Source organism: Trachypithecus francoisi, unplaced genomic scaffold, assembly GCF_009764315.1.
Source record: "Trachypithecus francoisi isolate TF-2019V2 unplaced genomic scaffold, Tfra_2.0 Lachesis_group12, whole genome shotgun sequence".
NCBI lineage: Eukaryota > Metazoa > Chordata > Mammalia > Primates > Cercopithecidae > Trachypithecus > Trachypithecus francoisi.
This window is the reverse complement of record NW_022681457.1, coordinates 64,091,947-64,152,894: the sequence shown is the minus strand read 5'-3', so window position 1 is coordinate 64,152,894 and position 60,948 is coordinate 64,091,947. Positions and strand designations below refer to the sequence as shown.

Genomic DNA, 60,948 nt, shown 5'->3' with positions numbered 1-60,948 from the left:
TTGATTGAAGCCATTCAAGAAGTCTCTATGAGGTTCCAAACTTTCCCAAATTTTCCTTTCTTCTGAGCCCTCCAAACTGTTCCAACCTCTGCCTGTGACCCAGTTGTAAAGCTGCTTCCAGATTTTTGAGTATCATTATAGCAGTACCCCATTCTACTGGAACCAATTTGCTGTATTAGTCTGTTCTCACACTGCTATGAAGACATACCTAAGACTGGGTAATGTGTAAAGGAAAGAGGTTTCATTGACTCACAGTTCCACATAGCTGGGGAGGCCTCAGGACACGTACAGTCATGGTGGAACGCAAAGGGGAAGCAGGCACCTTCTTCTCAGGGTGGCAGGACAGAGTGAGTACCAGCTGGGGAAATGCCAGACACTTATAAAACTATCAGATCTCATGAGAACTCACTCACTATCATGAGAACAGCATGGGGGAAACCACCCCCATGATTTAATTACCTCCCACAGGGTCCCTCCCACAACATGTGGGGACTATGGAATTACAATTCAAGATGAAGTATGGGTGGGGACATGAAGCCAAATCATATCATCTACAGATCAATTGAAAAGAACTGACATCTTGACAATACTGAGTCTTCCTATCCATGAACATGAAATCTCTCTCCATTTATTTATTTTTTTCATTTTAGCTTCATAGTTTTCCTCATAAAAGACCTTTTGTATATTTTGTTAGATTTACACCTAACAATGTCATTTTGGAGGAAGTTAATGTAAATGATATTTTGTTTTTAATTTCAAATCCCAATTGCTCATTGCTGCTATACAGGAAAGTGATTAACTTGTATATATTAACATATATCCTGCAGTCTTAATAGTTTATTAATTCCAGAAGCTTTTTCTTGATTTTTAAAGATTTTGTACAAAGACAATCATATCTACTAACAAAGACAGTTCTATTTCTTCCTTTCCAATCTGTATACCCAACTTCCATTAAAACATTGAAAAGTGGTGAGAGGCGATATCTTTACCTTGTTCCTGATCTTATCAGAAAAACTTCCAGCTTCTCTCATTCAGTGTTATGTTAGCTGTAGATTTTTTGTAGATGTTCTTTATCAAGTTGAGAGAGCTCTCTTCTATTCCTAGTTTGCTAAGTGTTTTTCTTTTTCTCTTTTTTTTTTTTTTTGAGACGGAGTCTCACTCTGTTGCCCAGGCTGGAGTGCAGTGGTGCGATCTCGGCTCACTGCAAGCTCCACCTCCTGGGTTCATGCCATTCTCCTGCCTCAGCCTCCCGAGTAGCTGGGACCACAGGCGCCCGCCACCGCGGCTGGCTAATTTTTTGTGTTTTTAGTAGAGACAGGGTTTCACCATGTTAGCCAGGATGGTCTCGATCTCCTGACCTTGTGATCCGCCCACCTTGGCCTCCCAAAGTGCTGGGATTACAGGCGTGAGCCACCATGCCCGGCTGCTAAGTGTTTTTTTAATCATGAATGGGTGCTGTATTTTGACAAATGCTTTTTGCAACTATTGATATGACTATGTGATTTCTTCTTCTTTATCCTGTTAATATGATGGATATTAATTGATTTTTCAATGCTGAACCAGCCTTGCATATCTGGAAGAAACCCAACTTGGCCATGGTGTATAATGCTTTTTATATATTATTGGGTTTGACTTGCTAATATTTTGTTGAAGACTTTTCCATTTATATTCATAGAACATGTTGACCTGCATTTTTCTTTTCTTACAATGTAATGTTTTAGTATTAGTGTAATGCTGGGCTCATTATATGAGTTAGGAAGTATTCTCTTTACTTCTATCTCCTGGAAGACATTGTAAAGAACTAGTGCTTTCTATTTCATGTGGTTATTACTTATTCCATTTTAAATAGGACAATTCAGATTATCTATTAATTCTTGTGTGAGGTTAGCAAACTGTGTTTTTCATGGAATTGATCCATTTCACTTAGGTTATCAAACTTGTAAGCAGAGTGTTGTTCATGGTATTCCTATGTTATCCTTTTAATGTCCATGGGATCTATAGTGATACTCCCTTTCATTTCTGATTTTAGTAATTTGTGTTCTCTCTCTTTGCCCCACCTCTTCACATTAGCTTGGCTAGAGGCTTATTAATTTCATCTTTTAAAGAAACAGCTTTTTATTTCATTAACTTTCTCTATTGATTTCCTGTTTTCAATTTCATTGATTTCTCCTCTAATTTGTTTTATTTCTTTTATTTTGCTTACTTTGGATTTAAATTGTTCTTCTTTCTCTAATTTTCTAATTTGGATTACTGATTTGGGGTATTTATTCTTTTCTAATGTGGGCATTTAATGTTATACGTTTCTTTATAAACACTGCTTTCACTGTATCCCACAGATATTTAAATTTTTTTTTGTTGTTTGGATCCATGTGTTTTTTAGACGTGTGTTGCTTAATGTCCATATATTTTGGAATTTTCTATATTTCAGAACTATCTGTTACTGATTTCTAGTTTAATTCCACTGTGGCCTTCTCCCTTGCCTCTGCTCCCTGTTCTCCATTTTACAGCCAGAGGATGTTGGTTAAGACCTGATTCTGTCCTCCATCCTCTCCACCAAATGTTCCCTGACTCCTCAGAAAAGAGAAATATCTGCTCTGCCTGCCCTTCCAGGCCTGAATCCTGCATCCTCACTCTCTGGTCCCACCAAACATAATGGAGACCTTCAGTTCCCTGAATACCGCCAGCTCAGTTTTGCATAGAAGTATGTCCACATGCTGATCCTTGTGCTCATAACACTATCTACGTAGCATTCTGGCAGTTACCAGAAATGGGAACCTCTCCATGTATCTCCTGACCTAGGATTAAGATCCTGAGTCTGAGGGAACTCAGGGGCCCTAAACCCAACGGCCAGGAAAGTGGCAGGTGTACAGTCCCAGGACACCATAATCCCCGAGACTATATGGTTAGGAGATGAGGAGGGTACAGGTCTGAGACACCCTCTACTCACCTGTGCATGACCTACAAGCACTTCTGCAGCCATTAGTATCTGTGAGAAGAACAACACTACAGGCAACTGGCAACCATGGTGGGGTTCTAAGGGTTTGTCCAACCCCTTCTCCTGGTGCTGGAGCAAGATGGCCTCCAGCTGACCGTCTACTGTGGGCCTCACACATTAGGGCAGCCTTTTATCAGCTGTGTGATCTTGGGCTACTCAACCTCCCTGTTCCTCAGCATCTTCATCTGTAAAATGGGAACAGTAATGGAATCAACTCATAGGGGTAGTGTTGGTATCAAACACATTAGTACATATAAAGTGCTAAGTATACGCTATCCTTATCCACAGAATCAAGACTTTTGTTGTTAAACTACAGCCACATGCATGTCATGAATGCATCTCAGAAAAACAAATACAGTATCACAACATTTATGTAAAGTTTTAAATATGCACAGGTAAGTATTATATGGTTATGGGATATAGCCATATATGGCTGAAGAAACAGTATTAGGAAAATAAAATTATTAACTGACTACACAAAATTTAGAATGGATGATTACCTCAAAGCAGGGGAGAGAATACAGACGAAACTTCTAAGATACTGGTAAAATTCTGTTGCTTAAAGCAGATGATAGCTTCATGGCTGTCTGTCTTAGTGTTATTCTTTTTGCCTTACTTATACATCATAAATATTATTTTGTGTAATTTTAATGTAAATCAAAACAACCATAAACAAAGCTGTCTCAGATGTTGACTAAAGCAGTTCATTGTATGTTTGCATGCACAAAAGTGTTTAATTTACAGGTGTTGGGAGCGAGCCCCCCAAAATCTGGCCATAAACTGGCCCCAAAACTGGCCATAAACAGAATCTCTGCAGTACTGTGACATGTTCATAATGGCCCTAACATCCACGCTGGAAGGCTGTGGGTTTACGGGGATGAGGACAAGGAATACCCAGGGCAGAAAACCGCTTAAAGGCATTCTTAAGCCACAAACAATAGCATGAGTGATCTGTGCCCTAAGGACATGCTTCTGCATGGAAGGCCCATCCCTTCGTTTCCCATAAGGAATACTTTTAGTTCATTTAATATCTATAGAAACAATGCTAATGACGGGTTTGCTGTTAATAAATACGTGGGTAAATCTCTGTTCAGGGCTCTCAGCTCTGAAGGCTGTGAGACCCTTGATTTCTCACTTCACACCTCTATATTTCTGTGTGTGTGTCTTTAATTCCTCTAGTACCGCTGGGTTAGGGTCTCCCCGACCGAGCTGGTCTCGGCATACAGGTATCTTTTAGAACTCAAAATTTCAGGCCGGGCGCGGTGGCTCAAGCCTGTAATCCCAGCACTTTGGGAGGACGAGATGGGCGGATCACGAGGTCAGGAGATTGAGACCATCCTGGCTAACACGGTGAAACCCCGTCTCTACTAAAAAATACAAAAAACTAGCCGGGCGTGGTGGCGGGCGCCTGTAGTCCCAGCTACTCGGGAGGCTGAGGCAGGAGAATGGCGTAAACCCGGGAGGCGGAGCTTGCAGTGAGCTGAGATCTGGCCACTGCACTTGTTATGCCCACACCGTTTATTCCCCGAAGAAGACCACCAGAGTCCAGAGTCAAAGCCAAGCGTCAAGGATCTTTACTGCAAGTTCGAACTTGGTCCCTCCGTTCCACAACATACAAGAGGGCCCCGAACAATGCGTGCGCTCACTTTTTATAGCCCGATGTAAATAGGACTTGTAAGGTTACAGAGGAACAAGGGAATTCTTTAGGTTACAGCATTACAATTGGTTAACATATTAAGTTATACATTTAGCGGTGATCTATTGGTTCCCGTGCTTTCAGTAAAACTACAAACAGCTGTGTCGTTATCAGGGATTTTTCCAGGTGATGTTTTTCTAAAGTTGAGATATATGGTGGGACGTATTTGTACTGGGCTCAGGAAGTTGAGAGATATGAGAGATATATGGTGTTTGTACTGGGCCCAGGAAATTGAGAGATATATGTTGTTTGTACTGGGCCCAGGAAATTGAGAGATATATGTTGGTGCCTGATTTCTTTCACACTCCAGCCTGGGCGACAGAGTGAGACTCCATATCAAAAAAAAAAAAAAAAAAAAAATTTCACTACCAGAATTTTTATACTGAAAAAATTATTATTATGACATAACGATTTATGTCATCATAAATTGTTTCACCTAATTCACTATCTAAATTAAAACCATGTTATAATACATAAAAAGGAAAAATGAATTAAGGCTTTTGTCAGTGTTCTCAATGCAAAGTGACTGAAATTTTGAATGCGTTTTAGCCACCTTCAAGCATTTAAGAGAAGGTGTGCTAGGTCTGAATACTTGTACCCTCTAAAACTCATATTGAAATTTCATTGCCAACTGGGCATGGTGGCTCATAACTGTAATCCCAGCACTTTGGGAGGCCAAGGCAGGTGGATCATTTGAGGCCAGGACTTTGGGACCAGCCAGGCCAACACCGCAAAACCCCATCTCTACTAAAAATACAAAAATCAGCTGGGCATTGTATTAGTCCATTTGGTACTGCTGATAAAGACATACCCAAGATGGGGCAATTTACAAAAGAAAGAGGTTTAATGGAGAACTCACAGTTCCACATGGCTGGGGAAGCCTCATAATCATGGTGGAAGGGAAGGAGGAGAAAGTCACATCTTACATGGATGGCAGCAGGCAAAGAGAGTTCATGCAGAAACTAACATTTTTAAAACCATCAGATCTTGTGAGCCTCATTCACTATCACTAGAACAGTGCAGGAAAGACCTGCCTCCATAATTCAATCATCATTCACTAGGTTCCTCCTATGACACATGGGAATTGTGGGAGTTACAATTCAAGATGACATTTGGGTGGTGATGCATACCTGTAGTCCCAGTTACTCGGGAAGCTGAGGTGGGAGGATCGCTTGAACCTGGGAGGCGGAGGTTGCAGTGAGCTGAGATTGCACCACTGCACTCCAGCCTGGGCAACAGAGCAAGACCCTGTCTCAAAAAAGAAAAAAAAGAAAGAAAGAAATTTCATTACCACTGAAACAGTATTATAGGTGGGAACTTTAAGAGGTGATTAGGCCATGACGGCTCTGCCCTCATGAGTGGGTTTAATGCTTTTTAGAAAATACTTCTGAGACCCGTATGCTTTCTTTGCTCTTCTGCCATTTGGGAAAATAGTGTGTCTGCCACTCCACCCAGCCTGACACTTCTCCCATGCCCCCAAAAATGCACCATTCAAAGTACCATCTTGGAAGCAGAGAACAGGCCTTTACTAGACACTAAATCTGTTGGCCCATTGATCGTGGACTTCTCAGCCTCCAGAACTGCTAGAAAATAAATTTCTGTTCTTTATAAATTGGTCTGTGGTATTCTGTTATAGCAGCACAAAACAAAGACAATGTGATATTTAAGGCTTTTGATTTTAGTATGTTTATAACGCTTAGTGGCATATTAAAAGGTGAACCAAATATGAAGTACTTGCATAAGTTTAACTTCTTAAATCCATATATTTTCAATGTTTAATTCACTACCTACATGCACATATTAAGCACAATATTAATTGTTTAATGTTGAAATAAATGGTGTTTCATAAATTCATAAGTTAAAAATAGTGAGTGGAGAAGGTAACTCCAGGCCTCCGGTGTGAACACTAATTCTCTATCCTTAAAATAGTCCTCCATTCTTAAGACCTGCCCTGAATGGTATCCCTTCTACCCCTAGCCAAAACAGCCTGAACATTCCTTCAGCTTGACTAAACTTCTCCTCTTATAGGCCCCTGGCCTCCCTTTCCTTAGAGCATTCACTTCAGGAAACTTTTAATTGTAATCTTTCTACGCCCCTTGAAATGTACTTAAATCTTCTCCCAGCCTCTTGCCACTTTCACAAACCAGGAAAGGTATTTCTAAAGGACTTGGAAAGTTTTGTTTTAAAACGTAGATATCGTAGATATGGAAGGAGACAGCACACCTATCTGTGGAAGGGTAGGAGCCTGACATCAATGGGTACCTATTATCAAACATTCAGGGCTCAGAGTAAAACATTAGCAAATTCATGAATAATTCACGGTGGTTCACAGATCCCACTGGTCAGCCTTCCCACCTAACGTGTTCCAGTACTTTTCCACTAGCTCACTCCAGTGCTTAAAAAACCTGCCACCTTTTGGTCCAATGGCGCTGACTTCGGTACCTCTCTCATATTGCAAAAGTCTTGAATAACGTCTTCTCTGCCTGTTTCAACTTTTTCCAGTTCATTTTTTATTCTGACACTCTTCTATGGCATCTCCTCTGGCTCCCCCATCGTAACTCTCCTGTTGTCTGTCCCAGCAGCCTCCCCAAGGTCTTCCACTTTCACTCTTACCACCCCCCTTCCTCAGTCCTGAGCAGCCTTTGGGAACCTTTTCAAATCCTATCTCAGTTGGAATATCTCAGTTTAACACCCCCGGAGCTAATCTTCTATGGCGACCTCAGAAGCAAGGGGTAATAATGCTCAGGCAACCAAGTCACATGTGACTCATGTCCTGGCAATATCTTTCCTGTGGATAGGTGACAGGCCCCGGTTTCCCTACTGCTCCACACACTGGGACCTCCAAGCCCCGGCATGTGCTGGCTCTACTCGTAACACTCTTCCACCCTTATCACGCTGGGTGTCAAGACGAGAACACAACCAGGAACGCGCCACCGTCATGAACAAACTTCACGGAAGGTAAACTGAGTGGGTGCCCCTCATTCGGGTCTTAGGATTGAGAGGTGGGAGTTCTGCCCGGTGAGGGTTTAGGGGACACAGCACTAACCCGCGAAGGATTGATTAGCTCAAGCTTCGCCATTAAAGGCCGTTGGCGGCGAGGACCCCCGGAGAGGTGGACTCGGCCGCATCCGGCCTGGCGCGAGGTCGCCCCGGCAGAGCCCTCGCCAAGCTTCAGAACCGCCTCTGTCCGTGGGGCAACACCGGCTCTAGGGCTTTTCCCACTCACTTTATCTTGTGCCCCACTGACTACTGTTCTATCAGGTGACCCGCCTCAAAACTACCAAAATGACCGCCTCCAGGAGGACGCCTGAAGTCCCGCCTTGTCGCTTTTATGTGCTCGGAAACGCCTCTTTCCTCGGCCTCCATTGGCCCAACTCCGCAGGCGCATGGCGCAGAGGCATCTGGGTAATGTAGTTCCCACAGAGACAAGGGTCCTGGCTAGGCACACTTGCTTCAGACCACCGAGCATAGGCTAAGGGGCCGTCGGAAGGGCTTAAGGAAATGCTGTTTCCAAGCTCCAAGAACTGAACCGGGCGGGACATGGTGGCGCGCGCCTGTGTTCCAGCTATTCGAGAGACTGAGGCCAGGACATGCTTGAGCCCAAGAATTTGAGGCTGCAGTGAGCTAGGACTGTGCCGCCGCGCTCCAGGCTGGGACCCAGAGCAAGACCCCGTCTCTATAAAAAGGAAAAGGGGGAAAAGAAAAAAAAGCTTGGGGGCAGTATTTCACATGCCCTCCAAAGCTGCAACATCAATATCAATTAGGTACACAACACCGTAATGTCAGTCCAATACCGTGTGCCTATCAGCTGGGAGCTAATGAATGCAGGCAACCTCAGAGACGCTGCAAACTGGGTTCCAGACCATTGCAATAAAGCGAATATCGCAATAAAGCATGGCACAGAAATTCTTTAGTTTCTCAGTGCCTATAAAAGTTATGTTTACACTATACTGTAGTCTATTAAGTGTGCAATAGCATTGTCTTTTTAAAAATGTAGGTACCATCATTAAAAATACTTGATTACCAAAAATGTTTATGATCATCTGAACCTTCTGCCAGTTATAATCTTTTGCCTTGATATTGATGGCTGTTGACTGATCACGGTGGTAGTTGCTGAAGGTCGGGGTGGCTGTGGCAACTTCTTAAAATAAGACAGCAATGAAATTTGATGCATCAATTGATTTTTTTCCTTTAAGGAAATATTTATCTGTAGCAAGCAATGCTGTTTGATAGCATTTTGTCAGTAGAACTTCTTTCAAAACTGGAGTAAATCCTCTCATATACCCTGCCACTGCTTTATAAATTATTAATAAGTTTATGGAATATTCTAAATCCTTTGTTGTCTCTTCAACAGTGTTCACAACATCTTCACCAGGGATAGAGTCACTTTCCAAAAACCACTTTCTTTGCTCATCCATAAGAAGCAACTTCTCATCTGTTCAAGGTTGATCATAAGATTGCAACAATTCAGTGTCATCTGAAGGCTCCACTTCCCATTCTCTTTTCTTGCTATTTCTACCACATCTGCACTTACCTCCTCCACTGAAGTCTTGAACCCCTCAAAGTCATCCATGAGAGCTGGAATAAACTTCTGCCAAACTCCTGTTAATGTTGATATTTTGACCTCCTCTCCTGAATCACGAATGTTCTCCATGGCATCTAGAATTACAAATCCTTTCCAGGAGGTTTTCAATTTACTTTGCCCAGATCCATCAGAGGAATCACTATCTACGGTAGCTATGGCCTTACAAAATGTATTTCTTAAATAATAAGACTTGAGAGTTGAACTTACTCCTAGATTTATGGTCTGCAGAATGGATATTATGTTAGCAGGCATGAAAACCACATGAATCTCCTTACACATCTCCATCAAAGTTCTTGGATGACTAGGCACATTGTCAATAAGCAGTAATTATTTTGAAATGAATCTTTTTTTCTAAGCAGTATTTCTCAACAGTGGGCTTAAAATGTTCAGTAAACCATGATGTAAACAGGTGTGCTGTCATCCAGGCTTTATTGTTCCATTTATAGAGCACAGGCAGAGTAGATTTCATGTAATTCTTAAGGGTCCTTTGGTTTTTGGAAAAGTAAATGAGCACTGGCTTCAACTTAAACTAATCAGCTACAATAGCCCCTAATAAGAGCCAGCCTGTCCTTTGAAGCCAGGCACTGACTTTTTTTTTTTTTCTAGCTATGAAACTCCTAGATGGCATCTTCTTCCACTAGAAGTCTATTTAATCTACATAAAAACATCTGTTGTTTAGCGTAGCCACTTTCATCAATGATCTTAGCTAGATCTTCTGGACAGCACTTGCTGCTTCACCTTGCACTTTTAAGTTGTGGAAATGACTCCTTTCTTTAAGCCTTATGAACCAACTTTTGCTAGCTTCCAACTTTTCTTCTACAGCTTCCTTACCTCTCTCAACCTTCATAGAATTGAAGAGAGTTAGGGCCTTGCTCTGGATTAGGGTTTGGCTTAAGGGAATGTTGTAACTAGTTTGAGCTTCTACCCAGACCACTCAAACTTTCTCCATATCAGTAATAAGACTGTTTCCCTTTCATATCATTTGTGTGTTCACTAAAGTAGCATTTTTAATTACTCTCAAGAAATTTTCCTTTCCATTCACAACTTGGCTAATCATTTGATGTAACAGGCCTGCCTTTTGGCCAACCTCCCTCTCTACATTAATCATTTCTAGCTTTTGATTTGAAGTGAGAGACATGTGACTCTTCCTTTTACTTGAACACTTAGGGGCCATTATAGGGTTATTAATCGGCCTAATTTTAATATTGTTGTGTTTCAGGGAATAGGGAGACCCAAGGTGAGGGAGAGGGTTGGGAGAATGGCCGGTTGGTGGAGCAGCCAGGAAATATACATTTCTCCATGAAGTTCACCATCTTATATGGTGGTGGGCGTGGTTCGTGGTGCCTCAAAACGACGACAGTGTAACATCAAAGATCAGTGATCACCGATCACCATAAAAGATGCAGTAATAATGGAAAAGTTTGAAATATTGTGAGAATTGCCTAACTGTGACACCGAGACCCAGTGGGAGCATTGGCTGCTGGAAAGATGTGCTGATAGACTTGCTCAGTGCGACGTTGCCACAAACCGTCAATTTGTAAAAAAACACAGTTTATGCAAAGCTCAAGAAAGCAAAGTGCCATAAAATTAGTTATACTTATTCTCCTTTAATATGTGATCAAACCAATCCCTAAATCCCATTTTGTACATCTGTTTCCTGGGATCTTCTTGGTTCCAATTACTCTTGTCAGTGAGGGTCCTGGAAGGTAACAGGCAACTGTTTTCAAAGCAGGGTAATTAAGAGTTTAATGAAGTGATTCTTTGTAAAAGCAATATGAAGTTAAAGGAAATCAAAGTGGGCCAGCAAAGGACCTTTGTATAAAACACCTGGCTGTGTAAAGATAATTTAAAAAATTCAACTAGTAAGACAATACGGGACCAGCTACTTGCAGTCTTTGGTATTGTGGCTGGGGAGGCGGCAGCTGAATAAAGCAATATGGGAGCCTCAGTTGAATAAAACAATCAGGTCATTGAGAAGAAAATTTTACCATAGAGGTAAAAATGGAAAACAAAACAATTAAATTAAGTTCTTTTGAAAGTTTTCCTTTGGATATCAATGTTTGAAAAAAACTACACAACCATTCATGTTAAGAAAGAAGATGCACATTATAACTTGGAAAATACATTCTGCTTGAAAACCATTAAAATATTTTGACCAAAATGAGAAGTTAACTACCTACATTGAAGTGAAACATGTTTAATTGACTACATACTATGTGCTTTATAATTAACAGAGCTGATGATTCACACGTATGACTGAACCCTTTCATTGATTGGCTTTAACTTTTAGGACAAAGCTTAGAATTCTTGTCTAATCTCCTGTATTCTCTGGGACACACTGGATAGCTTATTTTTGGTTCAGTTATGTTATATGTGCATTGCCTACATGGGTCATTTTCGATGATTTTTTTCTCTTCCAAATGCAGCTGTGTGGCATATCTGTGCTTAGAAAACATGAAAATGGTTAAGACACAGGCGTAGTGCCAACTACTTCTTTAACATTCCTTAATTTGGTAGTCTTTCTCAATTATACTTCCTTGAAAGACTCCAAAATTCTGCATCAATGAATAACACATGACTAGATTGAGTCACCCTTGTAAATTTTGTAAATAATTTCATATTTGGGGTCTACAATGAGCTTTATGAAAGCTGGGTATTGCCACTCTTAATCAATGAGTATACCAAATTCCTAGAATTATAACTAGCACCTCATAGTCACCAACATATTAACAAAGGGTGAAATAAATAATAGACTTCCCTGCACAGATCACAAGATTCATAGCTGTATTACTACCAGATTAAGGGAGGAAAACAACACATTTTCCTAGTCCAGCAGGTAAAACATAATTTGGAGATTTAGATGTCACAGCTGATGAGCTCAAAGGGGTGAAATGCTGGGAAATACAAATCCATGAGCATGATGATGTCCATCAACCACTGACTTAGATGTGCGATTAATGTTATGCAAAGTATCCACATGAAGGGAGAGAGAGAAGACAAAGTTGTCCACCAGGATTGGGACGGGGTGTGTGGCTCTGGCTTTCTGGGAATGATGAAGGAGAGGTTGTTGCTGCAAATGTGCTGTGCTTACTGCTTGTGCATAGAGTACAGGGACCACATAGCCACAAGCCCAGATCATGAGGTCGAAACACAGAGTTTCGGCAAACAAAATTAATGGCAATGTAAAATGAGCCTATAAACTTCACTGGTCTGAACATTAGCCACATTTTTGTTTTTCAAATTTATATTTTTAGTGTTCAATGGGCCAGTCATTGTCATGGGGATAAAGGTATGTACCAAGAATGCAGCAGAATCCACTAAAAGACTAAAGAGGAACCTGTCGTCCAGTGTATATGGTAACTGTTTCTATGAATGTGGTCCTTCTAGGTACCTTATAGAAGGTACAGCATATTGTGGAAGGGAAATAAAATGTCAGGGCCCCAATTCACTCTGCTAAAAGGAAAAAAATTCAACTGGGAGCTGAGTCATGCAAGAAGCTGCTTTCCCTTTTGTTCCTAAGTATGGAGCTATGGATAAAAGGCCAGATATCTTCACAGGTAGCTACTCTACGTTCACCTTATCTTATGTAAAGTGCCGATTTACTGAGCATGAAACAAATACGTAATTGACTATTCCCTTACCTGCTCCTTTTCTCTTATAACATGAGGATTCAGTAATGTGACCACACCCTCCCTCTTTCCCCTCCAGCCTGCTTTGCCCCGTTAAATATCGAAGCCCTCAAACTCATCTTTAGAAAAAGGCACAGACCCACAGAGTGTCCATGTGGTTTTGTGTTCCTTTTTTTTCACACTCACCCCCCAACCCTCAGCATGTTCTTAACCTTAGCTAAATTAACCTCTAGGTTGATGAGACCTGTCTCAGATACTTTTTGGTTTACAATGCAACATTTGCCCATATATATCTGACTTATTTCATTTGGCATAATGTTTTCAAGGTTCCTTCATGTATCAAAATTTTCTTCACTTTTAATAATGAGTTGTACATAATACATCTTGTTTTTCCATTCATCAGTTGATGGATATTTGCATTGATTCCACCTTCTGGCTATTGTGAATAATGATGCAATGAACATGAATGTACAGACATCTGTTTGAGACCTGGCTTTCAATTCTTTTGGGTATAGATCTACAAGTGGAAGTATCAGAACATATGGTAACTATGCTAATTTTGACAGACTGCTGCATTGCCTTCCACAACAGTGGTAGCATTTTACATTCCTGCCAACAGTGGCAATTTCTCCACATTGCCATTACTTGTTATTTTCCATTGTTGTTGAGAGTTTTTTTTTTTTTTCTTTTTGTAATAACCATCCTGATGGGTATAAAGTGATATCTCATTGTGCTTTTTTCTTTTCTATTTTCTTCTCTTTTTTTTTTTTTTTGAAACAGTCTTGCTCTGTCATCCAGGATGGAGTGCAATGGCACATCTCGGCTCACTGCAACCTCCGCCTCCCGAGTTCAAGTGATTCTCCTGCCTCAGCCTCCCAAATAGCTAGGACTACAGGCATGCACCACCGTGGCCAGCTAAATTTTGTATTTTTAGTAGAAACCGGGTTTTGCTATGTTTTGGCCAGGCTGGTCTCAAACTCCTGACCTTAAGTGATCCTCCCACCTTGGCCTCCCAAAGTGCTGGGATTACAGGCGTGAGACACTGTGCCTGGAATCATTGTGCTTTTGATTTTCATTTACCTAATGATTAGTGATATTGAGCATCTTTTCATTCACTTCTTGGCCATTTATACATCTTCTTTGGTGAAATGTCCACTAATTGCATGGCCCATTTTTTTCAATGGTCTGCTTGTGTGTGTGTGTGTGTGTGTGTGTGTGTGTGTATAGGGGTTGGGGTTGTATATATATGTGGGTGTGTGTGTATATATATAGTTGTAGGGATTCTTCATATATTCTGTATATAAATCCTTATCAGATATATAATTTGCAAATATTTTATCCTGTTCAATAGGTTGCCTTTTCACTGTCTTGAAAGTGTCCTTTGATGGAGGAAAGTTTTTAATGTTGATGTAGCCCAACTTGTCAATTTTTAATTTTGTGGTCTGTGCCTTTGGTATCATCTAAGAAATCATAGCCTAAATCCAATGCCATGACGTTTCACCCTATTTCCTTCTAAGAGATTTAGCTCTTAGGTTTAGGTCTTTGATCCATTTTGAGTTAATTTTTTCCTATGAAATAAACTAAAGACCTAACTTCAGGCTTTTGCATGTGGACATCCAGTTATCCCAGCACAATTTGTTGAACATGGAACCACAAAAGACTCCTAACAGCCCAAGTAATAAGGAGAAAGAAAAATAAAGTTGAACACATCACACATCCTGATTTCAAATTATATTGTAAAGCTCTAGTAATCAAAACAATATGAAACTGGCATTAAAAACAGATACACAAACCAATGGAACATAACAGGCAGCCCAGGCTTATTGTGAAGATTGAACAACATAATGCACATTCAGCTTAGCAGCCTAATCCCAACAGAAAAAGCCTGATACTTGAAAAGTAAACGCTCAGTAGATTTGATGTGACTATTGGGAGAATAAAGGAAAATGAACATTAATCTGTAGATCTGTCACATCCACTGTGGTACCAAATTGGGCCTCCCAAGGGATGGCTCACACCAGCCTGTCTGGAGGTTTGATCTTGAAGACAGTCTGGTTTCAATTTTATTCATTTTCCAGGAAACTCCATTCTCTGCTAAAGGTCTCACAGCTAGGAAGTGTCAAGGGCAGGTGAGACCACAAGCCCTTTACCCACCAGGCCAGGTCCCCTGATAGCTCCTGCCCAGCTCTGCTTTCATCAGAATCCCTGTCCTGGGCTTGCTCAGTGGCCCCCCTTGAGCCAGTTTCCTAAGTCTGTTTCAGGAGCCCTGACTTCTTTCCCATATGCTGGTCCTTCAGGTCTAGTTGTCTGTTGACTGAGACAGACTATAACTGAATTTATCAGAGTTCTGCTGTGACTCCAAGTCTTCCAACAGCCCTGGTGGCCTGTGGCACCAGAGTAAGCCTCCGTGAGCTGGGGAATTTGCTGGACTAGTAGACTGCATGTAGGGGCTTGGAGGCCTCAGGACCTCAGATTCAGCCTCATCCCACCCAGGAGAGGTCACCTTCACAGCCTGCAGGAGACACACAGAGCCATGGCCAACCCACTACAGAAGCTTCCTGGGAAATCAAAATATTACTTTGTCGTGTAACATTTCTTTTTCCGCTAACTATCATCTTGGCCTTCTTTGGGTATAGTTTCCTGAACCTAAGAAGCCAAAAGCTAGAAAGTGTTCTGGCTGGAGCAAACATGGCAGTGAGAGAAATGGACTGCCTGCCAGTGGTGAATATGTCTAGGATGCCGCATTCCCAGGTGAATCTACTACTGGCCGCTAGGATGGACGTCCTTGTTATGACTCCTTGGCTGGCTCCCATTGTGTGGGAGGGGATCTTCGACATTGACATACTGAATGAGCAGTTCTGGTTCGGGAATACCACCATTGGGTTACATAGGTATACATGTGCCATGGTGGTTTGCTGAACCTATCAACCTGTCATCTGGGTTTTAAGCCCCACATGCATTAGGTATTTGTCTGTGTTTGCCTTTGGAAAACATGTAGTTTTCCTGAAGCTGTTCCTTCATGGTGGGATTCAGGGTGAAGTATTACATCTTCACCAACCGGCCAGATCTCGTTCTGCTCATCAAGCTCCAAGAGGGACAGCGGATGGTCATCCTCCAGGTCCAGAGCTATGCCCGCTGGCAGGACATCACCAGGCACCGCATGGAGGTGATCAGCAACTTTCCCCAGCAGCACTTCCTCAGGCAGGTGGATTATCTTGTGTGTGCAGATGTGGACATGAAGTTTGGTGACCATGTGGGTGTGGAGATCCTCTCTTCTCTGTTTGCCACCATCCATCCTGGCTTCTATGGGTTCCATCGGGACACCTTTGCCTATAACGCCGGCCTCAGTCCCAGCTCATATTCCTGAGGGTGAAGGGGACTTTTACTACACAGGGGCCTTATTTGGTGGGTCAGTGCTGGAGGTTTATAGGCTCACCATGGCCTGTCACCAGGCAATGATGATCGACCAAGCCAACCACATCGAGGCCAGATGCCGTGATGAGAGCTACTTGAACAAGTACCTGCTTCACCTCAAACCCACCAAGGTCCTCTCTCCTGCGTACATGTGGGATAAACAGCTGCTGACTGCCCACCATCAGGGGCAGGATGGCATGTGAGTATCTGTGGCTGCTCCAGAGGATCACCAAGCAATCCACAACTGATGATTGAAGCTTTTAGGAAGGGCTGGGGAAGGACAACAGACAGCTCTTCTGAGTCTTCCTCCTGGCATGCTATCCTAAATTGAAACCAGTTTTAGTAGAAAGGGTACAACTCTTTGCTCCTTTTTCCTGTCTCATTGAGAAAATTTTCTGAGGCCTAGCACACTCAGTTACCAAACGCTAGGGGTAGAGTCCAGGTCCTATGGCTTGTCACTCAGAGAGCCAAACACTGAGGTGATGAGTATTGCCAGGGAAGAGAGCTTTCATTATTTCATGGGTGACATCAGCCAGAGAGACAAGAGTGAAACCTCAAATCTGTCCTTCCTTTCTGACTTAAGTCAGGGGTACATATAATTGGGAAGGAAAATAGAATAGGAAGCTCAAAAAAAAAAAAAAGAGGAATTGATCAACAGGCAGCAGGTGGTTGAGTGAGGGATCTGGCATCTCATGGTAACCATGTAGGGGAAAAAATAGGAATTAGGGAGGGGTAAAGAAGAGGGGTTGGTCAACAGGCAGCAGGTGCATCTCATTTTCTGTGCTTGGTGATCCAGAAAGCCTCAGTTTCCTGATATTAGCCAGGACACCTGGCGATCATTTTCCTGGAAAGGATGTAAGTTTAAAATTGGGCCAGTTTTATGAAAACACATGGACACAGGGAGGGGAACATCACACACTAGGGCCTGTTGGGGAGTCGGGGGCAAGGGGAGGGAGAGCATTAGGACAAATACCTAATGCATGTGGGGCTTAAAACCTAGATGACAGGTTGATAGGTGCAGCAAACCACTATGGCACATGTATACCTATGTAGCAAACCTGCATGTTCTGTACATGTATCCCAGAACTTCAGGTGAGATTTAAAAAATAAATAAAATAAAATTGGGCCAGTTTCAACACCACCACCACCATCCCTAATTTAGTTAGGCCTGGCACCTCTCCTCCCAACACACACATTTAGGCAGACCTAATCCTGGGCTCAGGCACAAGTTCGTTAAGTTGTCACAACCTTCAGCTTCTCCTAATTCCCCTCAGGGTGGGTATAGTGCGTAGTCTCAGCCTGTCCTTGCATATAAGGGATCAGAAATGAAATCTATTCCAGAACAAAGATGGGGCTCCTGGACTCATAATCTCCTGCTTCCTGTGACACAGTCTCGCAAGGGCCTGCCTTGGCCATTGGCCAAACTAGTGCACAAAAGTTTGCTTAGTTTTATCTCTTTTTCTCTTTCATGTAAACAGAATCAAACCGTATGTATTTATCTGCAACATTTTTCTTTTGCTCTACTTTTTTACAGGATACAACCACATTAGTTGTAGTTTATTCATTTTTACTTATATGAAGTAATTCATGTCACAATTTCTTTATTTACTCTTTTGAAGTGTTTGATATTATGAATAGAGCTGCCTGCTTCACACACTCACTCAGTTTATTTAGGGTATAGACTTTTAGGAGTTAAATTATTAGAATATATCATATGTACATATTCAACTTTATTAGATAATGCTACATGGCTTTATTTCTCAACTTTTAAATTTTTGACAATCTTGTGGATTTGAACTAGTAACTCCTTATGGTTTTAATTTGCATGTCTGGAAATGCTAATGAAATTATATATTTTTTTAAGTTGAGTTGACTCGTTGACTAGTTTTCTTTTTTCTTTTCTTTTCTTTCTTTTTTTTTTTTTTTTGAGATGGAGTCTTGCCAGGCTGGAGTGCAGTGGCACAATCTCGGCTCACTGCAACCTCTGCCTCCCAGGTTCAAGTGATTCCCCTGCCTCAGCCTCTCAAGTAGCTGGGACTACAGGCGTGGGAATACACATTCAGCTAATTTTTTGTATTCTAGTAGAGACAGGGTTTCACCATGTTGTCCAGGATGGTCTCGCTCTCTTGACCTTGTGATCCACCTGCCTTGGCCTCCTAAAGTGCTGAGATTACAGGCGTGAGCCACTGCGCCTGGCCTTGAGTTTCTTTTTCTGTGAAATGCCTAATAATGTATTTTACCCATATTTCTATTTGGCCATGTATCTTTCTCTTATTGATTCATTAGCATCCCTCACAATAACATTTTCCAGTTATACGTGATGCAAATATCTTCTTCCAGTTTGTGGTATGTCTTTTCACTTTTTTTTTTTACTTCTTTAATGAACAGAATCCTTGAATTTACCTGTATTTTTCTTTATCATATTTTTTTTTTGTTTTATTTAAGAAATCCTTCCTTCCCTTGAGGTCATAAAATATTTTTTGTCTACTTTATCCGAAAGATTTAAGGTTTTACACTTCACAGTTAAGTACCTCACACAGGCCGGGCGCAGTGGCTCACTCCTGTAATCTCAGCACTTTGGGAGACCAAGGTGGGCAGATCACAAGGTCAGTCGATCAACACCATCCTGGCTAACATGGTGAAGCCCCATCTCTACTAAAAATTATTATTCTATATTTACTTTCTAATATATATTTATCCTGCCTCATTTCAGGAAAAATTATCAATTATGTTATAATCAGGATTTTACATAAAATGTGTTCAATTAACAGAAACAATCTACAGTGCAGAGAGTTTAATTTTTTATAAAAAATCTGAATGAAATGTAGAACTTGGAAATTAAGTTGACTTTTCAAATATGCTGACAAAATAGTTACCTTTTTAAAATTTCAAAATTACTGATATTAGAAGGCAAAATACATAGTACACTGTGTTTACAAGATTTTAAATAAAAATTATTTAAATAAAGGCTTTTTTACTTTTTAGTAATAGCCGTTCTGATGTGAGATGATACCCTGTTGTGGTTTTGATTTGCATTTCTCTGATGATTACTGATGATGAATATTTTTTCATATGTTTGTTGGCCACTTGTATATCCTCTTTTGAGAAGTGTCTGTTCATGTCCTTTGCCCATTTTTTTAAAATGGGATTATGTGGTTTTTGCTAGTTGAGCTGCTTAAGTCCTTAAAAAATTCTTTTGTGGGTATAGATGTAATATATGAGGCCACTACCAACTCAGTACTACTTTACACAAAATGATTGATATGGAATTGTTTGGATAATATGATGTCTAACTCCAGAAGGTAGAGACTTTGATTAAGAATTTCAAGGAGAGATTTCTTTCCTTTTAATATTTTCCACCAAGATCCAAAGCCTCCACAGGTATGCCTCTTCATCACTCTTGCCAGGCAAGTTTTAGTTTTCCTAATTTACTCAATGAATGTGGGGTCTTTTGGAAATCTCCACTTTGTGTAAGAATTGTCAAGCTAATTAAGCCTTGTGTGGCTGGTTATCACCCCTATCTTTATTGAAACACTAATCACAATAGCTAAGATACGGAATCAATCTAAATGTCCACCAACAGATAATGGATAAAGAAAATGTGTTATATATACACAATAGAATATTATTCAGTCATTAAAAAAATAAAACCATGTCATTTGTGGCAAATGGATGAGCCTGGAGAACATTATGTTAAGGGAAATAAATCAAGAACAGAAAGATAAATACCACATGTTCTGCCTCAGATGTGGGAACTAAAATAAATTCACAAAATGGGCAAAGAAATTAACACAATTTTACATCTTTCAGCAAACTAGGAATTAGAGAATGTTTCTTTTGAGTGATTAAGTGCATATGCCACAAACTTTCACTCAATAGCATCTTGAATACTTTTCCCCTAAGATCAGGGACTGGCAAACTATGTCTACACTTCTACTTTTTCTCAACATTTTACTGGAGGTTGTAGCAAATATAAGGGTAAGAAACAAATGTAAAAGGCATACAGGATAAAAAGGAAGAAGCAAAACTCTCTTTATTCATAGAAAACATGATTGTGTACATAGAATATCTTAAGGAATTTACAAAGAAACTACTAAAAGTAAAGAGTGAATTTAGCAAAGTTCTAGCATCCAAGGTGAATATATAAAAATCAACTGTGTTTTCCAGTAGTGAATACTGAAAACTAAAATGTAAAAGATACCATTTACAATAGCATACAAAAAACTTATAAAATACATAAGGATAAATTAGCAAATACTGTAGAAGACTTACACACTGAAAATCACAAAAGAAGTGTTGGCAAATTTTTCTGAAAAGGACCAGATAGTAAATATTACAGGCTCTGCAGATTGCATATGGTCCCTGTTGCATATTTTCCTCTGTTTTTCTTTCTTTTTTCCTTTCCTCTTTTCTATAAACTTTGAAAACTCTTATCACCATTCTAAGGTTATTGGTATTACAGAAACAGACTGGAAAAAATTCAGCTCATGAACTGTAATTTGTCAACCCCAACCACAAAATAGTCTCTGAGAGAAAATTACAGCATTCTAAAGGCTGGGCACAGTGGCTCACACCTTTGGGAAGCCAGGGTAGGTACATCACCTGAGGTCAGGAGTTCGAGACCAGCCTTACCAACATGGCGAAACCCCATGTCTACTAAAAATACAAAATTAGCTGGGCATAGTGGTGCATGCCTGTAGTCCCAGCTACTCGAGTGGCTGAGGCAGGAGAATCACTTGAATCCGGGAGGTGGAGGCTATAGGGAGCTGAGATTATACTATTGCACTCCAGCCTGGGCAACAAGAGTGAAACTCTGTAAAAAAAAAAAAAAAAAAGAGAAAACGAAAAGAAAAAGAGTTCTAAATATAAGGAACTGTTTACCATCCTGATGGAGTGCACTATTTGATATCAGTAAATTGCCAATTTCAGCTAGGATCCTGAAAAGTAGGTCTATGGAATTGTCACAAGAGATGTTGGTGTCCTTGGAGCTTAAGCCTCTTAAGATAGGGTTTATCTTGCACCTAAGTGGTCTCCTGTCCTGTACCTGGGAGAAGACAGTTCACAGACAGCTATGTGGTTTGTGCAAGACTCATTTAGCAGAGAAATGCCCAATATGGTTGTGCTGACAATTGGTGCTCTCCACCCTGCATCTTCTGATGCAGGCAGTGAATACTCTCATGACAGGCATACCATGGTGCTAAGTACCCTAAGGACTATTTAAAAATGTAAATACATGACACATGTGATGAGACATCACCACTGTCAGGTGGTCAGTGGATAAACTCTGGAATCAGACAGTCTGAGTTCAAATCCTGACTCTCCCTTATGCCCACATGGGTGACCTGAGGAAAGTGCTAAGTCCTAAATGCTGTTTTCAATTTGAAAAAATGTGTTAAAAGAGGGAAGGATACCTGCTTGCCTGGAAGGGATGGTATGGGGTGCAGGACCTGGGAGGATCGAGGTGCCAAGTACCCATCTCAGAAACCTTCACAGCCCAGCTGGACTCACGCCTCATGCCCATGGACCCACACCTTCCTGGGTGGCCACAGAGAAGATATGCCTGCTCCAGGCCTTGAGAGGCCCTAGAGGGATCCCTGGAGGAAACAGTGTGTGGTAGCCCTGAGCTACCGTATGGGAAGGGGATGTTGTGGGAGCAAACTGGTGTCCTCTGCAGAGGTTGTCTGAAAGGAAGAGGTCAGGGCAAATCATGCCCCACACTGCTTGGTCTCTCCTCCGCATTAGAGCACGTGTCTTGCAGCTGCAGCCCTTCTGGGCCACCTGGGTGTACCAGTAATGGCATAAGACAGAGTTGATCCCTGCTGGCCACAGCCCCACCTCTCCTACCCTGACCTCCTGCGAGCCAGGGCCCCATCCTGGCAGGATCTAGGACACTCTGACCTCTGACCTCCAATAACCCCAGAGAAAAGGGCTAGGAGACTCACAGGCACTAGTTGCTGCCCCTGGGTTAGATGCTGAGGAGCCTGCGGACCTGGCGATCTGGGGGTGACAGTTATGTGGGGTCCTATAATACACAGTCCTGAATGCTTTTCCATGTCATTGGGCATGCCTGGTGCCAAGCACCTGCAAAGAGCATGAGCTGTCTCAAGCTCTCAAAAGTCCTGCTGGGACTCCCCTTTGCCCGTCGGTGACTTGTCTTTCCTCTCTGCTCTAGCACACCCTTTCTCTGATGTGTGTTCCAATGACATGTGACAAGCATCCTGCATGGTTTGCCTTGGAGGAACACGCAGCTAGGAGACCTCTCCAAATTTCTTACTAGACTCTCAGTGTCAGACAGGACACAAACTGCTCTTCACGGACAACTTCCTCAGTAAGCCTCACCCTGCCCGGCCCCCGGGCCACCATCCTCCTTTTTCTCCCCGCCCTCTCCGTTCCTGCTTCTGGCAGGAATCCTGCTGCACCTGTGCATCTTCTGAACACAGTTCCTGGGAGCAATACGGCCACCTTTACCCCCTCAGTTTATATCACCCCTGATATATGAGAGGCCTTATGCAACCCAGCAAGCTCAGTGTTTACATCAGAAGGGGGCCTCCGCTTGGTGTCACGCCAGGGCTCTCAGAAAGACAGCACTGTATGCTTGCACCTCGAAGAAGTGCAGCCACTTAGGAAAAGTACTGATCCAACCTGCAAGGGGAAAGTGACTTCTTTTCCTGTTGCTATCTGAGCAACATCTAGGCTCCTTCAATAGCAGGAGCGCTATCTGGGCCATCCGATTACTCCCCTGATCCCTGCTTAAAAGAGACTGCGGGCTGGGCATGGTGGCTCACGCCTGTAATCCCAGCACTTTGGGAGGCTGAGGTGGGCAGATCACCTGAGGTCAGGAGTTTGGCCAACATGGTGAAACCCCCATCTCTACTAAAAACACAAAAATTAGCTGGGCATGGTTGCGCACACCTGTAGTCCCATCTACTCGGGAGGCTGAGGCAGGAGAATCACTTGAATCCAGGAGACGGAGGTTTGCTTGAACCCAGGAGGCAGAGGTGGAGGCAGGAGAATCACTTGAACCTGAGAGGTGGAGGCCTGAGACAGGAGAATCGCTTGAACCTAGGAGATGGAGGTTGCAGTGAGCTGAGATCATGCCACTGCACTCCAGCCTGGGCGATAAGAGTGAGACTCTGTCTCAAAAAGTAAAAAAAAAAAAAAAAAAAAAATTAGGACACTACTCCTTTTCTAGGAGCTCACAGAAAAGGAATAGCATAGGAGGAAGATGATAAAAAAAAAAATAGGGATCAAAGGATGACCGTCCAAGAAAGGGCCACTGCAGCAGTGGCATGCACCATTAATATCTAAGCCCCTTTGGGTAGTGGCAGCTTTGCAGTCATTGTGTCTGTCCCAAACCCTAGCTCCTTGTCAGGGGGCACTGCAATCTGCAGAAGAGCTGAGGAGAACACCCAGAACCACAGCTTATTCTAGGAGGGGCTTAGACCTGAGCACAAGGTCCTGCCAGCCTATAGCATCCCTGTTGCAATGAGGGAAGATCAGCGCTACGGAGCAGAAATCTGTTCTGGGAGACCTTTCCTTCCTGGCTACAGTCAGAGTGCCTGAGGCCCACCCAGCCAAAGCATACCTGTTACTATTCAAGGAGACAGCATCGCTAAGAAGGAGCATGTCTCAGAAGAAACTTCTATTCCTCCTTGTGTTCGGATCACCCAGGTTCCATCCTGCTAGAGCACATCAGTTGGACGGGCCTGTCTATAACTGTGCTGGAGAGAATTCTATTGCTGTCTATAGTCAGACCACCCGGGACACACCTGGCCAGAATGCATCTGTAGCCTTGAGGGTTCCAACACCACACTTGTGCTTAGAGGCCCTCTTGTGTCCGCCTACATGCAAAGCACCTGGGCTCCACCTGTTCAGAGCACATGGGTTGCAATGGGAGGGCACAGCACAACAGTGACAAAGAGTCCTCTTTCTGCACCTTATCAGAGCATTTGGGGCCCACCTGGCTAATAAACACATGTTCCCACTTTCTATCAGGCACCCATGGGAACACATGTGCTACTGTTGGAGGGGCTGACACCATACTTGTGGTTGGAGATGCTACTGCTTATGAATCCAGTTCAGAGCACCAGGGACCTTCCAGCCCTGGGCATGGATTGGTACAGTGGGAGGGTCCACCCCCATACCTGTGTTTGGGAACATTTCCATACCCACCATCACTCAGAGAACCTGGGATGCTTATGGCCAGAGCACATCTGTTGTAGCCAGGGGAGGGCAACATCATAAACTTAAGAGGAAGACCCTTTTAGTCTCCCTTTCAGTCCAAACTCCTGGGGCGTAAGCCAGGGAGCCTACCCCTTTCGACTTTGTAGGAGCCAACATCACTGAGAAAATACTTGTGCTTCAGGTAGAGTAAATGTTCCTCTGTGGTGGGCACACCAAATGGCAGCCTTGTCTTTGGGCCCCGCCCCCGTCCCCAAGCCCCCGTCGCCTGCCCAGTTCTTCACAGAAGTTGGAAGTACTGGATTGCCAACGTACTGATTTTTTTCTAGTGAAAGAACCAGGAACTCAGTGCCTAAGAAGCAAAATCTTCTTGTAGAAATGGCAGTGGGTGGTCGCCGTCCACCATGAAAGAAACTTACTCTGCTGGAAAGGCTGAATCCATTCTAATTATGTCAAACTCCACCTGCTTTTCCTCCTTCTCTAGCAAGCTTGAAGTTGAGCACCTCAAAGTGCTTCTTTTTATGATGAAAGGCATGGGTTTGGATGGGGGTTCATCAGAGGTCAATACCCCAGTTTGAGAAGGTCCACTATGGGGAGGAAAGAGAGACTTGTAAGTACCAACTGTGCTCCACTCTGGTTTTGTCTGTAAGCCTGGAAAACCCAAGCTCTGGGACAGTTTCCTTCTAGTCTTGGGACTGGTAGCACCTCTGGCAACTCCCACCCCACGGCTGGCAAGCTGTTCCTTTTCTCTTAACCCATTTGTCTCCATGGTCCTTTTACTTGCTTTTCCAGATTAAATATCTAAAGCTTCCTTCATGTTAATGAGTCCTCTGCTCTGAGTCTTCACTTTTAGGCCAGTCTAGAAGGAGGGATGCCTTCTATAAATGGTGACAGATTGAGCCAGACTTGACATTTCAAAATTTTCTGTGGCTCAGCTAATGTGATATGGAAGTAGCACACTCTAGGACTGTTTGTGCTAACTTCTGATGTCTCTATTGAGAGTGTGAGGATATCAGCCCAGGAGGAGGCGAGGTCCAGAGAAAGAGAGACCAGGACATGCCCTTGCCACCTCCCTCTGTGCTTCCTCCACACCATCTGACCTCCCCGAAGGTCAGATCCTCCCTGCTGTGTGACAAGGAACCACACTTTATGGTTTTAGTCTTTTAAACATATTTGAGGCCGGGCGCGGTGGCTCAAGCCTGTAATCCCAGCACTTTGGGAGGCCGAGACGGGCGGATCACGAGGTCAGGAGATCGAGACCATCCTGGCTAACACGGTGAAACCCCGTCTCTACTAAAAAAAAATGCAAAAAAACTAGCCGGGCGAGGTGGCGGGTGCCTGTAGTCCCAGCTACTTGGGAGGCTGAGGCAGGAGAATGGCGTAAACCCGGGAGACGGAGCTTGCAGTGAGCCGAGATCTGGCCACTGCACTCCAGCCTGGGCGAGAGAGCGAGACTCCGTCTCAAAAAAAAAAAAAAAAAAAAAGTTTGAATTATCTTTTCTGTGTCTTTTTTTTTTTAAAAAAAAATTAGATTGGAGCCAGGAATTCCACCGTGAAATAAAAATAAAACCCTGAGGCCAGGTGAGGTGGCTCAAGCTAGTAATCTCAGCACTTTGGGAGGCCGAGGGAGGTGGATCACCTGAGGTCAGGAATTTGAGACCAGACTGGCCAACATGGTGAAACCCCATCTCTACAAAAATGCAAAAATTACCCGGGCATGGTGGCATGTGCTTATAATCGCAGCTGCTCAGGAGGCTGAGGCAGAATTGCTTGAACCCGGGGGGCAGAGGTTGCAGTGAACCAAGATCTTGCCACTGCACTCCAGCCTGAGTGACAGAGGGAGACTCCATCTCAGAAAAATAAATAAACAGATCAATAATAAAACCCTGAGCCCTTTGACCGACTGAAAGGACCCCTCTTGGCCAAGGTGACCCCAGAAAAACTAAAAACTAAGTTTTCCGGCCGTAAGGAGACGAGAACTAGCGCCTCCGTATACCACTTCCTCACTAAGTGTTACCAGGTTTTTTGTTTGTTTGTTTGTTTGTTTTTTTCTACATTAAACAGAAACTAGCCCTGGAAAAACAAAGAATGGAACACCCCACTGCTGACTTCAACCAACTGCCTGCTGCTGCAGCCTGACTCCCAACCCTTTTTGCTATTTTGACGTGACAAACTGACCAGGCTACAAAGTATTCAACCATGGGCTGGTTCTGGCTGGTTCACCGAGGCTGTGTACCAAGTGCCTTCATGCCTTGTGTTTCACCTTTTAACATACAGAGCCTAATTTTACTGCATTTAATGTTATATCTCCACTCGAACGTAAACATGGGGTGTATGTAACACATATATTTGCTTATCAAGCACACATATGACCCCCTTTCATGAATATTCATAGTTCCCCCTGTGACCTGTTGAATACGTCTATTTAGCCAACCTGTTTGGCATAAAACTCCTATCCCACCCTTTCTCCCTCAGAGTACCTGTTTGTGGTCTCTGCTGGAGGTGTCACTTTCCAGAGCCTGCAGTTTGCAACCCTTCTCAAGAAATAAAGTCCTCCTTTCCAAGTTTATGGGTCTCATATTTTAAGTTGACACCCCCAAGTTGGTGCTTCACATGGAGAGGATAGGCTTGGCATCCAGGCTCTTGGGCCTGCAAGAACAATGAAAGAAAGAGTTCTTGCTACTGGGTAATTACTGAAACATTTTAAGTCTAGGATAAAATATATGACTCAAAAGTTGTTATCATACTCCTTTAAAAAGTCCTACAAAAAATTATTTTCAGGCTGGGCGCAGTAGCCCATGCCTGTAATCCCAGCACTTTGGGAGGCCAAGGAGGGTGGATCATCTGAGGCCAGGAGTTCAAGACCAGCCTGACCAACATGGTGAAATTCCATCTCTACTAAAAATACAAAAAATTAGCTGGGTGTGTTGGTGGGCACCTGTAATCCCACCTATTCAGGCGTCTGAGGCAGGAAAATTGCTTGAACCCAGGAGGCAGAGGTTGCAGAGAGCCGAGATTGCGCCACCGCACGATAGTCTGGGCAAGAAGAGCGAAAATCCCTCTCAAAAAGACAAAAAAGAAAGAAAAATAAATTATTTTCAAGTAAGTACCTGGATTGGGCCTATGTGGGAAAAGATCCAGTTTGTCCCTATTTAAACCACTAAAATCTCAAATTGCAAAAGTTGCCACTCCACCCAACTCATGGCTGATCATAGAGCCAGGCTGAGTCTAAACTAGACTTCATTGTTGAAAACTCAATAATTTCTAAGGCATTTTATCACCCAGGAAAACCACCTTCAGATGGAGGAAAGAGGGAAAACCCAAGAATTTCTGCCAGCTTCTTACGTATTATTTTATTAAACATTTACTTAGTGATGAACCTGCACTAGACACTGTGCTAGTCACTGGTGAGATGGGGTTCAGACATATCTTGACTTACAAGAACTTATAGTCTAGTAGGAGAGACAGATGCAAACCAAAAATTTAAATAGGACTTCGTGCTAGGGATCAGAGAGTAGGTAAGAAAAACATAGTATTACATATGGGAGAGAAGGAACTTTAATTGCACCTCAAGAAGTAGTAGGAAGCCTCTAGGTAGAGCAGGGCTATTTTCACATCAAGGAAATACTATGTGAAAAGTCAAGGAAGCCAGAGAGGCTGTGAGCCTGTGGGACACCAGGAAGGTAGTCAGGTGCAGCTGGAGAATGAAGTCAAGCCTGGGGTGTACAGCTGTAATTATCATCAGGGGCCAGATAACAGACAAATTAATGTATCATGATGGGCACTTCTCAGTCATGCTGAAAGTATGCAGAGTCATGAAGGGAGTGAAAGCAAAGAAGTGAAATGATGATATGTAGATTTTAGAAACATTCTTGTACTTCCCTGGAAGGAAGAATCCAATGGGTGCCAGAACAGAGGTAAAGGGGCTTCAGGGGTTCTTTGCATGATCAAAGCAAAGACGAGACAATGAGCTCCTGTTCCAGAGGAGCTGAGAGTGGCTGGAGAGTAAGTAACACAAGAGGGAAGGAAGTGAGATGAGTAACTGCCACACACAACCAGGGTGACTCTAGCCACTTGGCTTAGACAAATGGACATGTGTTGTTTTGGTAGGGTGAGTTCAGCTTTTAATAGTGTTCAGTTTTTAATAGTGTGAAACCCTGTGGATGAATCAGTAATATTCAGAAGGCAGTTGATTCATTTATTTGTCAATTTACCGTATTTATTGAGCATCTGGGATGAGCTGGGACCTATTATAAGTAGCAGAGCTTATATTCGAGTTGAGGGGGAGAAAATAAGCAACAATCGCAATCACCCGTAAATGATGTGGCGGTTTAGCTGGTAACACATGTTATGAAGAATAAAATTGCCGATGGAGGTTTGACACTTGAAGTAAGGAGAAGCAGAAGTCTCCTTACTTGTTACGTGGAAGACAGGACAACCTCACTAGGAAGGTGAGTTTTGAGCAAGGTCTAGAAGGGGGCCATCAGGTGACCCATGCAGACATGTGAGGGAAGAACACTGGAAATAGCGGAAGTAGCCACTGCAAAGGATCGAAGGGAGGATGCCTGGCATCCTTGTGGAGCAGTCAGTAAGCTGATGGGGCTGTGGACGGCACGAGAGAGATTAGGGGCGAGGAGAGCAGAGAGGGATGGGGACACACAAAATAGGCAGGGCCTTGTAGGTTGTCATTATAAACTGATGACATCCTCAGAGATGGGAATGACCGAAGAGCTTAAAGCATAGGACAGCATCATCTGCCGTAGGTTTTAAGCAGATGATTTTTGTTGCTCGGATGAGCACAGAGGCTGAGAGACCAGTCAGGAGGCTGAGCCCCTAAGGTGGAGGGTAATGATGGCTTGGACACAGCAACAGCAGGGAGGGGCATGAGAAGTGGATTGTGCATATTCACTTTGGATTGTGTACATGTAGCAAAGTATGGTGGAATTGAATGATGGGAGTGTGTGTGAGAGAAAGGGTCCAGGAATTTGCTGTTCTGGGCAGGGGGAATTTTTTTCTCATTAATGAATACTGGATCACAGGGACTATGGAAACAAATCACACAGATGGCATCCAAAAATCAGAAGGGAAGGTTGGGCGCAGTGGCTCATGCCTATAATCCCAGCACTTTGGGAGGCCAAGGCGGCGGATTGCTTGAGCCCAGGAGTTTAAGACCGTTCTGGGCAACATGGCAAAACTGCATCTCTATAAAAAGATACAAAAATTAGCCAGGCATGGTGGCATGCGCCTATAGTTCCAGCTACTCAGGCTGAGGCAGGAGGACCAATTGAGCCCAGGAGTTGGAGGTTGTAGTAAGCCATGATTGTGCCACTGCACTCCAGCCTGGGTGACAGCAAGACCCTGTCTAAAAAAAATAAGAAGGGAGAAAACAGAGGAACGATGGATAGACTCCTCCTCCTCTTTCTCCTCCTCAAACATGCACTTGAGATCTAAGATCACTGGTTGTGTGTATGGGAGAAATGCTGACATCTTCACCTCAGGCTATTATGAAAACAAATTCCAGATGGATTCAAAGAACAAGATTTTCAAAAAATTATAAATGTCTTAGAACAAAATGTAAGAGACCCTGATTAATCCCTTGGGCTACAAAGGAGTTTTTAAGAATAAAAAGATTATAAAATAAGATACTGAGAAATGAGATGGCATCAAAAGAAAATTTATTATCTGGAAACCATAAACGAGATTATGGAGCCTGGACATGGAAGGACAAATGTATTGTTCTACTTATATGATATACCTGGAATAGGCAAATTCATGAGACAGAATAGAGGTTACCAGAGCTGTGGGGAATGTGCACTGGAGAGTTATTGTTTAATAGGTGCAGAGTTTCAATTTAGGATAATGAAAAAGTTCTGGATATGGATAGTGGCAATGGTTGTATAACAATATAAATGTACTAAATGCCGGTGAATTGTACATTTAGAAATTGTTAAAATGGTAAATTTTGTGTTACGTATACACCATATAACACCATTATAATACATGAATGAATCCAGCCAGAAAGAACCACAGTCTATGATTTCATACAGGAAATATCCAGAGTAGGTAAACTCATAGAGAGAGAAAGTCAATTAATGCTTGCCTAGAATTAGGAGGTGTGGGGGTATTAGAAGGTGATGGCTAAGGTGTACAAAATTTCTTTTTGGAGTGATGAATATTTTTAAAAATTGTGTTGATGGTTGCACATTTCTGTGAATACACTAATAGCCATTGAATTCTATACTTTAAATATGTGGATTGTATTGTACATGAATTATCTCTCAAAAAAGCTATTAGAAAAGAATCAGCTGATACAATTCGTCTCAAAAGTTGTGAACAAACTAATTGAAAAAAGCTAACATTCTGTTCAAAAAATCTTTCAGTAAAGTAGGAAGTGGACAGAATTTCCTTATTTCTTTTATGTGGCAATGCATACATTGAAGAAAAAAAAACTTCAGTTAACAGCATACTGAATATTTTCCCCCCAAGATCAGGAAATAGAAAATGAAGTCCACTGACTTCTCTTGGATTCAATATTGTATTGGAGGTTGTAACAAATGTAGAGGATAAGAAAAATTAAAATCATACAGGAAAAGGTAAGATTACTCAATGCACAGAAATCATGATTGTGTATGCAGAAAATCCTATGCCATCTATAAAGAAATTATAAAAAGTAAGCTGTGGATTTAGCAAGGTGCCAGTATACAAGATCAATATATATAAAACAATTATTTTTCTGTAAACTACCATATACCAATAAATGTATGAATGTGTGTGTGTGTGTGTGTGTGTGTGTGTGTGTGTGTGTGTGTATCAGCTGGTAGAGTGAAGAATTAATATTGGTAAGTTGTCCATTTCAGCCAGAATCCAGAAAGCTGGTCTATGGCAGCAGTCCCCAACCTTTTTGGCACCAGAAACTGGTTTCGTGGAAGAAAATTTTTCCATGGGTAGTGGGGAGATGGTTTTGGAATGAAACTATTCTCAGGCATTAGATTCTCATAAGGAATGTGAAACCTGGATCCCTCGCATGCCCAGTTCACAGTAGGGTTTGCACTCCTATAAGCATCTAATGCCGCTGCTGATCTGACAGGCGGCGGAGCTTAAGCGGTAATACCCACTCACCTGCCATTCACCTCCTGCTGTGCGACCCAGTTCCTAACAGGCCACAGCCAGTACTGGTCTGGAATTGCTACAAGACATATTGGCCTTACAAGACTTTTTAAGACAGCATGGATCTTGCACCTACCTGATCCGTATCTCATGTCCTTGCGCTAGGGGAGAGGTCGTGCACAGATAGCTGTGTGGTTGGCTGCAAGGTTAAATTAGAAGAGAAAGGCCTGATGGTGTTAATGCTGACAGTTGTTGGTTTCTGCAAATGTAAAGGTAAGAAAGAGAAAGAAAAAGGCATGCAGATTAAAACAGAAGTTAAAGTAGCTTTATTCACATAAACATGATTCATAGAAAACAAAGACGCTACCAGAAGTCAAAAGTGAATTTACCAAGGTCTCAGTATACAAGTCAATACATATTTTCAAAATGTATTCTCTGTATACCATTGATGAATGATTGAAAACTAAAATTGGGATGATGCCATTTACAGTAGTGTTTACAACTCACATAAAATACTTAGGAATAAATTAAAAGCTGTACAAGTTTGATTCACAGAAAACTACAAAACCGTGGTTACAAATTTTCTCTTAAAAATTCAGATAGTAAATATGGCATTATGGGTTGCTTATGGTTTTTTCCACATATTCTCGTTTTTATATTTTTAGCCCCTCAAACTTTTCTTTTTCTTTGAGACAGAGTTTCAGTCTTATTGCCCAGGGCTAGAGTGCAGTGGCATGATCTTGGCTCACTATAATCTCTGCCTCCCAGTTCAAGCAATTCTCCTGCCTCAGCCTCTCAAGTAGCTGGGATTACAGGCGCCAGCCACCACACCCAGCTAATTTTTTGTATTTTTAGTAGAGATGGGGTTTCATCATGTTGGCCAGGCTGGTCTTGAACACCTGACCTCAGGTGATCCACCCGCCTCAGCCTCCCAAAGTGCTGGGATTATAGGCATGAGGCACCGCACCCGGCCAAAAATGTTAACACTGTACTTAGTCACTGGCCTTACAAAAATAGTTCCGGGGCCAATTAGCTTGTTGATCTTTCTACAAAATATTGTTGAGAGAAAATCTTAAATCTTAAAAGACCTAAATATATGGAGACATATATCATGCTTCTGTACTGGAAAAGTTATAATATTGATAAATTGTCAATATTGACCAGGATTCTGAAAAGTCTTTCTAAAAAAAGAGACAGGGCCAGGCGCAGTGGCTTATGTCTGTAATCCCAGCATTTTGGGAGGCCAAGGTGGATCACATCACCTGAGGTCGGGAGTTCAAGACCAGCCTGGACAACATGGTGAAACACCATCTCTACTAAAAATACAAAAATTAGCTGGGCGGTGTGGTGGGTGCCTGTAATCCCAGCTACTCAGGAGGCTGAGGCAGGAGGATTGCTCGAACCCAGGAGGCAGAGGTTGCAGTGATTGTACCACTGCACTCCAGCCTGTGTGACAGAGTAAGACTCCGTCTCAAAAACAAAACAAAACAAAACAAAACAAAAAAGACAGGGTCTCGCTCTGTTGCCCAGGCTGTAGTGCAGTTGTGTGATCATAGATCACTATAACCTCATACTCCTGGGCTCAAGTGATCCTCCCACCTCAGCCTCCTGAGTAGCTGGGACTATAGGCGTATGCCACCATGCCCAGCTAATTTTATTAAAAATTTTTTTTGTAGAGACAGGGTTTCACTATGTTGCTCAGGCTGGTCTCAAACTCCTGGTCTCAAGCATTTCTCCTGCCTCGGCCGCCCAAAGTGTTGAGATTACAGGCAGGAGCCACTGTGCCCTGCCATAAAGCTTTTAAATCAGCATGAATCCTGTGCCCACCTGATGTACCATCTCCCGTCCTTGGCTTTGGGAGAAGATAGGCCACGGAGACCTTCATGGTTTGCTGCAAGCTCAATGAGAATAGAAATGCCCAATGGGGATTTGCTTGGGAACAGCAGTCCCAGGTCATCTTCAGAGGAGACCAAGGCCCCATTGTGGCCAATGGCCAAGATCTGAGTTGAACCAAAAAGGAAAGACTTCCTGGTGGGTCACGTTAAGTGTTCATTATATGTGTGCCATGGCCTAAGGACAATAAAAAATGGTAATATATGATATGTGCATAAATAGAGTCAGACAGCCTGAGTCAAATCCTGGCAGGGTCACTACCAGGGACTAGGACTTAAATGCTGTTTTACCAAATTTGTAAAAACAAGCGAAGAGAGCCTGCCTCCCAGGAGGAGATGAGGTTGGGTGCAGCATCCACGCAGGTCAGGCCACAGGTTTCCCTTCTCAGAAACCTTCACCCAGCAGGTCATGTCCCAGGCTCAAGTCTCTCCAAGGCGGCCACAGAGAAAGCTCCTGACACCAGGACTTGGAGAGGTGATCAGAGAGGAGCATGAAGGAGGTGGTGGCCTGAGGAGGGGAGAGGGGAAACTGATGTCATCAGCAGCAGCTGCCTAAAAGGAATAAGGTCCAGCCTTGTGTGCTCCATATTTGCACCCCATGATGGCATCTCCTCCTCACCTTAGCACCTGCTGAAGCTCCCTGGTCTCTTGGGTACATCATTCAGCTCGGGAACCAGTACAGTCCTCTTCTCTCCCCAGCTCCCTCTCCCACCCCTGGCACTTCCAGTGAACCTGGTGCTGGGAAGACCTGGGCCGCTTCTGTACTCTGGCTCTGAGCAGGCGCTGCCTTCCAGTGACCCCAGGATACACCTGCACTGCTTGCAGAAGCTAGCCAGGCTTGGCGGAGCCTGCAGACCTGGCTGCTGGTGCCCAGCAGCTGCAGTCCTGAGCAGTGCTCACATGGCGCAGGGCCGCTCTGGGTCTAAACAGCCGCTACCCGGTAAACGGAATCCCGAAGCTCGAGAGTCCCCTGCTGGGGCTGGACCGTTGGACCTCGCACTTTGCCCTCTGCGGCATTTCTTCGAGCCCTGGCCTCGCGCACCCTCTCTCCACGCGTTCCAACGGCGGCTCAACTGCATCGGGCTTAACGGGGTGTGCAGAGCACAGGCTGCTCTTCACCGGCAACCTCTTCTGCAAGCTTCATACGCGCCCCTCGCCCCCCGCCACTGCCCCCAGTGTCCCCCATCTGGTCTGGATCGCCTCACGGTCCCGGCACAGAGCTCTCCTCAACCTTGCTCGCCCAGGTTTACTACAGTCCCGCGCCGTTTCGGTTGGACATCACCCCTAGCAGGCGGTGTCTGATTCCGCAGGCTCTGGGCTCCTCTCTAGGGTTCTTACCTTGAAAGTGTGCGGGACTCTGTTGAGTGTGGAGGTCTCAGGAGCCACTGATGTCGGCTAGCCACTGATGTAGGCTAGCTGAATATCTTGGAATGGTAGAGTCCTCCTCCAGGATGCAAATGACTCCATTATGTTTGGGGTTTGAGCAGTTAGTGACCTCTACGAGGCTGGCCTATCCCGTCCTCCCCTCCATCCTTGCCTCAGGAAGACTGAGTTGGAGTCTCCAGGAAAGTGCAGGAAAGGAAAAGCTAAGGCAGAGGGAAAAAGTAGCAAAGGAAGGGTGATTAGAGAAGCGCTGCCCCCTCACCCTCATAACAGCGGGAGTGTCTGGAAGAACAACGGTGTCATCTTGTCACTTCCTTCCAGTGCAGTCCTGGACCCCTGAAAGGAAGCCTCTGTCCAAACACCGAGAAGACATCTTGAGTAAGAAAGCCCAAACATCTTCTCTGAGCCCATTTGCCAAAGACAGTGACATCGCCAGCTTATACAGACCTCTTTGGAGGTCTGCTGTGGGTTCAGCAGAGCTGTCCCGTCCAGTCTTATCTGCACTTTGCTACTGGAGAGGTGGATGAAGGAAGATGTTGATGGAGGCCATTCACCCAGATCTTCAGCCTCACTAAAGTCAGACAAGACACAGGGAAAAAAAGCTTCCAGACACACTCTGTCAAGAAGGAATTTTCCAAACACATCTGACAGTTGTAAGCTCTGTAACCCCAAATTCCAGTACTCCTGCTGCTGCCGCTGCCACTGGCAGTGGAGGAGAGCTGCCCCTGCCCCCTACCTTCCCTGTATAGTCACTACTGAAGACCTAGGCTTGGAGAAGAAAGGTGAGCACCAGTGGAGCCCCAAGGTGTTGGAGGATAAAACTGAGGCCCCTTCAGACAGCAGGGCCACTCAGCCTGTCTGTTCTTTCTTCTTTTCTGCTGAGAAAATTTCAGACTTCCTGACTGCGGCCACTTTCATCATGCGGATCCTGGCTCCTGCCTCATTAGTAGACACGGATCCAGCTGACCTGTCTGCCAGACCCTCCAATCCTGACTGCTCCTGTTCTTACCCCACCACGAGATATTGATCATGAAATGAGATGCCCAAAGTATAATTCTCCTTTCACCATTCTTGCTGAGTCTCCTTCTCCCTTTAGGATTAATAATAATTATTAGTCCAAGTTGCACTATTTTGCAAGCCCCTGCCATTTTACAGACCCTGGTCAGAGTGAAACATTCCATGGGGCCCTGGGCTGTGAGAAACATCCTGCCCAGCCACATGACTTCCTTATCACATCCTGCTGGGCAAAGGCCCAAGGAACATCTTTATCAACATCCTCCCAGGCAGCAAGCCATATGGCCCAGATCCCTCCTGCCCAGGCCTGTAATTACCCCAGCCTGTAAGCGGCAGTGGGCTCTGGCACTAAGCTGGTCCCCTCTCTGCAAGTTGTACTGGCAATAAACCTGTGTTGCTGTAGAGCGACCAACTCTCTCTCTCTCTCCCTCCCTTCAAAACCTAACAATAATAATGATAGAATAACAATAAGGCAAACCACCCAATTAAAAAAACTGGGCAAAACATTTGAACGATAATCCCTTTCCAAAAGTTGATTCAGAAATGTTCAATAAGCCCATCAAAAATGCTTAACATTATTAATCATCAGGGAAATTTAAGTGGAAACCACACTGAGATGCCATTGCTCATCCACCAGAATGCCTGTAGGGGTATGAAGCACCTGGAACACTTCTTACTTGCAGTAATAATATAAAATGGTACAATCACATTGGGAAAATGTCATAAAACTTATTATAAAAGTAAACATACACTTATTCTTACTCAGCACTTCCATTCAGAATTATTTCCTTGAGAGAAATGAAAACGTGGAACACTTCTCATTGTAATGATAATATGAAATGGTACAACCACATTGAAAAAATGTCATAAAACTTACTGTAAAACTAAACATATACTTATTCTTACTCAATGCTTCCATTCTGAATTATTTCCTCGAGAGAAGTGAAAACATGGAACTTTTCTCATTGCAATAATAATATGAAATCGTTCAATCATATTGAAGAAATATCATAAAACTTATTATAAAACTAAACATACGCTTATTCTTACTCAGCACTTCCATTCTGAGTTATTTCCTCAAGAGAAATGAAAACATATGCACACAATAAGGCTTGCATGACACAAAAAGCCTTGCATAGTAGGCAAAATTCATAAAAGCCTTATTCATAATAAGCACAATCTGGAAATATCCCTGATACCAATCCACATGAGAATAGAAAAAGAAATTATGAAGTATTCATATTACTCAGCTATCAAAGAAAATAACCCCTGATGACAGACAAGAAAAGTCAAAAACCACAACATTCTGCTAAGTGAAAAGAATCCTTGCACAGGAATGCATACTGCATGTCCCTATTTATATGAGAAGCTAGGACAGCCAAAACTAACCTATCGTGGGACAATCCCGGAAGAATTGGAGAGGATTGACTGAACCTAGAGGTGCAACTGGATCACAGCAGTGAGCAAATCAGGGCCTTGGGTCGAAGTCAAAATACAGAGCTACCACTGTAAATACAAACCATTTCATTTGGGAAGTGAACATTGCAATTCAGGGCATACAACTGGGCAGCCTTTTAGAAGAACAAACAGAAGGTTAGAGGTTTCATGAAAAAGAGCAAAGACAATTCGTTTTGCAAAGACAATTCACTGGCACTAGCAAAGTTTTGGGGAGCTGGCAAGCTGGGATTGGTAAGTGATAGCAGTGGGTGAAAGTAGTCATAGAGTCCAGCAGGTTGTTTCAGAAACTACTACATAAACCTGTTTTTGGGTTACAGCAGGCAATTTCAGCAGCTAGGCTTGCAAAGAATGACACGCTTGGCATGCCCTGAGTGTCTTTTCTCCTCATGGCCTTCCAATTCTGTTTCAGTTGAGTATAACAAGAACGGCTCAATGTATATAATCAACTGTCATACTTGCCAGCTGCAGGAAGCCAGGGCGTCCTACCCATAAATGACTCTGTCTCCAAGGGCTGAGCTGTTCTCTTCCTGTGCTGACAAACTGCTCTAGGGAAAGGGGATCTGGCTGATCCAACACGGGTCAAGGTCCCACAGTCCAGGTCGGGCGCGGTGGCTCACGCCTGTAATCCCAGCACTTTGGGAGGCTGAGGCAGGCGGATCACGAAGTCAGGAGATCGAGACCATCCTGGCTAACACGGTGAAACCCTGTCTCTACTAAAAATGCAAAAAACTAGCCGGGCGAGGTGGTGGGCACCTGTAGTCCCAGCTACTTGGAAGGCTGAGGCAGGAGAATGGCGTGAACCCAGGAGGTGGAGCTTGTAGTGAGCCGAGATCGTGCCACTGCACTCCAGCCTGGGCGACTGAGCCAGACTCCCTCTCAAAAAACAAACAAACAAAAAAACAAAAAAGTCCCACAGTCCAGATATATGTCCCAGAAGGTGGGGGATTCTCATGGTCCATGGATTTTCCTTCAGAGAATGGTGGAATTGCTCTGAGAAGGGCTAGTGATTTTTATACCTATGTTCACCATGCGTTTTCTGCACACAAGGGTGCTTGTGTCTTTGCTCTCTTCTTACTCTGCTCCTCCCCGCTGACCATCTTCCCGTTCTCTGCCATGCCCCTACCTTAATATTGTTTTCTAAGTGAACCTTTTTTTTTTTGAGACGGAGTCTCGCTCTGTCGCCCAGGCTGGGGTGCGGTGGCCCCATCTCAGCTCACTGCAAGCTCCGCCTCCCGGGTTCACGCCATTCTCCTGACTCAGCCTCCCGGGTAGCTGGGACTACAGGCGCCCGCCACCTCGCCCGGCTAGTTTTTTGTATTTTTTAGTAGAGACGGGGTTTCACCGTGTTAGCCAGGATGGTCTCGATCTCCTGACCTCGTGATCTGCCCGTCTCGGCCTCCCAAAGTGCTGGGATTACAGGCTTGAGCCACCGCGCCCGGCCTCTAAGTGAACCTTTTTCATGTTTAAAAACTGTTACAACAGTTATAAAGAAAATCTGGCCCTCTTTGCCATTATTATGGTCAATTTCATCTGTGTAGCAAGATCTTTTCATAAAACTGATTTTAGAATGATATTCTTTCTACCTTTGCTTCGCTTTTTTTCAAATCAAATGTTGGAGGTAAAATTCATGTAAAATAAAATGTATCCATTTTAAATATAGAGCTCAGTAAGTTTTGACAAATGCATGCTCTTAAGCACCTAACAAGGTAATTAAGATACAGATATAAGAATATTCCATCTCCTCAAAATTTCCTTTTGCCCCTTCCCTCTCAATCCCTCCATATATCTAGCCCCAAACAAACATTGATCTATGACCATTGATCAATAGATCAAACAACCACTATTAAATATATTAAACATTATAGATTATGGCCAGGCGCAGTGGCTCACACCTGTAATCCCAGCACTCTGGGAGGCCGAGGCGGGCAGATCACGAGGTCAGGAGACTGAGACCATTCTGGTTAATATGGTGAAACGCCGTCTCAACTAAAAATACAAAAGATTAGCTGGGCGTGGTGGCACACACCTGTAGTCCCAGCTACTCAGGAGGCTGAGGCAGGAGAATCGCTTGAACCTGGGAGGCAGAGGTTGCAATGAGCCAAGATTGTACCGTTGCACTCCAGTCTGGGCAACTCCGTCTCAAACAAAACAAAACAAAACAAACAAACAAAAAGAAATATTATAGGTTAATTTTGCCATTTCTAGAATTTCGTGTAAATTGACTCATGTAGTCTTGCATGTGTGTGTGTGACCGTGCTCTCTTTTTGGTCAGCGTACTGATTTTTAGATTAATCTGTGTCGTTGCATACATCCATGGTTCATTCCATCTTACTTTTTAGTGGTAACCCATTGTATGGATATACCAGTGTCTGTTTACCCATTTTCCTGGCGGGGAGAAGTCAACTGGCAGAGGAGTCTATGAGGAGTTGCAGCCCCAGCATCACAAAGCAGAGTATAGAATCTTGGGGGTCCAGTGACAATACGTAAGTTTTCAACATGATGTGCAACTTTAGCTATTTCCTGTAACCGTGGTTTTTTTGTTTCTGTTTTTGTTTTGGTGAGCTGTTTTCTTTTACGGTTTACTTTGCGAAAAAAAAACCATTTAGGAGTTTCCTTTTCTATCTGGAAGTTATTCACAAATGTTAACAAATTTCCAAGTGAGTGAAGCTTTTTGGAAAATTTTTTCATTATCTCCTACTATTCACTGAATTGTGACAAGGGGATGTAAATTATAAAGTCTCTACTTTGTAACTTCATTAAGTATTTACTTTGGGCAATGGATATACCTGAACTTTGTATGTTCCTGAGACTCAGTGAGTGCATAACCTGATATACAGACCAGAGTATCTACATGTATATTACATTGGTCTTGAGTTACTCACATTCTCTATGTCCTTGTTTGATTTTGTTTCACTAGACTTGTTAAATTCTGACACAGGCAATTTACATGGTCCAGTATAATCCATTTTTTTTCTCAAGCTAAATTCGTTTTTTTTTTTTTTTTTTTTTTTTGAGACAGAGTCTTGCTGTGTCACCCAGGCTGGAGTGCAGTGGTGTGATCTTGGCTCACTGCAACCTCTGCCTCCCAGGTTCAAGCAATTCTCCTGCCTCAGCCTTCCAAGTAGCTGGGACTACAGGCGCCTGTCAACATGCCCGGCTAATTTTTTGTATTTTTAGTGGAGACGGGGTTTCACCATGTTAGCCAGGATGGTCTCGATCTCCTGACCTCGTGATCCACCCTCCTTGGCCTCCCAAAGTGCTGGGATTACAGGCTTGAGCCACCGCGCCCGGCCCTCAATTCGTATTTTCAATGGGGAGTAGACTGCACTCGCTCACCTGAATCACAGACTCCAAATTTAGGAACAGCTTTAGATGACGCCAGTCCTAACTCACACCGCCTCCAGCATGGGTCCTCCAGATTCAGCTTCACTTTGCCCAGTGAAATGCTCATCCCAAAATGAGTATCTGGAGTGATATAGAAAACAGTTTTTATGCCGGGTGTGGTGACTCACACCTGTAATCACAGCACTTTAGGAGGCCGAGGTAGGTGGATCACCTGAGCTCAGAAATTCGAGACCAGCTTGACCAACACGGTGAAACGCCATCTCTACTGAAAATATAAAATTAGCCAGGTGTGGTGGTGCACCACCTGTATCCCAGCTACTTGGAAGGCTGAGGCAGGAGGATCACTTGAACTAGGAGGCAGAGGTTGCAGTGAGCTGAGATCGCGCTACTGCACTCCAGCCTGGGCAACAGAGCGAGACTCCATCTCAAAAAAACAAAAACTAAAAACAAACAAACAAAACGGAAACAGTTTTAAAAGACAGGATTCTTCAGATGTTTTAAAGAATATTTTATGCAGCTTTTCTAGATTTTCCTGCAGGAGAGTTGGTCTGATAACCAGCCTGTCATTTCTGGAAGTGAAAGCAGTGGTATGCTGTGAAATTTATAACTGTTCCTTTAGAGAAAATAAAATTTTAATTTGTAGCCTTTATTGATTTGCATGCTGTAAATGCTCTCACCATGGCTGATTTTGAGTAACCAATGTGACATCGTTGAACACAAAGTGGAGAATATCACATGCTGGTACAGTCAAGCTCTGATGCACCAAACGGTTGATATCTCATCCCGGGTGGTTTTGTTCTGTGTTCTCCAGTACATTATGAAAATGAGTATTATCTCTGCCTAATTCTTGAGGAGTCGTAATTAGGGAAAAGGAGTCAGGCTGGTAGGACCGGGGGAAGCAAAGAGATAAAGCAGATAAGCTACAGGTCTGCCTTCCTTCATGGTCCAGGACGTAGGAACAGAAAGAGGAAGATAAGCTACAGGTCTGCTTTCCTTTATAGCCCAGGACATATTGTCCTCCTGCACAGATAATGTGCATAACTCACAAACTTCTTGCTTGCCATCAAACCCTCGATTTATCAGACACCTCAGCTGACAGAAAAATGCAAGTTAGCCTGTCACCTTGTTTTCAGTTAGCCCAGGTTCCACTCTATAGAATCCTCAGCAAGCCTTTGTCTCCTGGAAGTCAGCACCTCTTTTGCTGATACTGGCCATTGCAACCTGGTAACACATTTTCCTACTTTCTCTAATAAATCTGCCTTTCTTTACCTACAACTGTCTTGGTATATTCTTTTACTCCTGTGCCACTGGCCCAGATAGTTGCTGCTCACCAGTGATATGACTTACTAAAGGGGAGGGCTTGATACAGGACTTATGCAGCAGAAAACAGAGATATGGGCATCAGCTTATAACTCAATCTTCCATGGCGTATGTATCTAAAATGAATATTTACTCTCCTGCAGGAAAATCCAGAAAAGCTGCATAAAATATTCTTTAAAACATCTGAAGAATCCTGTCTTTTAAAACTGTTTCCTTTTTTTTTGAGATAGAGTCTCACTCTGTTGCCCAGGCTGGAGTGCAGTGGCACGATCTCGACTCACTGCAACCTCCGCCTCTTGGGTTCAAGTGATCCTCCTGCCTCAGCCTCCCAAGTAGCTGGGATACAGGTGGTGCACTACCACACTGGCTAATTGCATATTGGATAATAAAGTTTTATCTTCTTTAATACTTTTTTGTGTGCTTGCTGATTGAACAAATTCCACAAAAATATAACAATAACTATAACTGTCACCTAAATTAGAACCAAAAAAGCTAAGATCCAGAAGTTCAACTTTGTACTTCTCCCCCTTCCTTTCCCTATAGATCAACAGGAGTTTGTTTTCAGCAGAAAATGTACAAAACTGCAGCTTTCTGCCTTTCAAGTTCATACAACCTTTTCACTTCTTCACAATGTCAATGCCAGGCGCCATTCCAATGACCCCATTAACTCATAAACTGCCCTCATATACAAACACTCAGGCAGAGGGTGGGGTCCTCAACACCTAGGCGTGGGGATATTGATGGAATAGAATAGGAACCATTTTCCATAACCTTGGCGTGTACTGGAGAAGATAACAAAATCACCCGGGAAGAGATATCAACTCTTCGGTGTGTCAGAGCTTGACTGTACCAGCATGTGATAGTCTCCACTTTGTGTTCAATGATGTCACATTGGTTACTCAAAATCAGCCATGGTGAGAGCAGTCACAGCATGCAAATCAATAAAGACTATAAATTAAAATTTTATTTTTCCCTAAAGGCACAATTATAAATTTTACAGTATGCCACTGCTTTCACTTCCAGAAATGATAGGTAAGCTACTTATCAAATCAACTCTCCTGCAGGAAAATCTAGAAAAGTTGCATAAAATATTCTTTAAAACACCTGTTTGCAAGCATCAAGTGTTAACTATGAAGCCAAGAACTGAAGGTCCAATTTCTTAGGGAGATAGAAGAGGAAGTGTTAAGAAATGAGCCTGACTCAGGTACTTCTTTTCCCCTTTAAACTTTTACTGATTCGTAAGTGGCTTCTGAAATACTAAATAAAAAACTGTGGCTCTGAGGCAGAGAAGCCAAGAAGAGCTTTTCAGCAATTTCAGGGGCTGGTGAGAAAAAAATTCAGAGTCAGGACCTGCTAATGAAGAGGGTTCCCAGCAAATACTCAGGCTTTCATGTAAAACGTCTGAAAGCCAGTATCCCAGAAATAAGGACAACAGGAGATATCCAGCCTTCAAAAAGAGTGAAGCGTGACTCTGACTTACATTAATCTCAGAATAAAGTATGCTTTCCCATCCTAGCTGCCTTCTACATCCAAAGGTAAATCCCTTTGGAGGATTTATAGTAGCATCAATAAACACGAAATAAATCTACAAAAGACATGCAAATCAATAGGAGAATTACAGACCTAAATGTGAAAAGTTAAGCAATAAACCTCATAGTAGGCATCACTGAAAATTTCCATGATATTGGAAGTGACGCTGGGCAGGCAAGCCCCAAATTGGGGCTTAGCTTAGGAGGGTTCTTTGCTTCACCCAGCAAAGAATTCAAGGGTGTGCTGGTGGTGGAAGAAGACAGCTCTATTGAAGAGGCAGTGTTACAGCTCTGTGACTCCTCTGGCAGAGCAGGGCTACCCTATGGGCAGTGCGCAGAGAGCAGCAGCTCAGGGCAGTTCTGCAGTCATATTTATAGCTACTGTTAATTGCATGCAGATTAAGGGGTGGTTTATGCTGAAATTTCTAGGAAAAGGGTAGTAGCTTCTGGGTCATTGGGTCAATGCCATGAAAAGGAGCAGTAATTCCTGCATGTTGCCATGACAATGGGAAACTGACATGGCTCACTGGTGGGTGTGTCTGATGGAAAGCTGCTTCCACCCTGACCCTGTTTTAGCTAGTCCTCAATTTGCTTCCATGGCCAAGCCCCACCTCTGGAGTCAAGTCCTGTGTCCTACCTCAGAAGTAGTCGAAAATATATACATGAATGTTCACAGCAGCACTATTTCTTTTTTAAAAAAATAATAGACATGGGGCTCTCACTATGTTGGCCAGGTTAGTCTTGAACTCTTGGTCTCAAGCAATCCTCCCTCCTCGGTCTCCCAAACTGCTAGGATTACAGGCATGAGCCACTACACCCAGCCACAGCAGCATTATTATTTCTAATAGCCAAAAACTAAGTCCATTCAAACATCCATCAATAATAGAATGGATAAATTATATTTGTTCAATGGAACATCACACAGCAATATGAAAGAACACAGTGCTGCTAAAAGCAACAACATGGATGAATTTTACAAACTGCTGAATGAAAAGACACAGCCACAAATAGGACACATGGTAGGGTTCCATTTATATAAAGTTTTTAAATAGGTAAAACTAATCTATAACGTTAAAAGTTTGGGAGGGGGCATACTGGCCAGGAGTGAGCATGAGATTGATTCTGAGGTGCCTGTGTTTTTCTTCTTGATCCAGATTATATAGGTTTGCTTATTGTACAAAAATATATTGAGGAATAGACAGATGATTTGTACACTTCTGTGTATGAGTGTTATAAAGTTTCTTCAAGAATACATGTTTACAAGAAATAGAGAACATGGAAACTCTTTCTCTGAGATGAAATATACTTCCTGAATCAGTTAGGGCTCTAGGCTGCAAGTGATGGAAAAGGTTACCTAAATTGACTTAAAAATGAGACTACAAAGATAATGTGCACATGGCCAATAAGCACACGAAAAGATGCTCAGTTTCATTAGTCAGAAAGGTTTGCAAGCATGATTCCCAGAATGTTGTTGGAACATTCATGAATCACTTTTTGTAAAGGCATTGTTCAAATGTTCTGCCCACTTTTATTAGAGGCTTTGGGATTTTGTTATTTAGTTGTCGGAGCTCTTCATATATCTCACACTATGTTGTTAGAGATATGTTTGCAAATGTTTTTGCCAGTTGACAGCTTGAGTATTCATTTTCTGAATTGTCTCTTGTGATGAACAGAAGTTCTAAATCTATCTTTTATCTTTGCATTTTGTTTTTTAAAAGATTTAAAAACCCAATGGTGTTCAATTTCTCAATATTTTATCTTATGATCTTTCAATATTAAGAATGCCTTCACATTCCAAAGCTATAACAGATTCTCATAATTTATCCTAATCTGTTCTAAAGCATTCATAATTTTGTTTTAAAAAATCTGGTGTCTGAGTTTTAGTATTTGGGGTGTCTGCTATGGCTTGGATGTTTTCCTTCAAAACCACATGTTATACTTTGATCCCAAACCACATGTTATAATCTGATCCCAAAGTTCTCAAAGTGTTTGGGTCATGGAGGCAGATTCCTCATAAATAGATTAATGCCCTTCCTTAGGGGTGAGTGAGTTCTCACTCTATTTACTCTCACAAAAAGCTGGTTTTGGTAAAAACAAAAAACAGTGGTAAAAGGGGCCACTATTCATGGGAATGTAAATTAGCACAGCCTGTATGGAAAGCAATATGGAAATTTCCCAAAGAACTAGAAATAGCATTCAATCCAGCAATCCCACTACTGAGTATCTACCCAAAGGAAAAGAAATCACACCAAAAAGTGCCAGGCACTTGATTACAATCACGCCTGTAATCTCAGCCCTTTGGGAGGCTGAGGCGGGTGGATCACCTGAGGTTGGGAGTTTGAGACCAGCCTGACCAACATGGAGAAACCCCATCTCTACTAAAAATAAAAAAATTAATCGGGCGTGGTGGCACATGACTGTAATCCCAGCTACTCGGGAGGGTGAGGCAGGAGAATCACTTGTACCCAGGAGGTGGAGGTTGCAGTGAGCAGAGATTGCGCCATTGCACTCCAGCCTAGGCAACAAGAACAAAACTCCATCTCAAAAAAAAAAAAAAAGAGAAAAAAGAAATCATATCGAAAGGATGCCTGCACTCATATGTTATTACAGCACTATTCACAATAGCAAAGATAGGGAACCAACTTCGGTGTCTATCAGTGGATGACTGGATAAAGAAAATGTGTGTGTGTGTGTGCGCGCGCGCGCATATCAACAGAATACTACTCAGCCAAAAAAAAAAAAGAAATCATGTCTTTTGCAGCAACATGGATGGAATTGGAGGCCACTATCTTCAGTGAAACAGAAACAGAAAGTCAAAGACCACATTTTCTAAAAACCGGGAGCTAAATAATGGGTACACATGGACAGAGTGTAGAATAATAGACATTGGAGACTTGGAAGAGTGGGAGGGTGGGAAGGGAGTAAGGGATAAGAGATTAGTGAGTACAATGCACCCTATTCAGGTGATGGCTACACTAAAAGCCTAGACCTCACCGCTGTGCAATATATCTGTGTAACAAAACTGCACTTACACTCCCTAAATTTGTACCAAAAAAGCCTGGCACTTCCCCACTCTCTCTTGCTTTCCTCTCTCTGCATGTGATGCAGGCTTCTCTTTGCCTTATGCCATGAGTGGGAGCAGCTTGAGGCCCTCACCAGAAGCCCAATCTTTTTTGTTTTTTTGTTTGTTGTTTGTTTGTTTGTTTTGAGACAGAGTCTTGCTCTGTCACCTAGGCTGAAGTGCAGTGGCACAATCTTGGCTCACTGCAACCTCCGCCTCCCAGGTTCAAGTGATTCTCCTGCCTCAGCCTCCCGAGTAGCTGGGATTACAGGCACACACCACCACACCCAGATAATTTTTGTATTTTTAGTAAAGGTGGGCCATGTTGGCCAGGCTGGTCTTGAAATCCTAACCTCAAGTGGTTCGCCCACCTCAGCCTCCCAAAGTGCTGGGATTACAGGCATGAGTCACCTCGCCTAGCCCAGAAGCCCAATCTTGAACCTTCCAGACAGCAGAATTGTGAGCCAAATAAACCCCTTTATAAATTGCCCAGCCTCAGCTATTCCTTTATAGCAACAAAAAATGGACAAAGATGGGGTCTCAGCATGTTTTTTCCACATACACAGCCAATAATCCCACATGCATGTACCAAGGGGTCTGTCATGCCTTTGTTTTTCCTTTCTTATTTTCCCTTTTTTGGAATTCCCCACAAGCAATCCTTTTCTATGACTACAGTGACAAGTACACATTGGTGATGACTAAAACCTTTCTCTAGCCTAGAATGGTAACTCCATAGGCCACTTTTTCTCTCTCATCCGTGTATGTATTACTGAATCCAACAGCAAATAATACTTTGAAATCTATACAAAATCCTCCTCTCACCCCCTGCACTGTCATCTGGACTAGGGCTGTAGCCTCATGATGGGTGTCCCCACTTCTATGTTGTGCCTCTAGCAAGCTGCATGATCCTATTAAAACCTAAGTCATGCTGGGCACAGTGGCTAACGCCTATAATCCCAGCACTTTGGGAGGCCAAGGTTGGCAGATCACTTGAGGTCAGGAGTTATAGACCAGCCTAACCAACATGGTGAAACCCCATCTCTACTAAAAAGACAAAAATTAGCTGGTTGTGGTGGTGGGTACCTGTAATCCCAGCTACTCGGGATGCTGAGGCAGGAGAATGGCTTGAACTCGGGAGAATGGAAGTTCCAGTGAACTGAGATCATGCCACTGCACTCCAGCCTGGATGAGGGAGCTAGACTCTGAGACTCTGTCTAAAACAAAAACAAAAACAAAAGCCTAAGTCATATCATGCCAGTCTCAGTTTGAAACCCTCCATGGGTCCCATCCCTCAGTAAAAGGCAACATTCTTATGACATCCTTCAAGGCCCCATGTAGTCTTTTGGTCTCTCTCCATCTCTGTCCTTCTCTCCTCCACGTCTCCCACGTGCTGATTGGGTCTGGTAGGGTGACTGGGTGGCAAAGACCTCATAGAGGTGCCTTTCTGCTCAGGTGGCAAACAGGAGAGTCTATTTGCGCCCTGCAGGATGGATCCTTCCTGAGTCACTGAATATATTGGAGGTGCAGACAGCGCCAGAGAAAGGCATTGAGCCTGCCAGATCAGATACCGCCTTTTAGGGTCGATGGAACACCCAGGAGCAAAGACTGGAAATTGTGGAAGAAGGGCCTGGAAGGGGGCCGGGAGAGGCACAGAGACAGCGAGGTGATGTAGGCTTGGTGGGAGCGGGTATGGTAGCCAATGGCGGACAGGGGCAGGGCACAGACAAAGCTTGCTGAAGATATGAACAGCAGTTTGTGAGCCGGCGAATCCTTGGAGTAGAGTAGAAAATTCAGGTCTCCTGTTCAGCCCGATGCAGGTGAGATGCTGTTGGAACACGTGACAGAGAAAGGGTGTGTGAGCCCGGGGCTTCAGCACGAAGCGCACGGGAGCGAAGGGGAAGAGAAGAAAAAAATCACGCCCAGCAAAGAGTGACAAGGCCCAACCGCCTGCCCCCAACCGTACTCTAACGCCTCGTGAGCTTCCGCACTCCGTTGCGGGCGTTTGGCACCAGATGGCCCCACGCGCTCTGTTCGACGGTTGGGGGCCGCGGACGCTGGTTGTCAGCAGCACTGGGACCGCCGGGGAACGGGTGTGCAGCGTCCTCAGCGCCGCGGCAGTCAGCACCTGTGGGTGCTCTAGCTCTTTCCCTCGAGGTCACCAGAGGCAGAGCCTCCCCTCCGCGGAGTAGAGGAGCAGCTCACATGGTGGGGATCGGGCTTCCTGGAAGTCTGGAAATGGGAGTTAGGATAAGAGGTTGGCGAGGGCGGGCCGGCACTGTCTCCCGGTGTGACAGGTGTGCCCTGGCAGCCAGGGAGGCTGCTGCAGGGCAGGTACTAAGATTGGGAGAGACACAGGGCAAAGAACCCTTGGCCTCTTCTTTTCAGGCAGCTGCCACAGAGGACATCAGGCCATGCCAACACCCCCACAACTGCTGCCCGCCTGCAGGTAGCTCTGGGCTCAGGACACCGTCTCCAAGAACCTTAATAGCGCAGCTCTCCAAATCTTGGAGGCAAGGACATTCTATGTGGCCGCCCTGGAAAGACCTGAAACTGTAATATCTGGGCTGCCATGGTTTCTGAGGTGGGGACCAGGTATTCTAAACTGCCTGCATACTTCACCCCAAAACTTCCCTTTCTAACAGGCGGTGTATTTTCACTTCTTTTAAAAGATTTGGTAAAACAGCATTTAAGCCTTAGAAAGTTCCCCATCTCACCCCAGCCAGGGTTTGAACCCATGCTGTCTGATTCCATAGATTATGCATTTAACCGCCAGACTTTGGTGTAGTCTCACGGTGTGCATGATGGATTACATTTTTAAAAATAATACTTGGGGTGCTTAGCACCATGGCAGAGCTGTAATGAATACCTTCACTGTTAGGAGGTCTAACTTGGTTCCATTTATACGTGGACCATTGGCCACACCAGGCCTGGCTCAGTCTCCTGGGAGGGTGTAGGCAGGGGCTACCAATTATCAGCATATCCCCATGATGAATTTCTCCAGACAGTGTCTCACTCTGTCACGCAGACTGGAGTCACAGCTCACTGCAAACTCGAACTCCTGGGCTCAAGCAATCCTTCCGCCTCAGCTTCTCAAGTAGCTGAGACTGCAGGCATGCGCCAGCATGCCTGATAATTTCTCTTCTAATTGAGCTTTGCAGAAAACCACACAGCTGCCTGAGAGCTATTTTCTCCCAGGTATAGGGACAGGAAATGGCACCTCAGACTTGTGCAGATTCCACCCTAGCTTAAAAGCCCATGCCCCCAAGGACACCAATCTTTCTTACAATAACATAGACCATCTTTCAGGGTCCTGGCCAAGATGGACAACTTGCCAATATTAACTTTTCCAGGTCACAAGGGTGGTATGTATCTCCATAGATTTAGGTCTTGAATATTTTCTCCTAGAAATATTTCATAGCAAGGGTCAGCACTGTAGCGTACAGGCCAACAAATTTAGCCCGTAGCCTATTTATGTAAGGCCAGTGAGTGAAGGATCATATTAACCATTTTAAAGAGTTGCAGAATACACAGAAACACAAAGAGTCTGTGTCACAGACAGTGTGGCCCACAAAGCCTATGCTACTTATTAGGTTGGTGCAAAAGTAATTGCGGTTTTTGCCATTACTTTCAAATCGCAATTACTTTTGCACCAACCTAATCTCTGACTTTTTAAGAGAAAATTTGCAACCACTGTTTTGTAGTTGTCTGTGCATAGATCTTCCACAGCTTTTGCTAATTTATTTCTAAGTATTCTACAGGGTTTGTAAGTGCTATTGTAAATGGAATCTTTTAATTTTTAATTTTTGATAGTTCAGTGGTAGAATACAGGTAATACATACACAGTCCAGTGTCACTTTAACAATGGGAATACCTTCTGAGAAATGCATCATTAGGTGATGCATTTCATCATTGCGCAAACATCATAGACCGTACCTATGCAAACCTAGATGGGCCATATGGTATAGCTTGTAGCTACAAACCTATAGAGCATATACTGAATTTGAGGCAATTGTAACACAACGGTAAGTATTTGTGTATCTAAATATATCTAAACACAGAAGAGAAACAGTAACAATGTCATGTTATCTTATGGAAACACTGTCGTATTTACAGTTCATTGCTGACCAAAACATTGTTATGAAGTGCATGACTGTATATGTACATAAATGTATATATGGGTACATATTGAGTTTGTATATTGAACCTCACTAAAATCGCTTTTGATTTCGGGTAGTTTCTTTGCAGATTCCTTAGGATTTTCTACATACACAATAATGTTTCTAGGAATCATGTTTCTGTGAATAAAGCTAGTTTTCCTTCCGTTGTAATCTACATGCCTTTTATTTCTCTTTATTTCCTTCTGTATTTGCCAGGACCAACACTTGTCAACATGGCATGATGAGGCATTTCTCTTCTAAGTAGGATGTGCAGCCAAAAACTCAGCTGTCTGTGAGCTGTCTTCTCCCAGGAACAAGGACGTAAAATGTACATCAGGTAGGTACAAGATCCATGCTAGCTTAAAAGCTTTATTTCCCAAGGGCACCAATATCACTTGGAATAATTCCATAGGCCAGCTGTCAGGGCCCTGGCTGAAATTGATAATTGACCAATATCAACTTCCCTAGCCCTTGAAAATGATGTGTGTGTGTGTGTGTGTGTATGTGTGTACTCATGTACTATATACATATATGGGCATATAGTAGTATACGGACAAAATAACTGCTTTTGATATATTTACTTTTATATTGAAACCTTGCTCAACTCCTGTTTACATTTTGTGGTTCCTTTGTAGATTCTTTAGGAATTTTTTTTTTTTTTTGGCAGAGTCTTGGTCTGTCCCGCTAGGCTGGAGTGCGGTAGCGTGCTCCCGGCTCATTGCATCCTCTGCCTCCTGGGTTCAAGTGATTCTCCTGCCTCAGCCTCCCGAGTAGCTGGGATTATAGGCATGTGCCACCACGCCTGGCTAATTTTTATATTTTCAGTAGAAACAGGGTTTCACCATGTTGGCCAGGCTGGTCTTGAACTGACCTCAGGTGATCTGCCCACCTTGGCCTCCCAAAGTGCTGTGATTACAGGTGTGAGTCACTGTGCCCAGCCCTCTTTTGGATTTTCTACATACACAGACTTTTTTGTGCATAAAGGCACTTTTCCTTCTTCTCTTTTAATCTCTAGGCCTTTTATTAATTTTTCTTATCTTCTACATTTGCTGCAACATCCCGGAAACTATCAAATACAAGCAGAGACTGGATATACTTTCCCAGTTCCTAATCATAGGTTAAGAGTATGGTATTAACTGAAGAGTTTTTGTAGATGTGCTTTATCACAGAAATGAATTCTCTCCAATTCCTGCTTTACTTAGAATGTTTTTGAAAAGTGGTGTGAGACTCGCAGCTATTGAGATCACCATAGGACGTTTCTCCTTTATTCTCTTAATATGGTGAATTACACTGATTGATTTTTAGGCGTCAAACGAATCTTTGCCTTCCTGCGGACAACTTTACTTAGTCACAAAATATCATCTTTTTATGTTTGGTTGGATTTGATTTCCTAAAGTGTTGCTAAAGACTTTTGTGTCTATGTTATGAGTGATATTAACCTGTAATTTTCTCTTCTTGTTAGGTTTTGATATTAGGGTAATACTGGCCTTATAGAATGAGTTAGGAAAAGTTGCCCCTTTCTCCACTTTTCTGAAAGAGTTTGTGTAACACAGGTAAAACATTGTTCTTACACATTTGATAGAATTCACCAGAAAAACCATCTGGACTTGCATATTTTTTCTTAGAGGATGCTTATGATTCCCCATTATCCTTTTAGCATCTTTCAGATCTGACTCATGCCCTTCTCTTTTTATTCCTAATATTGGTAATTTGAGTTTTCTCTTTGTTATTTCTTCTTCAATCTTGATAGAGTTTTCTCCATTTTATTACACTTTATAATTTCTATATTATATATAGAAATGTCTATAAATATAAATTAATAGAATTAATGTAAGGTCTCTTTATCATTTCTATTTCGACTTCTATTTTTATTATTTCTTCTTTTCTACTCATTTTGTATTTAATTTATTCTTTGATTCTCCTACTCAGGATAGAAACTTAAATCATTGTTTCTTAAAATGTTTCTGTTTTAAATAGAAACACTTAAAGCTGCCACACTTTAGCTGTCTGTCACAAATTTTGATTTGCTGTATTTTGCTTACTCAGTCCAAAATATTTTGTATTTTTCCTTGTTTTATAATATATTGGTTGTATAAAAGTGTCTTGTTTTTATTCTAGATATGAATATATTTTTAAATATTTAATGATTTAAATTCAATGTTTATTATAGTATTTATTTATTTAATATTTAATCTGTAAATTTGAGGATTTTGTAGATATCGTATTGTTATTGTTTCTACTTTAATTCTATTGTGATCAAAGAAAATGTATTTTAATCTCAAAATTATTAAGACTTATTTTTTGGCCCAATCTTAATGAACATTCCATGTGCTCTTGAAAAGAAACATGTGTTCAGCTGGTGTTGGGTTTTATGTTTTACAAATACCAATAAAGTCAAGTTACAACTTCTGTAATCTTTTTATTAAATTAACAAACTTTATTTTAGAACAATATTAGTTTCACAGAGAAACTGAGGAGAAAGTACAGTGTGTTCTCGTGTATCTTCTCTACCCATACATACACAGTTTATCCTGTTATTAACTACTTGGATTCATGTGGTACATTTGTTACAATTAATGGTCCAATATTAATATGTTAACTAAAGTCCATGGTACACATTATGGTTAACTATCCCTGTTATACAGTTCTGCAGATTTTGACAATTGCATAATGTCATGTACCCATATTGTAGTATCATACAGAATAGTTTCACTACCCTAAAAATCTCCTGTGCTCCATGTAATCCCTTCCTCCCCCAAACTCCTAACAACTACTGATCTTTTTATTGTCTCTAGTTTTGCCTTTCCAAATGTCATATAGTTGGAATCATAGAGTATTTAACCTATTCAGACAGGCTTCTTTCACTTTGCAGCATGAATGTAATGTTCTTCCATCTCTTTTCATGGCTCAACAGCTCATTTCTTCATATTGCTGAATAATATTCCATTGCATAGATATACCACAGTTTATCTGTTCACTTTTTGAAGGACATTTTGGTTGCTTCTAATTTGGGGCAATTATGATTAAAACTGCTACAAACATTCATGTGCAAGGTGTTTTTTTTGTTTGTTTGTTATCATTTTGGAGTATTTACTGTCCCTGAAAATTAATCAATGTAATGGGGGTGCTAATCAAATGGTAATTTTTAAAAGTCAAGGTTAGCTCAAGTAATTCTCCTTATATATAAACTAGTACCATTCACTCATTAGGATACCTACATAACTGCAAAATAACTCAAATTACACAGCAACACCCCTTAAAGATTCATCATATGCTTACATGATATGATTCGCACCACTTTCTGGTGGAGACATTCCAATTATTCACAATAGAGAGAATTCAGTCTTACAAAGTTGATGGCATAGAACCTAAGAAACGTTTCCCATAATTAAGCAGTAATTCCAGTAATTCACAATACACATATCTCTGAGGCATTTATTGTTTCAATAGATGCGCTTGTTCTTCTCTTTAATTACAAAGAGAATGAGGCCCAAATAAAAAGTATCCTACATTTTTAATGACTGAAAATACAATTCAATACATATTCATATTCACTAGAGCTATAAAGCATAATCACTATCAGAAAATTCTGTAATAAAATTCACATTCATTTCTCTTCCTACTGATCTTACATTTATTAGCATACTAACTAAGCAGTGTGTGGTCACTCCACATTTCTGGAGTTCTTCTAAACCAATTTCTGGAGCTATTCTAAGATATGGTTGGATTTTCTGAGAATGAAATGCTTTACACTTTATGAGGAACTCAACCAGACAAAGAAGTTGACTAAGATCCTCTTCTGTTTTTTCAAGGGCTTTGATTTCTGATGTTTGCCTCCATGTTGGTTAACTGTAGCACCATGGAAAACACAATACATGTATTCTTGTAATAACATTACAGAATTTTATCAAGAATCTCTGGAAAAGAGATCATTATGCTGTGTGTATACTGTCAAAATAACTTTAATAACGCAGGAGTCAGTAGTTTTGTTTTTAAACAGGAAATCTGACTGAATTAAATACAGGTAAAACTTATAGCTACTCATATCTCATAGATAAGTCAAATAAGATATGCCAAAAATGATGTTTTAAAACTTATTAATTAGAAAGGTTAGGTTCAACAATTGTTTATAAGGGACTGCAGTGGACCCTTTAAATTGAGCTTGAGTGATTTGTTCGTATGTACAAGAACATCAAAATCCAGGGTCTCATTTCATGAGAGCATATCTAGAAATTCATTTTACTAAGAATGCAGGAGACTCTGAAAAGGTTGTCTTGTGATGCTTGAAACATATTCATGGCTGATTTATGCTGGAAAAGGGGACACTGAGGCATTGTGATCAGCAGTTAAGGGCTTCCTGTTCCAGTTAAGCTGTGGTACATTTCTCCATCACACACGGCACTTGCCAACACTTGTGGTACACCAGTCTTGTTTGACAATTTTGTTCATCTCCCTTTTTCCTTTACATTAAGATGATTATCCACCTTACAGAAGCACCCATAGAATAATATTGCTTATCATGAAAACATTCCTTATGTTTAGGTGACTTCTTGTAGACATGCCGTCATTTTAATGTTTCCATTGAGTTATTTCCAAAATACATTGCAAAGGAGATTATTTTTTTCCAACACAGGAAATTAACTTGATATCATCAATAGTATAGAAGGTCTTGTGAGCTTTCATAAGAGATTAAGGCCCTTTATTTATCTGCCTCCTGACAGTGACCTGGGACACTTCAGCCTAGGCTTGAAGTACATATTCTTTTGGGACTCTGCAATCCTATGCTCATATTTTGAATCATCTTGTTCATAGATTCCTCTATATGTTGATCCCTGGGAGGCATTCGTACCGAGGATGTTGGAAACATCGCGACGCAGTTCTATGCCTGAAGAAGTCTTTTGCCTTGAAGCGGATTTCACATTTATAGTTTGGATGTTTTCATCATGTGGTCTTAAGGACTGCAGCTCCCATGATGCTCCCTGGAGCTGCTTTTTCACGGGCGTGCGCTGGCTAGCTGGTAATTGCTCAGTGATTTCTGAAGGTGCTAGCTTCTCTGCAACCATGTCCTTTCTTCGTCCAAAAAAGACCTGCCCTGGTCCATCTAGCTCTCTCTGCACATCCTCCAGCATAGCCACAGCTTCCTCTCCATTTTCTAGATGATGCCTCTGCACCCAGGGCTGCAGGGTTTTTGAGAGGATGGCCAGGAACTGCTCCAGCACCAGCAGCTCCAGGATCTGCTCCTGTGCACCTCTGGCCTCAATCAGAGATGACAAAGTTCCCAGAGCCGGCTCAGAGCCTCCCGGGGCCCCGGTGAATCCTGGCAGTCAAACTACTGCAGAAGGTCTGCCAGCGGAAGGTCTCTGGGCTGTAGCTGCTGCTCCAATGGAGGCTAGAGTCCAGATCACCGGTCTGCTCTTCTGTCTTCACTGTCAGAATCCCATCACACTCCTCTGAAGTTTGTGTTAGGAGTGATAATGACTTTCCCAATTTTGCAGACATTTTGACTGGCAAATACGTCAGTACTGTTAGGCTTTAATCCTCAAGGAGGTGGAGCTCTCCTTATGGACACTCTTCCCAGCGGGGAAGCACCAGCCCAGCGCTGCCGGGGAGAAACTGGGGGAGGCTGGCTTCGCAGCTGCTTCCTGTGCTGGCGGCCGGTGGGGACCATAGAGAAACCATGTTGCCATTTTTTTCTTGAGGCCAGGTTTTGCTCTGTCACCCAGGCTGTAGTGCAGTAGCACAATCACAGCTCACTGCACCCTTGAAATCCTGGGGTCAAGTGATCCTTCTGCCTCAGCCTGCCAAGTAGCTGGGACTACAGGCACATGCCACCATGCCCAGCCAATGTTTTAATTTTTGTAGAGATGAAGGTCTCGCTATGTTGCCCTAGGCCGGTCTTGAGCGTCCGGGCTCAAGCCATCACAGGCGTGAGCCACTGCACCCAGCCCTCTTGTACAAGTTTTTATGTGGACATAGATTTCAATTCATTTGGGTAAATACTTAGGCGCACAATAGCTGAATCATATGGTAAGAGTATGATTAGTTTTGTAAGAAACCACCAAGGTGTCTTCCAAGTGGATATACCATTTCTCTACATCCTTACCAGCATTTGGTGTTGTCAGTGTTTTGGATTTCAGCTATTCTAACAGGTGAGTAGTGGTATCTCATTATTTTAATTTGCTCTTACCTAAGCACAGGATGTTAAGCGTATTTTCATATCTTATTTGTCATCTGTATATTTTTGTTGTTGAGGTGTCTGTTCAAATTTTTGGCCACTTTTTAATTGATTGTTCATTTTCTTACTGTTGAGTTTTAAGAGGTCTTTTTATATTTCAATTACCAGTCCTTTATCAGAGATGTGTTTTACAAATAACTTTCTCTAGTCAGTGGCTCATTTTTTTCATTCTCTTAATAGTCTTTACTGAGCAGTAGTTTTTAACATTAATGAGGTCCAGTTTATCTTTTTTTTTTTCTTTCATGGATCAAGATTTTTGTGTTGTATCTAAAAAGTTATTGCCAAACCCAAGATCACTTAGATTTTTCTCCTATGTTATCTTCTAAAAGTTTTATAATTTTTACATCTGGGTCTGTGGTAGATTTTGAGTTAATTTATGTGAAGGGTGTAAGGTCAGTGTCCAAGTTAAGTTTTTTACACGTGTAAATCCAGCTGTTCCAGCACCATTTGTTGGAAAGGCTATCATTTCTCCATTGAATTGCCTGTCTCCTTGGTCAAATATCAGTTAAATATATGTGTATGGATCTATTTCTGGGTTCTTTATTCTGTTCTGTTAATCAATTTATCTGCTTTTTCTTCAATACCACACTGTCTTGACTACTGTAGCCTTATAGTAAGTCTTGAAGTTGGATAGTGTCAATATGCTTCGTTCTCTAATACTGCGCTGGATATTCTAGTCCTTTAGACTCTCCTTATGAACTTTAGAATCAGTTTGTTAATATCCACAAAACAACTTGCTGGTATTTCTATTTGGATTCTGTTGAAATATAGTCAATTTGAGAATAAATCACATCTCAACAATATTGAGTCTTTCCATCAATGAACATGGAATATCTTTCCATTTGATTACATTTTTAATCTCTATCATCAGAGTTTTACAATTCTCCTCATATAAATCTTGTGCACATTTTGTTAGATTTATACCTACATATTTCATATTTCTAGGAGCTAATGTAAATGATATTATTGGTATTATGTGTTTTTAACTTGAAATTCCAATTATTCATTTCTACTACATAGGAAAACACTTGTCTTTTGTGTATTAATCTTGTATCCTGCAACCTTACTATAATCACTTATTAGTTGTTAGAGGTCATTTGTTGTTGTTATTGATTCTTTGGGGTTTTTTCATATAGACAATTATGTATCTGCCAAAAATGACAGTTTTATTTCTTCCGTCCCAGTCTGTATATGTTTTGTGTCCTTTGCTTATCTTCCTTCATTACCATGTTGAGTAGAAGTCCTTGTCTTGCTCCCAGTATTAGAAGAAAAGCATCTAGTTTATTACCAGTAAATATGATGTAGGTTTTTTTGGTAGATGTTTTACCAAGTTGAGAATGTTCTACTCTTTATTCTTAGTTTGCTGAAAGCTTTTTATCACAAATAGATGTTGGATTTTTCTCCGATGCTTTTTCTGCATCTATTGATATGATTATATACTTTTTATCTTTAGCCTGTTGATATGATAGATTGCATTAATTGATTTTCAAATGTTGAATCAAACTTGCATACCTGGAATAAATTCCATTTGGCCATAATGTATAATTCTTTTTATACATTTTTGGTTTTGATTTGCTAATATTTTACTGAGGCTTTTTCCATTTATATTCATGAAAGATATTGGTCTGTAGTTTTTTCTTTTCTGCAATGGATGTGTCTGATTTTGGTACTAGGATAATGGTGTTCTCATAGAATGAGTTAGGAAGTTTTCCCTCTGCCTCAATTTTCTAGAGCTGCTTGTAAAGAGCTTAATTTCTTTCTCAAATATTTGGAATTCACCAGTAAAAGCACCAGGACCTAGTGCTTTCTGTTCTGGAAGATTATTGATTATTGATTCAATTACTTTGATAGATATAGGCTTATTTATATTCTCTATTTATCCTTTTGGCAGACTATGTCTTTCAAGGAATTGACCATTTAATCTACATTATCAAATTTATGGCATTCTAATATTTTTTATTATGCTTTTAATATCTGTGATTCATTAGTGATATTCCTTTTTCTGTCTTCTCTACCTTTTCTTGGTTATTTTATGTAGACATTTATCTGTTTTATTGATATTTTCAAAGAGCTAATTTTGGTTTTATTGATCTTCTCTATTGTTTTCCTGTTTTCAATTTCACTGATTTATGCTCTAATTATTTTTTATTTCACTTACTTTGGACTTAAATTGCTCTTCTTTTTGTAGTTTCTTAAGGTAAGGGTTGAGATTGATTTTAGATTTCTTACATTCTAATATATGCATCCATTTCTATAAATTCCTTCTAAGAACTACATGCTTTGTGTGCTACAAATTTTGGTAAGTTGTGTTTTTATTTTAATTTGATTCAAAATATATTTTTTTTTTTTGAGACAGAGTCTCGCTCTGTCCCCCAGGCTGGAGTGCAGTGACTGGATCTCAGCTCACTGCAAGCTCCGCCTCCCAGGTTTACGCCATTCTCCTGCCTCAGCCTCCCGAGTAGCTGGGACTACAGGCACCTGCCACCTCGCCTGGCTAGTTTTTTGTATTCTTTTTGAGTAGAGACGGGGTTTCACCGTGTTAGCCAGGATGGTCTCGATCTCCTGACCTCGTGATCCACCCGTCTCGGCCTCCCAAAGTGCTGAGATTACAGGCTTGAGCCACCGTGCCTGGCCTGATTCAAAATATTTTAAATTTTTTCTTGAGATTTCTTTGACTCATATGCTACTTCTCTTTTGAGTTTTGTCAGCCTTGTTTCATATAATGTGAAGCTCTAGTGTTGGGTGCAAAAACATTTAGCATTGTTATGACCTATTGTTGAATTAATCCTTTTATCATTATCAAATAACTCTTTTCATTCCTTATATTCTTTGTCTGAAATCTACTCCATTTGATATAACTATTCCAGATTTCTTTACATTGGTATTAACATAGCATATCTTTTTCCACCCTTATCCTTTCAGTTATATTCGTTGTTATGTTTCAAGTCCTTTTTGTTTGTTTGTTTTGTTTTGTTTTTGTTTTTGTTTTTGTTTTTGTTTTGAGACAGAGTCTCCCTCTGTTGCCCAGGCTAGAGTGCAGTGGCGCAATCTCAGCTCACTGCAAGCTCCGCCTCCCAGGTTCATGCCATTCTCCTGCCTCAGCTTCCCAAGTAGCTGGGACTACAGGTGCCTGTCACCATGCCCAGCTAATATTTTGTGTTTTTAGTAGAGACGGGGTTTCACCGTGTTAGCCAGGATGGTCTCGATCTCCTGGCCTCATGATCTGCCTGCCTTGGCCTCCCAAAGTGCTAGGATTACAGGCATGAGCCACTGCGCCCAGTCTCAAGTGTTTTTTTTTTATACATAGCATATAGTTTTGTATTTTTAATCCAATCTCACAATCTCTGCCTTTCAAATCATATGTTTAGACCATTAAATTTAATATGGTTAGATGTCGTTGTGTCTACACTGACAGTTTTGCTGTTGTTTCCTGTTTGTTCCATCTGGTCTTTGTTTCCTTTTCCTCTTTGTATACCTTCTTTTGGATTATTTTCGTGATTCCATTTCATCTCTTGTTTACCTACTAGATATATTTCTTAAGTGTTTTAAAAGTGATTCTTTATATTATATAGGATATACTACATACTATAGTATAAACTATATAGAGTAACATATATAGTCTACCTCCAAGTAATATTATATTGTTTCACATACAGTATAAGAACTATATGATAAGAACAGTACACTTCCATTTCTCTTGTCTTACCATTTGTGTCATTGTGCCATATATTTTACTTTTTTTTTTTTTTTTTTTGAGACGGAGTCTCGCTCTGTCCCCCAGGCTGAAGTGCAGTGGCGCGATCTCCACTCACTGCAAGCTCTGCCTCCCGGGTTTACGCCATTCTCCTGCCTCAGCCTCCCGAGTAGCTGGGGCTACAGGCGCCCGCCATCTCGCCCGGCTAGTTTTTTGTATTTTTTAATAGAGACAGGGTTTCACCGTGTAGGCC

General features: G+C 42.2%; 4 long non-coding RNA genes across 8 annotated transcripts in view; 2 read left to right on the top strand and 2 right to left on the bottom strand.

The window, feature by feature from the left end:
• Nucleotides 1-303: 303 nt before the first annotated feature.
• On the bottom strand, nt 304-5,874 carry LOC117092323. The gene is made up of 3 exons (XR_004440746.1): nt 5,822-5,874; nt 2,948-3,180; nt 304-358 (listed from the first exon to the last, which is right to left on the bottom strand). It is a non-coding gene; the product is annotated as an uncharacterized LOC117092323 (long non-coding RNA).
• An 8-nt stretch (nt 5,875-5,882) lies between these two features.
• LOC117092325 lies at nt 5,883-7,880 on the top strand. Its single transcript, XR_004440747.1, has 3 exons — nt 5,883-5,941; nt 7,497-7,502; nt 7,746-7,880. It is a non-coding gene; the product is annotated as an uncharacterized LOC117092325 (long non-coding RNA).
• Nucleotides 7,881-23,397: 15,517 nt separating this feature from the next.
• LOC117092322 lies at nt 23,398-36,310 on the bottom strand. Of its 5 annotated transcripts, none has more exons than XR_004440743.1 (5): nt 34,119-36,304; nt 31,744-31,866; nt 26,981-27,149; nt 24,920-25,087; nt 23,398-23,456 (listed from the first exon to the last, which is right to left on the bottom strand). It is a non-coding gene; the product is annotated as an uncharacterized LOC117092322 (long non-coding RNA). The 5 variants fall into 5 exon arrangements; XR_004440742.1 differs by lacking the exon at nt 23,398-23,456 and adding an exon at nt 33,791-34,007 and having other exon boundaries at nt 23,511-25,087; nt 34,119-36,310; XR_004440744.1 differs by lacking the exon at nt 23,398-23,456 and having other exon boundaries at nt 23,511-25,087; nt 34,119-34,582; nt 34,838-36,308.
• A 12,351-nt stretch (nt 36,311-48,661) lies between these two features.
• Nucleotides 48,662-60,948, top strand: part of LOC117092327 — a 20,509-nt gene continuing 8,222 nt past the window's right edge. The window contains exons 1-2 of the long non-coding RNA XR_004440749.1: nt 48,662-48,814; nt 50,983-51,103. This is a non-coding gene — a long non-coding RNA (uncharacterized LOC117092327). The remainder of the gene's footprint in view (nt 48,815-50,982; nt 51,104-60,948) is intronic.